The sequence below is a fragment of the Cupressus sempervirens genome, chromosome 2 (genome assembly GCF_028749045.1).
Source record: "Cupressus sempervirens isolate cs-2001-9-10 chromosome 2, ASM2874904v1, whole genome shotgun sequence".
Classification (NCBI taxonomy): Eukaryota; Viridiplantae; Streptophyta; class Pinopsida; order Cupressales; family Cupressaceae; genus Cupressus; species Cupressus sempervirens.
Genome location: NC_143119.1, coordinates 11,511,281 through 11,583,369, shown reverse-complemented (window position 1 = coordinate 11,583,369; position 72,089 = coordinate 11,511,281). Strand labels below are relative to the sequence as shown.

Below are 72,089 nucleotides of genomic sequence, written 5' to 3'. Positions count from 1 at the left end.
TTCACTGGCTTATTTTTTGCCTATTTTTGGTTTCGTTAATTAGAGCTTGTAATGGATTAATCTAGATCATTGTTTTTGAATCAATATTGTTAGTTCATTATAATTGGGGCTCCTATTTAAATCCCCAACCCTCTCATTTGTAAACCAAGGTTGTTGGAGAATTGTTGCCAATTAAATCCCAAATTTGTTCTACTTTTCATTGTTGTGTATTGCATGGAAAATTGTTGTGATCAAGTTTTGACACGAGGTAGGATGGGTGAATGATTCTATGGGATCACTCACCAACCACCTTGCTAGAATGCAAGATTTCCAAAGAACCCAAGATGTCATGCATCAAGTTTGCATTATTGCATAATGATCCTTATTTCCTCACTTAGCTTTAAATTTAATTTCATGTTGTTTAGTATTAGTTTTTTTGGATGAAAGAATTATGGATGCACTTGCTCAATTCAAATATAAACTAGATCATTAGCCTCTTGTTGATGGTAGGAGTGGCTTGTGTGGTGAGTTAGTGAAAGTACTCAACTCAATAGTGTAAAGTGATTACAAGAAAATCACATTATTTCACTAAGTGAACATCCACAATTAAAGGAACCTTAAAATAATTTCATGATCTTACTTAGCAATCTGAGCATGAGAGATAACCTTATATCAAGAGAGTATTGAATGTTTGGTGTTTCATTGAGTATTTGAATCTACATGTTAAAGTGGAATAAAACTCACAATAAAATTAACAAGATTGGAATCTTTGCAACTTGATCAAGACCTCTATAGAGATACTATCATATTACTAGATTTTAGGAATTAGATCTAGTTAAAGGTCTTCGTGAAGCCATAAACTTAGACTAAGACTAGAAGATGTGGTCCTCACTCAAAAACTAAACTATGAGAAAATCCCATTTGAGTGTCATAGATGTCATGGACATGGTCATTTCAATAAGGCCCATAAAATTTTAGACAATTGCAATAATGAATCTTTTTCAAATTAAATTTGGGAAGAATTACATCATTTTAAAAAAAAAATCAAATCACATAGTATTCTAATTGTTCATCGTACTTTCTAGATTTTTCTTGTTTGATTAGTTTGATAAAAATAGTTTTAATAATCATAATGCTAGCTTTATGTCAAATAAGGAAAAATCCAAACTTGCAATAAGATATTTGTAAGCAATTATCTTTGATATAGTTATAAATGCTCTTAAAATTGTCCTTATAGCCTTGTATCACATGCAAATATGATTATGAAGAAAATAACATAAGAAGTAAATATACCTAGTCGAGTGTTCCAATAGGGTCCTCTCTCTATTTTAGGGTCTCCAACAGGGCTTCATGATTAGCATTAGCAATAGTAAAAAGTTCTTTTACTTTTGGTCTTCCTTGATTCTTCAATAAATTTACATTTGTTGCTATAATAAGATGTGAATATATGAGAATTACTTTGTGCTTCTGATAGTCTTCGAATGTAGGAATTCTATTCCTTCTAAGCATGTATGTTCATAGCCACGTTCTAGCAACAACCACTAAATCAGTAGGATATGTGAATCCATCATCATCTATGATTGGTTGTGCAAGTTTTTGTTTACCTCTTACACAACGTGCTAACAAATAATTAGATTTCTCATCATTCTCTTGTGGTGCAACCAATGCAAAGACATGTCCTGGCTGAAGTAGATCTGATAGATGGTTATGCCGAAGTGAACTTTCCATGTCATCATTTCTAATAGAGGGTATGATAGACAATGGAGTAATATAATGTGGAGCCCATGTTTCCACCCACTCACTTGACTCACAGTGATCCCAATCACACTAAAAACAACTAGGACAAAAACAAGCTAGCTATCGTGTCCAAATGGTCCATGTATTAGAATCAGAGCTCTGGAATGAATGCATTTTTGATGAGTCTCTCACTGCAGCACAATCTAATCTATTAGTTATGGACCCTTCCTCAACCAATCAAAAGAACTTGCGTACCACTGAATCAAGAGTCCCCCCCGTGATAATGCTAAACTACACCAATCAACAATGCTAGGAGCATCAAGAAGCTCTGTTATTGAAATCTTTAGTTTCTCCTTAATTAGAGCTCTCTTCACACATGCCCCTGCTCCATCATGATCCCCTTTTCCATGGCCAAACTCAAAAAAACTACAAATATGAGGCACCCCTCTCTCTACATGCATTCTACACAACTAATAAAACATGCGAGCATTCTTGAATTGACCCATACAGTTATCTAACCAAATAATATGTCTATCCATAGCAATTGCATGCTCATGTAAGAAATCAAAATAATTCTCAAAACAATGTTGTACAAACTCGTGAGAGTGAGATCTATCATCACTCATATAAAAATGATACTCTCTAATAATCTTTCGATTATCTTCCGTACTAACAGGGGCATGTCTATATGTTATGTGAACAAAAATAGCAATCTGAATGGAGTTGTAATATTGAGATTATGTCTCATTTTGAGGTTGCAATGTGTAGTTCTCAGCAAAATCAACAACTGATATAATAGTGCCAATGGGAAAAGTCTCCTTACACATTCTAAATTGTTGATCCAACCACTGAGACCAGTGACTATGTCTTGCATACTTGTAAAAAAGATTTGCCTTAAAATCTAAAATAAAACTAGCCACATTGATATCTTTTCCAACCAATTCACATCTAGAGCTCTCACCCCCACTCTTCAATGTGTATTTCACTGTTTCATATACCCTTTTTTTCACTACTGTCTTTCCAAGATCTTGTTTGTACCCCTCATGGAAACATGTGTCAAACTTGGATAAGCCACCACATTCTAAAAACTTCTCATTTAAGCAAGCATTTCTATAAAAGGAACAACCATCAACTCTATGACATAAAAGTTGATCTAGCAAGTCTCTTGATGATTTTGGAAGTCCACTAGCTCCACAATCCTCCAACATTTCTTTACTATGCAAAGTAGAATGGATGGAGCGTAATAGTTCATGGTGCATAGAAAACTCAACATGATATTTACAACAACACGTATTTCAAATTTTGAGTGGCACACAATAAAATGGCTTCAAAGATTCAAAAGCCCTTTGTAATATATGAAGACTTGGATGACTCTCTCTAAATTGTTTGAACAACATAGTTTGACTTACCTCCAAATAGTGTTTAAGATGTGATGTGCGGTCTCTGATGCCAATTCTCAACTTTAACACATCTTTAGCATTGGGTGATACTCGTGAGTTAGAGTGCCAAAATTGTGTAATTTCTTCCTTCACATCATCGGATAGCTTCTTATCAAAATGAGAAAGTCTCCCACCAAATGCCCATGTTTCATTTTGAAGAGGATCATCAATTTTCTCTTGTCAACTAAGTGTTCTTCTCAAAGTAGTACGATTTAGATTCAAATCAATACAAGTTTGTCTCATATATCTACCCTTTCTCAAATGATGATTTACCAAAGAGGTTGTAATAAACCTTCGAGCAGCTTTGGTATCCTTCTACCTGCTATTTTTTCCAATGCTATTGAGAGAACTGAAAAGATTCTTCACAATAATGGTATTTCTTTCTAACTTTTTATTGACACAAATCTTCAATTTGGAAAGCATAGGTCTCATCTTTTTCATCTTTAATAAGTGCATGGATAGTTGACATTGCTCTACCACTATCTTGTTACTGAAAAACATATCATATAGTCTTGGAGCCCATAACTGAATGGTTCTTTCTGAATTTTTCCCTTCCAAACTAGTAATAATCATTTCATCAATTTCAATTATCCATTTTGGTGTTTTAGAACATTCATGTCGATTATAATTAGGAGATATGTAATGTTCTTGTGCATTAGGTTCCTGTGCATTGTCATGTTCGACATGGTTAATTATGCAATTTGGATTATGACTTGGTAGCATTTCATCTTCAAAATTTTGATTCTCTAAATTTTTAATAGGTACATTTTCATTCCCCAACTCTACATATTCATTATCTGACTCTATGATTTCACCTTCAACTAATTCATTGTCAACTTGACTGATATTTAGCATACCTTGTCTTTTTCTTTAGTGTTCCATTTTGTCTCTTTCCTTATATGCCGCAATGTCTTCATTGGATATCTTCCTTTTGCATTTATCTTTATGATGACTGCTACTCCCCATTTAGATGACAAATTCAAACACCTAAGGTTATATTTTTGAATTTTTTTCGATTGGTTGGGCCCCAAAATGCACTTTTTGCAAAACTCACGAAAAAAGAACTGAAAAAGTGATGTTGTCGGGTCTATAGGGATAGGGATATGTTGGAAATTGGTGCCATGAAAAATCGGATATCCAATTTCAGATCAGATATCTGATTTGAAATTGGATATCCGATTTGAAATTGGATATCCAATTTTCTCCAATGACATTTGGAGGGAAAACAACCTTTTCTATAATAGTATTAATATTATAATAATTATTGGAGGGAAACCGAATTTGGTTTATTAGTATTAATATATAGTATTAGAGCTATAAGAGTATTAATATATATATTATTATTATAGCTATAGTATTAATATATAGTATCAATATTATTATTATACCTATAATAGTATTATTATTATTATTATGCTACAATAGTATTAATATAAATATTAATACTATACCATAATAGTATTAATATATATATATATTATTATTATAGCTATAATAGTATTATTATTATTATTATTATTATGCTATAATAGTATCAATAGTATATAAATGATGACTTATGTTCCTAGGGGTTCTAGGACCCCTAGGGACATATTAGAATTGTTCATATGGTCAAAGGGGGTCATAGGTTGACCTATCATGCCCTTTGACCCATTACATGACAACATGTCCCTAGGACCCCTAGGGACATATGAGAATTGCTCTTATTATACATATTAATATGTATCTTATTAATATATATATAATAACGTAATATTTTCATTAAATATAATATGTATTATATATTATTATATTATATATTATTATATTAATATTATTATATTAATATGTATGTTATTAATATATACAATAATGAAATATTTTTATTAAATATAATAACGTAATATATATATGTTATTAATATATATTATTATATTAATATGTATTTTATTAAGATATATGTATATTATTAATGTATATGAGTCAAAGGGAGCCATAGGTTGGCCTATGACCCCCTTTGACCCTTTAAATGATGACATATGTCCTTAAGGGTCCTAGGACCCCTAGCGACATATTAGAATCGTTCTTATGGGTCGAAAGGCTTTGACCCATTACATGACCACATATGTCCCCAGTGGTCCTAGGACCCCTAGGGACATATTAGAATCATTCATATGGGTTGAAGGGCGTCATAGGTCAACCTAGGACCACTAGGGACATATGTGGTCATGTAATGAGTTGAAGGGGGTCATAGGTCAATCCATGACCTCTTCGACCCATAAGAACGATTCTAATATGTCTCTAGGGGTCCTAGGACCCCTAGGGACATATGTCATCATTTAATGGGTCAAAGGGGGCCTATGACCCCCTTTGATTCATATATATTAATAACATACATATTAATATAATAATATATAATATAATAATATATAATACATATTATATTTAATAAAAAATATTACGCTATTATATTTAGTAAAAATAATAATAATATAAATTATATTTATAGATTATAATAAGAAAAACATAATATATTATTATATATTAATAGATTATATCCTATATCTTTACATTACGTTATTATATATATATATAATATTAAAATACATCTTTACATAGTAATATAACTGAAATAATTTATAAATCATAAGCTATAACTCTTAAACCTGGTTTTCCCTCCAAAATGGGTTGGGATTTCAAAATTTCTAGCAAAATTCACCAATCCATATCGGATATTCGATTTCAAATCGGATATCTAATTAGGCAGTCAACCCAAAAGATGTGTTTGAAGAGGGTTTTAGTGATACTCAGACTTCGAGTAGCCGTCTGACAATGTTATTTTGATAAAAATTGAATGAAACGAAAAGGGTTTTTTAATATTGCTCTTGAGATTCCATCAATATAATTTCTATCAAATTCTGATTCGATAAGTATTTATTAGTTAATTATCAATGAAGATTATTGTAAAGTGCTGATTGACATACTGATTGAAAAATAGCTATAACTTTCAAACGGTATAACATTTTTCAAATCCAAAAGTTGCGTCACATTCTATGCTTTGCCTAGTATAAGAAAAAAATAAAATAAATTTGGTAAAATTTTCTATTAGTTAAGGTGGTCAGACATGGGACATTTTTTTTCCATAAAAGTTTTGGTAGAAAATTCATATTTAATTATTTATTTGGAATAAAAATACCAAAAAATATGCATCACATCCAGGCATGAGTCTACTTTTCATATATATAATTATATTAAAAAAATATTATCATTTTATTTTGATTAAGGTGGTCAGACATACACCTACTTTTTATTTTTTGCCTTGAAATTTTCATAGTGCTGCATTAAAATTAAAACTTTTGACCAATCAACTATTTTTTTCTTCTGATAAGGCCTAGTAGTTTAGAAACTAGATTCAATTTCCTACAAATTATTTTCTTACAACTTTTTGATATAAAGTCCATAACCACTTCAAAATTATGTTTCAAGTTGACATAACCCTGATTTGCTGATTTTTCATTGCCACTTAAGGCCATAGTTTGGTACACCATGATCTTGCACATACCCAATCCTAGGGCGGTAACTCATAGATCTAAGGTTGTGCTCATGTCTCCAATTTGAATTTGACAATCATGAATAAAGGAATTAACTATCACCTTATCCCCAGAGGCCAATTAAACTTCCCAATTATCATTCTACCTAGCTACCACTATCATGCATTGCTCCACTACAAAAGGAGATACAAAATAATCGGTGGCTCTAGAATCAAACAATATAGAAACATTAATACCTATGATTATACCTGTAGCCTCAATAACTGTGGTTTGATGCTTGACTGAATAGTTATCAACTGGTGTGAATACCCTGTGGGATCTACCCATGTCTCCCACAACAGGCTTTGAAGTGGCTCCTCATTGATTACTGGATTTCGATCCCTATGGGCACTTTCTAGCTATATGACCCATACCATTACAAGCATAATATGGTCCATAAGTCTGAATCTGAATGGCCTGTGGCCTAAACTGTTGCTAAACCCCCATCCTATTGGATGCACTATAACCACCATGGGAGGACTCTTGAGTCCTAGGTAGTTGTACATGTGGATCTTGTGGCCTATGATCTTATCAGGACCTCCATGATTTCCACTACTTGGGCCTAGAACTCTGATATCCCTATGCTAACTTCTGCCTATTATCTTGTTGAGACTTATGTTGTACCTCTAGGGCCTTAGAGGACCTTGTTGAATGAATTTGATTACTTTTCCATGAGGTTTTATATTATCCTAAATGTTGGGAGAAATTCTAGTTGTGAGACTGATCTCAAGATTCCTATTTGTCGTAGAGATCTTTTGCAGCCAATGTTGTCTCAACTACCTCCCTGAAGGTGCTCAAAAAAGCTAGGTGTATTGAATTTTGAAGAGAAAAATTAAGACCCTTTGTGAATCGATATATCCATAACTTTTCATCCTTCATGTAATTGACATAAGGAAGGAGCTCTAGAAATCTGCTTTCATACTATGCTACAATAAGGCCCCTTTGCTAGAGGTCATGGAACACCTCAATCTGACTCTGCCTAAAATTATCTAAAAGATACCTATCTTTGACCCTGGCTACAAATTCCTCCTAGGTAAGAGTTTCTACCATTTCTCAACCTATGATCTCTTCTTGCTTCCACCAATTTAAGGAATTATACCTCAATAAATGTATAGCAAGTTGTGCCTTCATATTTCTCCCATATGGCCACAAATCGAAGCACCTCTCTAAGATTTGTAACCATGCCTCTGCCTATGTACCATCTATTATTCTAGTAAAAAGAGGTGATTTGAGTCAGATCAATTCCATTATCTCATTCCCTATGTATCTAGGTGCTCTCACTACTACTGGTGGCTCTATCAATGGTGGTTGTTCAAGCTAATGAACTGAGGCATCTTCATGGCCACCTTGTCCCTCTGCATCTTTAGGTGGGTAACTCTTGCTTCTTTCCTTGTTATCAACTCTATGCTCCCCTGTTCCTTGCTATTCAAGCTATGGGATTAAGGTGGCATCCTTTCCTGCACTACTCTAATAAAGTTTTGAATAGCTATAAAGAGATGATTAAGATTTTAAGGTTGCTCAGGTGGATTGTGCACCCCTAGGGACTCTAGCCATTCAATGACCATTTTAGGTAATGATAGGCATCCTAAACACAAGTTTCAATTTTAGTGAATCAAGTGTAATGGGTAAGGCTCTAGTGTTGTAACTAGGCTTTGATACCAGAATGTCATGCCCTAATTTTACAACGAAAAAAACAACCAATTTTTTTTTAAGGTAACCATTCAAAAGCACATAAAATCTATGTCAGTTGTGACACTCTTACAGAACTATATGTTGCATGATATTAAATCTACACATTTTTTTTCTTGTTTTGTGGTTTAGTTTCATTCAGGTGAGAATGTTGATGGAGGTGTTCTTTTAGGTTTATTGGTGGCTTGGAGGACAATTCCTAGTGACCTCTTAGGAACATTAATGTTTTTTGACTAGGTCTTAGGTTTCATGGGTAGAATAACAGTATGAGGTTTGAGGTCAATAGACTTAGTTGAAGTGAGAGTGTTCATTACATTTAGGACCCTAGTTCTCAAGTTCAATGATGAGTATTAGGTTTTTATAGTGTTCTCTTTGTTAAAGTTCAAGTAAGGGCATATGACTATATGTTTTATGAGATAAGGTTTTTAAGATTCATATGCTAACTTGAGAAAAGAAAAAATAAAATTATGCTATACCTATTTTCTTTCCAATGTAGATCTATCAACTTCGGAATAGGGAAAGTGAATACATACACTTATGTACTAATTATTTTTGATGTTCATGGAAAACATCTAAAATCTTCCCTCTTCTATATTGGTCCTACTCCATACTTTTACTATATGAACATTATTCATATATATATATATATATAATTCCTATCTAAATGGACTCTTATAATTCCTTATTTAATTATGCCATATTGACACCAAACTAACTTCATTATTGGCTTAACCATTAATTATTCCTACCTTACATTATTAGCTATGATCTATTAACATTAACTATGATTCTTAATCTATACCTTCAAATAATAAATCCATGTTCTAACTAGTAAACATTATCTAATTACCAACTACTTTAAACTATTACTAATACATATACTTATTTCACCATTATATATATATATATATATATATATATATATATATATATATATATACGCACACACACATATACATATACATAGATACATATACACACACACACACACATATATGTATATGTATATATACTTTTATATATATGTATATGTATATATATATATATACATATACATATATATACATATATACATATACATATATATATATATACATATATATATGTATGTATATATATATGTGTGTGTGTGTGTGTGTGTGTGTGTGTGTGTGTGTGTGTGTGTGTAATAGCTACTTTCTAACTAAACTAAATAAATCCTACAATCCTATGAATATTTACATAACCACTAAAATATATTAATATTATATTTAGTTTTAAATAACCTAAATGCCAACTTTATTATCTATACTAATCACTTGTTCTAACTTAGATTAGTTTAGTTCTAACTATGCTCCTTTATAAAATTTTAATATTTTCTACTAACCTACCTACCTACCCACTTCCTACCTTCCACTAAAAGCTCTATACTTTTCATGTGGTAAGAAGACAACTGTCCCATCTAAGACCCCATCTCCATGGGGTTGGCAACCCTTTTTGGGAGGCATGGGTTTAAGGCACTAAGTGGGGTGTGCCTTGGTTGAGGCACCTAGGAAGTGACAAATTTTCCCAAAGTGCCTAGGAATACCCCCTCTTGCACTTTAGTTAGTTAAGGATGGGATTAATCACATATGGAATGCAGTGGCTATTTCTTTCAAGGTGTACATTGGTTTGTGTGTTTTTTTTTTTTAAATTACTTTATTAATATATGCCCTTCCCTGACATGTACATAGCTTCCTCTTTAGTCTTGATGGCCATCTAGGTGATGGATTAATATTATATTATAAGCCTTGTCTTTTCACCTACATAGGTTTGAATTCCTATGTGGAATATTTAGTAGGTTTTAAGGGTAACCAATTATTAAGAAAAATTAGGGAAGTGTCACATGAATGTTAAGGTCTTTATAAGATATATATATATATGTACTTACACCCTTGCTTATTGGTTGACTTAGTATTAGAAGTTGTTTTGTTTGTTCTTTCATTATTATTATTATTTTTAATGAGATTTTTATAAGGAGGGGTCCAAGAAATCTCCTAGAATAAAATATTGGTCTATATTAGGAAGAGATTTATTTGACTTCCCATACAAAATCTAGAGAGCCAAATAGGTATGTATAGGCTTATTTTCTCTTGGTGATTTATGAATGTGATTGGGTTGATTTTTCTCCCTTGCTTAACTATGAGGTTTTGACTATTAGTTTGATAGACATTTGATCTTACCCCCATTATCTAATGTACTTTCTTAGTTAAATGGATCCATTAGAAATCCCTTGAACCATTTCTCAATTATAAGGAAATAATAAAGACATGAACAAGTATAGAGCCAATAGAATTTCCCTTTTCTAAGAATAATGAAATTTGAATGCCATTTAATGATAATCTAATGCTTAATGGAATTTAATATATGATAGACCTTTTAAATAAAATAAATCTCTTTTATTTCCTCATGATTTAATTGAGCATGATACAAAATTTGTATAATTTCTTACATGAGGAGTATAATATCAATGAACTATCCTAATATGTAAGTTTATTTTACATCCTATCTAAGACTATTTGATGCATTAATCCATACATTCCACAAATTTCATTGAACTTACAATGAAATCAACTATAATATTCCCTAAGGTTATTCTCTCTTGCATGAATACTACATTTCTTTCTTCTTATACAAAATGAAGATACTATATTCTTTCTTCCACAATGCCAACTATGTGCACAACATAGCCATATTTTACATCTCCACATTCGCCTTTACATTTAAGAGGAAATAATAATGAATATTTGACCCTCAAAACTCATAAAAGAATGAAATAAAAGGGATGAAATCATAACAACACTTAATTTTGCAACCATGTCAAAGGAATCCCCTAACTTCTTCATGATGTTCATTTCCACAACTTGCACAAAACAACACAAAAATAGGAACCATGGAGGCTCACCTACCATCCTAAGATTCTATGAAGTCACCCACCAAGTAGGGGAAACAAGTCAAAATAGGATACACACATATAACATTTGATAATGCATAAAAACATACAACACAACACATAACAATCCCTTCCAAGGTTTTCACATTGATTCACCATTGGAATCATTAAAACATTGGGTGAAAGTGGACTTTTAAAGGAGGATAATGCCATATACATAACCAAAAAAATCAAATTGAAATTACAGTTTTTCCTCTTAAGGCTATCATAAATTCTCCTCCTTCTTACACATACACTTATACCTCCAAAAATTACAAAAGGCATATGCCTTCAGAGGAGCCCATACTCCATGAAAGAAAAAACAACTCTTCACCATGAGGTAGATTTTCTCAACTATAATGTTGAACCCAACTAACCCCTTTACCCAAGGCTTCTCTTCCCTCCCACGGGTGAGTGAAGCATTCACACCCATGAACAATTTTATCATTCAAACAAAACAAGGAGATCAAGGAAGAAAAGAAAGAAAATGCATGAAACACAAGACACAATCACAACACAACACAAATATTTCAATGACAACACATGATCCCATAACAATACTCCATACTTGTAGATTCATTATGCAATGCTAAAACAAAATGGTTATGGTTTGAGCACCAACCTTGGTCCAAGCTAAAGAAAATGCTAGTTGATGAAGAGCTCCCTTAGCCTCCCTCCAAAACCCTAAGTATCTCTAAACCTACAGAGTGGGTGAACAACCCACTAGTTTGTCCAAGACTTTCTAAAAAGGCTTTCCCACTAACTGTTTTGGCAAAAACACTAAGCCACTTCCTCTTACAACCTTTTCTCCTACTAAGTTTTCTATATTTGATTTAGTGGGAACATAGGAAAGAACTCATGTGACAACTCCATTTTCGAATTGGTGGAAGAATGCATGGGTAAAGGGCCCCCCAGGCTACCTAGGCATAAAAATGGTCAAAATTAGGTCCCTAACATGTTACACTATCATATGGATAGCTTATTATCACACAAAAGGCACTTTGGTACCACCTAATGACCCTTCAAAACCCTAGTCAGGTCAAATTTCAAATTTCCTTTGATAGTGACACATCCTATCCCTTGTCAAGTGGCTTTAGTTAATCATTAACAAGGTAATTAGTTTTAGGGTAACATGCTACCATGAACAAACCCTAGATGACATGTCATTAACACAAAAAATTCACAAGTGTGAAGTGACACATAAAAGCATGTTCCACATCATCATGACATGTCCTTAATACATCTGTGAGATTAAAAAATTCACAAACAAAAAAGCTTACGTTTAAGAAATAAAATACATCACAAAATGGCTTTTGAATCTTCCAAAGATTCGCCTTAGCTAAATCCTATTCACATAAGTTTGGAACTTGTTTCCCCAAAAAATTTCCATGGTTGCATTTCCTACACACTAAATTCAAGCATCAATAGACCAAGGAGATCATATAAAATACATATCACAAAAGCCATAAGAATTTAAATGTTACATAATCCATATTAACATAATTGAATGGAATTCCTTTTCTTAATCATTTCTGTAATGCCACACAAGACATAACCGAAAGAATTTAAAACAAAACACAATTCCATAAACGTAATAATTTGTTTTTTTTTATAAAATCATCTCAACATAAGTTCCATTACAAGGACTGAATCACTCTTATACAGAAAAATTCCCCAAAGAAAGAGAATATCGTCTAAATACATTTTCATTACAATAAGAATACATAAAGAGTTTAGAACTATAATGAAATACAATTTCATTTCTTGACACCTATGTCCAACCTAGGAACCCTAAATGCTGATTCAGAAGTAACTTCAATAAACATCCTTAGCTACTTGAATCTCGAAGTACCTAAATACTGCACAGAATGCAACATAACACAAACAAGGGCTCAGTACACACTGAGTTAAAAGGCAAAATCCATCTGCATATATATTAGTACCAACATATAGATATCCAAAAGCAAATTTCTAATCCATCTAATATAGTGCAAACCTGATAATAATATGCAAGAAGTAAACAATTACTTTTCATTGCAAAAATTAAACTCGCACTAAGAATAACTCATAAATGAAACATATATATTCTAAGGTGTCATCGTTATGGCACTAAGTTTCTACATCCAAATATGGTATGCTCATAGTCATCACATAATGGTATTCTCTATTTTACTTGTCATTGACAGAATAGAGACATGCCTTTTCTCCGTACTTAACCATATAGGTTTAAGTCATAGGTAAGGCTATTTATCTTTTGTGTGAAATTAACCCACCAAATTTATTTTGAAGTTATCACTAAATTAATTAACTGAATAGGATAAACCACATTCAGCCACCTCGATATACGTTCATCACAGATATCCTTAAAAATACACATCAAGCATATATTCTAAGAATGAACATGCGGCAATTACAAAATCAGTTTACAACATGATACTACATCCTTAAATCCATCTGTAACACATCTTATACTGCCAGTTCAAAGGTAAATATGGATAATTACATCAACAAGATTAAAACCTATAATATCAAGATTGCATAGATACAATTGAACTGTTGCATAGCTCAACGATACTTACAAAATCTTCATACTATACTCTTAATTCCCTACTGACCTAATCATCTACACTTAACATCAAACTGACCAAGAAAATGAATCAAAATGCACATGATATTCACATCATCAATCATGTATCAAAATCTGCCTCAATTCATATACTACTTTCATTTTATTAAGAACTGAAATTCATCTTACATAATAAAAGAATTCTGTCTTAAGCATCTAATCTCAAACAATCCAATAATGCTAATAGAACACATTATAATCATAGTAGAAACTAATTACAGCCAAATCTTAACAAGTGATCGTTAACTACGATATTAAGATAAACAAGTGTCTATAAAAGTAACACCTCTATTTTGACAATATGCCACCACCAAAATAACCACAACAACATATTAAGACATGATGTTTAAAATCAATTTAGAACATAATTCTCAATACGCAAAGTGACTTTCAGCATCCTGACACTCAAAAGTAATTTAGGATATAAAATTCTTAATCTAAAATGTACATCCTAACTGTTCATAGATAACTGCTTTGGTAATGAATCAACAAAGTTAACCAATGTTTTTGTTTATCAATACTTTCATACTTAGTTGCGAGTAACATCTCAAAAACAACAATGAGTGATGACTCAATATCTATCAAAATTTATTGAACATAATAATAATCTATCTCTATTCACCAATGTTAAACCCGATTACCAAATAAAAACATTATACAATACTGCCCTCGATGACCCAATTCACAACATAAGACTATCATCTCACTATCATAAAACAAGTTTTTTTTTATATGCTTATATACCTATCTTCTAATGAAAACAAAGTCCAAACCAGTATTAAACAATTTTATACTATTGAATTGATGCATCTACCTGCTTCTAGTTTTATCTAGCTAATGAAATAATGTCATCGCACAGTTCCAAATCTCATTATATCAAGATAACTAAAACTCGACATCATACAAATTCCAAATAGTAATTGAATCATAATGCCTACTCACATAGAGTATCGGCTATTAGATACCCTTTTATGTCCTAATAATTCTACACCAAGAAATGTTGATGCAGCATTCTATATGTTTCGAACTATATATATGACCAAATGTCAACCCTCATACCATGAAACTGTTCGACAAAATGTCCACTTATAAATCCAAACAATGATACAATACTTAGATTGAGTGATTGGTTTCTGCAACTCGAATTTCCATCTAAGTTTCTACTACTGGTGTTTTAATATTATCACCGCGGGTCAAACTGCACTTCAAACCCAAGCCTATATTTCAAAAATCAAATTCGGTTATTTTCCTCCAAACTCAAAATCCTCTATAAACAATGATAGTGCCTCTAACATCAAAATAGTTTATACGATGCTACCACAAAACCCTTAAATCATAAATCTACGAAACCGTAAACACATATTGCCTTCAAATTAAATCTGGGTGATACCGCAAAATCGTAAAACCCATGTCACAGAGTAACGGTGTTCTTTTATCACAAGCCATTCATATGACAAAATGTCTATATAACAAAAGAAATCGAAACACACAGTTGACCACAGTCATCTCAAATCTGAATACATATAATACTTCTTAAAACATCATCTAAATCCAAAACACAATGATTGGAAACTCATATTTCTCGATATCCAAATATGGATACATGCAAAGCTCGACTCCATTTGTCCAACCCTACATATACCCACACTTGGGTATTGACAAGAGTAATTTAAAACTAAACTCCCACAATTTCCTTAGAACAAAATTAACACCCAAAATAGTAAAGCGTAAAGGTTAGGAACTGCCCCCTACCTCAAAACTCAGCAGATGAAGAAAAACGTTCAACATAAAGCTCCAAATTTTTGCTCGACTCCAAGCCCCAATTAGAACAAAATCTCCACAATGCAAAACACTGAAACCAATTTCCAACTACAATAAAACTTCCATTGAGTTCCCTTTTTTCTCTAATACATAAGCAAGAAAATCCTTCCAAAAGAAACCCCACATCTTGTCAGAAACCCAGCAACAACATCCAAGTGTTAGAGGAAAAAGGCCCAAATTCAGGTCATAACCATTGAAATCCTCTTTACAAACAGCAATGACCAACATTCCATCAAGGATAGCAAAGCCTCCTTTAAAGAGCAATTAATAAATTTGTAGTTCCCAAAGAGTTGTGCATACGGCTTTCCTTATAGCCTCCGCCATTTTGGCCTCAAGAAACAATAAACATTTTTACCTATTCAAATCATGCAAAACCCTCTAGGGTTTTTAGGGTGAATGGTTTTTTTTTTTTTTTTTTTCTTAAATTCAAATAAATATATAATAAATGCATAACACAATTACCTCCAATGTTTATTGCCATTGGTATTAAACATTGCAAACTCCCAAAACCATCACTCCACACTTGAGTTTATGCAAATATATGTGTAAAAATCTCATACCTATATTTATATGAATTCTAGTGTGTGACTTATCAAATTATCCCTAAATATAAATATATCCACAAGTCAAGAACTTAAAGGCATGAAATGAATTTCTCAAAAATAATAAAGATAGCAATATACCTAAGAAATTCCTAATAATACCAGAATGAATTTGTCATATATGTACCAGATATGTATACTTTTCATCAATAAGATAATGACTAACATTTACGTAAACATATACACAGTTACATAAAAACACAAAAGAGTTTTACAAACATCCTTTTAACATTATGCTTACAATCTAATATATCTACAGAAGAATATAAAAATCAAATGTTCCAACACATCAGTTATACCAGATCAACATGAAGATACCAATTCTAATTTTCACAAGTATAGCCATAACTAGAAATCCTACAATTACCATCCTATAACACGAATTCCATGAAAACATTAATTCTAATCAAAACCTGATTCAGTTTAGAGATCAAGTGATGTATTTCAAAATCAACACTACAACTAAAACTGATCAGCTGTAAACCCGAAAACAGTCCAAATGAAATACAAAAGCAGTATCCAAAATATATGTATCTCATGAAACCAAAACTAACCTATCTGATATAACAAAACAATACCCAAAATATAAAATCTCATAGCCATAGAACTTGTGTCAAAAACAACATCTGAAGTGAATAAAGAGAAACAGGAAGAAGTAGGGTCAGGCACGACACCCTCCCCCACTAGGGTTCGACTTTCTCCTGGAAGTCAGCAAATAAATGCGGATGAGCGGTTCTCATCATTTCAATATCCTCCCAGGTAGCAGATGTTTCATCATTAGAGTCCCATAAGACTTTTACCTACCTTATTTCTCTTCCTCTTAAACTCATAGTTTTGCTTTGTGTGATTAGCACTGGTTCCAGCATGACCTGCCCATCCAAAATCTGCAAATGTTTCCAATCTAGCACATGAGCAATGTTGGGAATATACTTATGCAAAACTGAAACATGAAAAACATTATGAATGCATGAAAGATTCGATGGAAAGGAAAGTTTGTACACAACAGGTCCAATCTGTTCTAGAATTTCAAACGGACCAACAAATCGTGGTGCTAACTTGGACCCCTTTCCATAATGAATCAGACTCTTACGCGGCCTAATCCGAAGAAACATTTTATCACCAACCAAGAATTGATGGTCGATTCTATCCTTATCAATATATTTCTTCTACCTATCCTGAGCAGTAATAAGGTGCTCTCTGATCCTCTTAACCTGCTGCTCCAAATCTAACAACATTTCAGGTCCTAGAAGAGTCTTGTCCTCCAAATTGTCCCAGCTAAGAGGTGTCCTATAAGGTCTTCCATACAATGCTTGAAATGGTGCCATACCTATGGAGCTGTGATATCCATTGTTATATGCAAACTCTACCAAGTGTAGATACTCCTCCCATTTACTCTATCTATCCATTACATACATCCTAAGCATGTCTTCCAAAATTTGGTTGACACGTTCAGTTTGTCCGTCCATCTTAGGGTGATAGGCTGAACTAAAATTCAACTGAGTACCTAACTCTCACTCCATGGATTTCCAAAGAGACGAAGTAAACACTGGATCCCTATCAGAAATAATCTTTTTAGGAATTCTATGTAACTTAACTATCTATTCCATATATACTTTGGCAACCGTTGCTACATTATAGGATGATCTAACTGGAATAAAATGAGAAACCTTAGATAAACGGTCCACAACCACCATGATAGCATCATGCTTCAAGCTGTCATAAGAAATCTAGTAATAAAATCTATCGAAATGGTGTCCCATTTCCATTCTGGAATATTATGTGGCTGCAATAAACCTGCAGGGTGCTGATGTTCAGCCTTAACTAGCTAACATTCCCAGCAACGAGCCACAAAATTTGCTATGTATCTTTTCATTCCAGGCCAATAATAATGCTGCTTAAGGTCCACATGCATTTTCTTGACACCCGGATGAGCCGAATATGGTGCCTTGTGTGCTTCAACCATAATAAGATCTCTCAAATCCCCCAGCTCAGGAATGTACACATTCCCTTTATACAATAGCAAACCTTCAAGAGTCATTGAATACCCCTCAAAATGTCCCTCCAAGACACTGCCACTATCCATAACAGCCTTAACATCTTGAAACCAATGATCTGCAGAAAGGTTTTGTAAGATCCTATCCTTAAGATCCACTAAAAGAATCAAAGAAGATAGTTCATGTCGCCTTCTGCTAAGAGCATCAGCAACCACGCTCTCCTTCCCTTGCACATATATAATCTTGAAGTCGTATTCACACAAGAATTCCATCCATCTTCGCTACCTAGAGTTGAGGTCTGGTTGTGTGAAAAGATACTAAAGACTTCGATGATCAGAATGTAACTCAAAATATTGACCTAGAAGAAAATGCCGCCACTTGGTCAAAGCATGCATAATCGCAGGAAGTTCGAGATCATGAGTTGGGTAATTCACCTTATGACTCTTAATTTCTCTGGATTCATAAGCTATAACATGTCGCTCTTGCATCAAAACTACCCCTATGCCATCCAATGATGCATCAGTGCAAACCACGAACTCCTTAGCTGAATCAGGGACCGCTAGAACTAGTGCGCTGGTCAAACATTCCTTCAGTTTTTGAAATGCTGCCTCACACTCAACTGTCCACACAAATTTCTTCCCTTTTCTCTAAAGAGATGTGATAGGGTGTGCTATACTAGAGAAATTTAATACAAATCTACGGTAATAGCTTGCTAAGCCCATGAAACTTTGAACCTCAGATACATTCGTAGGTGCTGGCCAATCTACAATAGCTCAAATTTTGGATGGATCCACAGAAATTCCATCACTAGAAATAATATGCCCTAAGTAAAAAAATCTTTGATTTAAAGAATTCGCACTTTTCAGGATTGGCATACAATCTGTTCCTACAAAGACATTCCAAAACCTGCTCTAAATGTTGCTTGTGCTCCTCAACAGTGTTGGAGTAAACCAAAATGTCATCCAGAAAAACCACCACGAACTTGTCAAGGTAAGTTTTGAACACACCGTTCATAAGACTCATGAACACAAAAGGTGCATTAGTTAACCCAAAAGGTACCACTGTGAACTCGAAGTGTCCATACTTGGTGCGAAAAGCTATTTTATGGATATTAGCTTCCTGGATTCTAAGCTGATGATATCCAGATTTCAGATCAATCTTTGAAAAGATTCGAGCACCTTTGACCTAGTCAAACAAATCATCAATTCGAGGCAAAGGATACCTATTCTTAATAGTGACTTTTTTCAACTGTCTATAATCGATACAAAGCCTTAAAGAACCATCTTTCTTCTTGACAAAGATCACCGGAGCACCCCAAGGTGAAACACTAGGACAAATCAAACCTCTTTCCAAAAGCTCTTCCAATTGAAACTTAAGTTCAACCAGCTCTTGAGCTGTCATTCTATAAGGAGTCTTGGAAATTGGTTCTGTTCCTAGCACTAAATCGATTCGAAAATCAATTTCTCTCTTCAGAGGTATCCCAAGAATCTCCTTAACAAAAACATCTGAAAAGTTTCACAAAATTGGATGATCGAGAGAAGAACTCTTAACTACAAAATCTTCTAAGTTGTTTACCAAAATGGCAAACAAACTACAGCCTTTCTGAGCACACCTTACCAATTGCTTGGCAGAAATTATCCGCAAAGAGATAGGTCTCTTGATTCCTGTGATAACTCTGGCTGATCCAAAATCATCTACACAATAGATTGACTTATCTTTGCAATCTAAAACAGCTTGTTGTTGTTCTAACCAATCCATACCCAAAACTATGTTATACAACCCTAAAGGTATAAGCCTAAGGTTCACAGAAGTTGAGAAAGATTTCATACAAATCTTATAGTCAGGAGCAATAATATCAACGTTTACCTTGGACCCTAATGCTAACTCCACTTGCCATCTATTCCTTGCCTTAACCATAGGTATATCACAATGTGCAACTAAAGTAGAAGAAATGAATGACTCTATAGCTCCTGAGTCGAATAAGGTAGAAACTTTCATACCTTGAGTATTACCTTGAGCTTCTATAACCAAGTTTTGGTGTTCGACCTGCTTCTGATCTAAAGTTGCAAAGATACGATGATTCCTGGCAAAATCACCAACTATCACTTCAGACCTAGCTGGCTTAGGTCCAACCTTTGGCTTATCCCAATTAGGACATTGAGACTGATAGTGCCCTAACTGTCCACAGTGAAAGCACTCAATAGATTTCCTGAATCCCAAATTTTGACCAGAAGGTTTAGGAGATGGCTTGTTACTCTGCACACTCTGAGGTGATTGAGTTTGCTTAGGCTATTCTGAACCTTTGGAGTTCTTATCAAACTTCCTCTTCTTGAATCTTCCACCTAAAAATCTAGTTTTTGAACTACTCTGTGGAGGCTTCTAATTCTTATTGACATCAGGAGTAGGTGGATTCATGCTAGTTTTATAAGCAGCCCCATGATAACCAGACTTCATCTCTATCAACTTTTCTCACTCTGAGGCTTCTTGCATAGTCAAAGGTCAGAAAGTTCTCACTTCCTCCCCAATTTTGAGCATAAGCCCTCTGATGAAATGCTATATCATGGCCTTATCATTTTCAGCCCACCCAAAAAACTTCTTAAGTTCGAAGAACCTTTATTTTTAAGCTTCCACTATAGAGCCAATCTACATGATCTGAAAGAACTCCTCAGCATGGGACCTGACGCCAATATTCAGACATGAATCTCTCCTTGAAGTGCTCAACAAAAAGTTCCCATGTGACTAGGGAAATATCAATGCCAAGCTTTTCCAACTCCTGTTCCCACCACAAGGAACCAAATCCTCTCAAATGCATAACTGTCCATCTGACCTTCACGTTACTTAGGTAATGGTGTAAGACAAAACATCGCTCAATATTCAGTAGCCAAGCTTCTGCTGTTGTACCCTGTTTCGTACCATAGAACAATGGTCCTTTCATCTTGGAAAGGTCCTTGAGCTGAGCTCTTGCCACTAGATCTTCTTCTACAAGAAGATTAACGCCCTGCACAAGAGGTCTCCTATTATACGCTCCCCCACTAGGAATCTGGTTATTAGCCTCAATATTATCAAGACATTCCAGAATTCTCTGAAGTACCAAAGCCTGGTCTGCCTGATTATTCTGGTTGTTACCAACCCCAGCATTCTGATCAAACTAATCATCTCTAGCATCATTCTGGTACCTAGGACCTCTACCATGGCCCCTACCTCTTCCTCTACCTCTGCCTCTACCAGCAAGGTCATCCTCAGGGACACTGCATCCTCGAATTCCTCTAGTGACGGGAGGCATGAAAGCAACCTAAAAATATAAATCTATTAATAACGCATCAATGATGGGATAAACCCTATAACCCAAGAGTCCTAGTTATTCTAAACTTGGCTTTGATACCAAATGTAATGCCACACAAGACATAACCGAAAGAATTTAAAACAAAACACAATTCCATAAACGCAATAATTTTTTTTATATAAAATCATCTCAACATAAGTTCCATTACAAGGATTGAATCACTCTTATACAGAAAAATTCCCCAATGAAAGAGAATATCATCCAAATAAATTTTCATTACAATAAGAATACATAAAGAGTTCAAAACTATAATGAAATACAATTTTATTTCTTGACACCTATGTCCAACCTAGGAACCCTAAATGCTAATTCAGAAGTAACTTCAATAAACATCCTTAGCTACTTGAATCTCGAAGCACCTAAAAACCACACAGAATGCAACATAACACAAATAGGGGCTCAGTACACACTAAGTTAAAAGGTGAAATCCATCTGCATACATATGAGTACCAACATATAGATATCCAAAAGAAAATTTCTAATCCATCTAATATAGTGCAAACCTGATAATAATATGCAAGAAGTAAACAATTACTTTTCATTGCAAAAATTAAACTCACACTAAGAATAACTCATAAATGAAACATATATATTCTAAGGTGTCATCGTTATGGCACTAAGTTTCTGCATCGAAATATGGTATGCTCATAGTCATCACATAACGATATTCTCTATTTTACTTGTCATTGACAGAATAGAGACATGCCTTTTCTCCGTACTTAACCATATAGGTTTAAGTCATAGGTAAGGCTATTTATCTTTTATGTGAAATTAACCCACCCAATTTATTTTGAAGTTATCACTGAATTAATTAACTGAATAGGATAAACCAAATTCAGCCACCTCAATATACATTCATCATAGATATCCTTAAAAATACACATCAAATAGATATACTAAGAATGAACATGCGGCAATTATAAAATCAGTTTACAACATGATACTACATCCTTAAATCCATCTGTAACACATCTTATACTGCCAAGTTCAAAGGTAAATATGGATAATTACATCAACAAGATTAAAACCTATAATATCAAGATTGCATAGATATAATTGAACTGTTGCACAACTCAACGATACTTACAAAATCTTCATACTATACTCTTAATTCCCTGCTGACCTAATCATCTACACTTAACATCGAACTAACCAAGACAACGAATCAAAATGCACATGATATTCACATCATCAATCATGTATCAAAATCTGCCTCAATTCATATACTACTTTCATTTTATTAAGAACTGAAATTCATCTTACATAATAAAAGAATTCTGTCTTAAGCATCTAATCTCAAACAATCCAATAATGTTAATAGAACACATTATAATCATAGTAGAAACTAATTACAGCCAAATCTTAACAAGTGATCATTAACTAAGATATTAAGATAAACAATTGTCTATAAAAGTAACACCTCTGTTTTGACAATATGCAACCACCAAAATAACCACAACAACATATTAAGATGTGATGTTTAAAATCAATTTAGAACATAATTCTCAATACGCAAAGTGATTTTCAGCATCTCGACACTCAAAATTAATTTAGGATATAACATTCTTAATCTAAAATGTACATCCTAACTGTTCATAGATAACTGCTTTGGTAATGAATCAGCAAGTTAACCACTTTTTTCATTTATCAATACTGTCATACTCAGTTGCGAGTAACATCTCAAAAACAACAATGAGTGATGACTCAATATCTATCAAAATTTACTGAACATAATAATAATCTATCTCTATTCACCACTGTTAAACTCGAGTACCAAATAAAAACATTATATAATACTGCCCTCGATGACCCAATTCACAACATAAGACTATCATCTCACTATCATAAAAAAAGTTTTTTTTTATATGCTTATATACCTATCTTCTAATGAAAACAAAGTTCAAACTAGTATTAAACAGTTTTATACTATTGAATTGATGCATCTACCTACTTCTAGTTTTATCTAGCTAATGAAATAATGTCATCGTACAGTTCCAAATCTCATTGTAGCAAGATAACTAAAACTCGACAGCATACAAATTCCAAACAGTAATTGAATTATAATGCCTACTCACACAGAGTATCGGCTATTAGATACCCTTTTATGTCCTAATAATTCTACACCAAGAAATGCTGATGCAGCATTCTATATGTTTCGAACTATATATATGACCAAATTCAACCCTCATACCATGAAACTATTCAACAAAATGTCCACTTATAAATCCAAACAATGATACGATACTTAGACTGAGTGATTGGTTTCTGAAACTCGAATTTCCATCTAAGTTTCTACTACAGGTGTTTTAATATTATCACTGCAAGTCAGACTGCACTTCAAACCCAAGCCTATATTTCAAAAATCAAGTTCGGTTATTTTCCTCCAAACTCAAAATCCTCTATAAACAATGATAGTGCCTCTAACATCAAAATAGTTTATACGATGCTACCACAAAACCCTTAAATCATAAATCTACAAAATTCTAAACATATATTGCCTTCAAATTAAATCTGGGTGATACCGCAAAATCGTAAAACCCATGTCACAGAGTAACGGTGTTCTTTTATCACAAGTCATTCATATTACAAAATGTGTATATAAAAAAAGTAATCAAAACACACAGTTGACCACACTCATCTCAAATCTGAATACATATAATACTTCTTAAAACATCATCTAAATCCAAAACACAATGATTGAAAACTCATATTGCTCGATATCCAAATATGGATACATGCAGAGCTCGACTCCATTTGTCCAACCCTACATATACCCACACTTGGGTATCGACAAGAGTAACTTAAAACTAAACTCCCACAATTTCCTTAGAACAAAATTAACACCCAAAATAGTAAAGGGTAAAGGTTAGGAACTGCCCCCTACCTCAAAACTCAGCAGATGAAGAAAAACTTTCAACACAAAGCTCCAAATTTCTGCTCGACTCCAAGCCCCAATCAGAACAAAATCTCCACAATGCAGAACACTGAAACCAATTTCCAACCACAATAAAACTTCCATCGAGTTCCCTTTTTTCTCTAATACATAAGCAAGAAAATCCTTCCAACAAAAACCCCACATCTTGCTGGAAACGCAGCAAGAACATCCAAGTGTTAGAGGAAGAAGGCCCAAATTCAGGTCATAACCATTGAAATCCTCTTTACAAACAGCAATGGTCGATATTCCGTCAAGGATAGCAAAGCCTCCTTTAAAGAGTAATTAATAAATCTGCAGTTCCCAAAGAGTTGTGCATACGGCTTTCCTTATAGCCTCCGCCATTTTGGCCTCAAGAAACAGTAACTCAAATCATGCGAAACCCTCTAGGGTTTTTAGGGTGAATGGGTTTTTTTTTTTAAAAAAAAATTCAAATAAATATATAATAAATGCATAACACAATTACCTCAAATGTTTATTTCCATTGGTAATAAACATTGCAAACTCCCAAAACCATCACTCCACACTTGAGTTTATGCAAATATATGTGCGAAAATCTCATACCTATATTTATATGAATTCTAGTGTGTGACTTATCAAATTATCCCTGAATATAAATATATCCACAAGTCAAGAACTTAAAGGCATGAAATGAATTTCTCAAAAATAATAAAGATAGCAATATACTTGAGAAATTCCTAATAATACCAGAATGCATTTGTCATATATGTACCAGATATGAATACTTTTCATTAATAAGATAATGACTAACATTTACATAAACATATACACAGTTACATAAAAACACAAAAGAGTTTTACAAACATCCTTTTAACATTATGCTTACAATCTAATATATCTGCAAAAGAATATAAAAATCAAATGTTCCAACACATCAGTTATACCAGATCAACATGAAGATACCAATTCTGATTTTCACAAGTATAGCCATAACTAGAAATCTTACAATTACCATCTTGTAACACGAATTCCATGAAAACATTAATTCTAATCAAAACCTAGTTCAGTTCAGAGATCAAGTGATGTATTTCAAAATCAACACTACAACTAGAAATGATCAGCTGTAAACCTGAAAACAATCCAAATGAAATACAAAAGCAGTATCCAAAATATATGTATCTCATGAAATCAAAACTAACCTATCTGATATAACAAAATAGTACCCAAAATATAAAATCTCACAGCCACAGAACTTGTGTCAAAAACAACATCTGAAGTGAATAAAGAGAAACATGAAGAAGTAGGGTCAGGCACGACAATTTCAAATAAAACATTTAAAATGTTAAAATATCAAAATCTGCGCGTCACATTAAATCATAAATCATCATGATCAAATGAACATTTCACATCACATCACAATCTAATTTCTATCCCACTATGTGTAAAGTTGCATCCATATTTGTTTGATCATCCCATTCACAATATTAGGTTCTTAGTACATATCATAGATGTAAAGCACTATTGTAATGTCAAAGTCTGGTGTAGATTATTTGATCAAAATGTTTGTTTTTTTTAATGTAATAAGGCCTTAGGATTGATTGAGAGATCTTCTTAAGGCCATCCACCCATGTAATTGCTACTTGTTTTTATTACAACTTCTACATTAACATGGGTTGATAGTGTATAGAATACTCTCATGGTTATTAGGAATTAAATGTAATCTCACTCTTGTTATAATAGAGAAGGAAAAATTCCATGCTTAATGGTATAGAGTGCAATACATGCAATGAATGTATATATACATCTTTAAGAATTACATTATCTTAAAGATTTTCACCCTTTTATTATAGGTTCAGCCCTTAATGTTGTGCAATCCACATAGGTTGTTCATAATTAGTTGTAGAGCTTTATTCAATATGTTTCCATTATAAGGTGCAACAAGAGTTGTTATTCATATGATTTAACTATGACAAGAAGAGGTTGTTGATCTCACATCTTTACAAAGATGTCCCATTACTTTAGTTGGGGCAAGGAAACCATCAAGGGTTGTAAATCTAAATTCAAAAACCTCTAGTTAGACTAGTCCACTCTTGATAAATATGAATCTAGTTCTTTCATGTTAGGATAGCTAATAATTAAGTTTTTTTAGGACAAAAATTCTAATTTTTAGGACAACTAAAGTTGTTTTACTATTTCTTTTTTTTTCATCATATTGCATTTAGAGATTTGTAGAAGGACAATATTTAGTCCATAAGATCAAATCCTATTAACTCATCAATTAATCCAACATAAATCTTCACATAACCAAATTCTCTACTGTACAATTCCTTGTTTTTAACCCTTTTAATCAATTTTGGAATGGAAGATGGCATCAGGTAATCATTAAACAGTTGTGTACACCTATCCTTGTAATTTACATGTTGCACTTGCTATTATATATATTATCAACTTATATTTCAACATTATACGAGATAAACCTAGTCTCAAATAATGTCTTCTATTTGAAAAGCAACATGAGTAGTAGTAGATCAACTTACCTATTATGACTAGAAATTAAATATTATAATAGCTAGTGTTTATTTACCACTTACTATCATAGAACACATATGCATTAAATAATAAAGTATTTTGATCCAACAATTCTCTCTCACTTGTTGTTTCCCATTGTTATAGTCCTCAAGTGCAAAAAAGATAATGGTTCACCTCTTATCATATTTAGGATTAGTTCAAATAGAAAATAGAAAATAAACTATGCTTCTACCTATAAAGACATGAAATTCACATGGTGCATAAGTGTTGATTGAACATATTCTAATTTGATTGGATCCTGTGAGAAAGCTCAAGAAAATAGTCCACTTGTAGTTATTAGAAATTAAGCTCTTTGACTTCTTCAATTTGAGAGTCAAGAAGTTTTAGCATCCTTCCAAATTTCCTTATCTAAGACCATGATACCCACAATTTATATAGATAAATGATTTTGAATGAGAACTACACATTGAACTGTGATAGCAATGGTATAATATTTAGAACAAGGTGATAGTATAATCTTTAGAATGAGGTTTAAAGAAAAACTAATCTTTATCAATATTACTATGATCACAAGAGATGATTTTTTACATTTCACAATTTATTAAATATAGGTCAACAAATTTTTCAAAACCATAATTTAGAAAACACAAATCAATATGTCTAAAATGTTCTATGTATTAGATTGGACAAGAATTATTTATTATTAGAATTTTATCTTAAAACCTAAGTTCCAATTCACCTCTATGAACATCACCTAGGTGTAGTATGTGAAATGTTCCATTCATGTTGATCTCAGATTGGTTTTGACTGTTGAGTGTCAACACACTTAAGATATTTACTAAGTTCATGTTGAGCTAGTAATAGATGATGAGTATAATATGTTTAGATGTTGAGTTGCAATGAGTGTCGAGTCACTCATGTGCTAAGTCAATCAAGTGAAAAAAAATAGACAGTGCTGAGAAAAATTTAGATGCCAAGTGAAAATTTGATGCCAAGCAAGTTCAAGTGCTAAGCTAGATAGAATTACAGTAAGTGTCAAGCATCAATATTATCAAGTGCCAAGTAACACAGAATGGACCTAGTTGTTTGTGAAGGCACAAACACCTATATAAACTATTTTTATGTCAAATTATGGATAGATCTCCGAGATAAGAACATAAGATTGAATTTATTTCTTTTTCCTATGTAATCAACATGCAACCAATCAAAAAATTGGAATGGTAAAGAGGAAAAAAGGATGAATCTTAGCCATAGATTCATACCTAACCCTAAGTCACAAAATATTTTTAAGGAAGTTGAAGCCTCATAATTCAAGGTAGATTGAATGTGATGCATGTAAGTGAAGAATAGAAGGAGGAAAAGGGGTGAATTGTTTAAAAGGCATTCAAGGCAACTTAAAAGAGGAAAGAATTGCAAAATCAGTTTGTAGAACAGAGGATTAGTGATACAACATCTTCATATTAGATCATAAAGGATCAAGGTGGATTGAATTGAGATCTAAAAATTAGAAATACAAGATTGTAAGTTATTAGATCAAACATTCTACTATATTTTCTAACAATTGTATCAATAGGATGAAATCCTTTGGACTAGGGTTGACTTAACAATCATTGATAAATCCTTTAATGGGGTGACATTCCAAGTGAATATATAGAAATCCTTTAATTAGGTACACTTCTTATAGGGTGTGAAATCCTTTAACAGGGTGGGACTTAACAGTCTCTTGTAAGCCTTTAATAGGGAAGGCCTTTCATAGGGCAGATTGTGTTTCATGGTCAAACTTTGTAACCTTAACAAGTTACATTTATTGTTGTAGTAGTAAAAATTTGTGATTGTCATCCCCACCCTAGTTTTAGCTTCTCATTTGGAGGGTTTCTAGGAGATCATATCTTATGTCAAGTATTTATGTCGATGCATTTACTTTACAAGTTATCTCATTATGTTAATGAATGTATTGCTTTGAACTTAAAAGTTGTATTGGTTAAAAATTAATACTTCTGATTCACCCCCCCCCCCCCCCCCCCCCACTAGAAGTATATAATTTCCATTTGTAAGTTCAATAATTGGTATCAAAGTTGAGTTCTCATCAGGAGAAGCCTTACATCTTAGAGAGAAGATCTAGAGATGGAGCTCTACAAATTGGGAAAGATTATTGAGAACCAAGGAATTGAGATCCAACTCATTTTGCACTCACTAGAAGAAGCCAAAGAAGAACTGAGAAAATCATTAAAGAGAAGAAAAGAGATTTCCATTGCAAAAAATGACACACAATACAAAGAGATTGACACCACCAAGCTCTTTGCTAATGGAGATACAAATGAATTTGATGCAGCAATAGGAAATCTAATGGAGAAGAATAAAGCTCAAGTAGAAGAGATCAGAAATCTCAAGATTGTGCAAGAATCACAAGCCATGATGCTATGTGAAGTAACTGAACAAAAAAATAGAGCCATTGAGGATAAGGTCATGATAGAAGAAGACAAGAGAAATCTAGACAAAAAAATTGGAAGAAAAGTCAATTGAGCTTGCTAGAATTTCCAACATGCAACTAGACACCCTAAGTTAGATGATGAATGCTCATCATTACTTGAATGTCAAAGACATTGAAATCGAAATATTGAAGTTGTAGAATGAACAACTACAAAGTGATCTAAGAAGAGAGAAAGAGATAGCTAAAAGCTTCAACAAGTCAAATGAAGCCATCAAGTACTTTGAGCAACTACTAAAATCTCCAAGGTCTAGCAATGATAAATTAGGACTAGGCTATACTAGTACTAAAGAAGGAGAATCATCCAAGACTGATGAAGAAAGGAATGACAAAGATAAGAATTCCAAACCCACTTTTCATTTTTATGGTAAGAAAGGACATACTACTAATGTGTGCAGGAGCAAGAATACAAATCATCATGAAAAACCTAAAAACATGAGTCACTGTCACAAGTGCAAAAAGAAAGGTCATCAGACACATGAATGCAAGACAAGAACTATGCATACACTAAGATCTAAAGGTTACTACTACAACTATCAAAAGTATGGACATAGAGACTTCAAATGTAGATCTAAGCCCATGTGGACACCAAACAAGCCAACAAAGACAAGAAGTCATGAACAATTCTATAATTGGGACTATGATACTAGGAAAAGCTGTCACTACTATCAAGAATATGGACACATCCCTAAAAGATTCATAAGAAAATATTTTAGTGGCAACTAAAATAGATGGTTGAGTCAAACCATATGATTTAGCTATTTACAGACTAGTCATATCAGCAAGCATTGGCCAATAAGGTCAAAGGAACCTAATTCTAAGTTCAACAAAGGAAAAGGAAAAGTAGATTTTGAACAAATCAAAGGAGATATGAACAAAACATGGAAGAAAAGAGATACAAGTAGCACATCAAATTGGGGGATCACTTCACCTAATAGGTCAAGTGGTCACAACTCATCAAACTAACAAAGGGAGGTATGTGGGACTGATATTTAAATCATTTATCATACATTAGTTCCTAGATAAGTTAGTGCTAAAAAGGATAAATTAGCATGAATAAAGATGAATGTCGACAAGGAAAAACCAAGGTCAAATCTTCAAGTTTTTACATTAACTACCAAGTGTGAAAAGTTCTCCTTAGATGTCAAGTAAATGCTAGTATGTGTTGAGTTGTCAGCCAAAGCTTATTAGAGTCAAGTAAGTAGTGATTGCAGAGTAAAGGTAATGTTAATAGCAACCAAGTGAGGGTAGAATTCCTATAGATGCTAAGTTATACAAAAATTATATTGTTGAGTTTATAGCTATTTATGAACCATGCATTAAATGTGATGTCTTGAAGGGTATACAACTAATTTTTGCCCATTTTTCATCATTACAAATCTAGAGCAATAGTGATTAGAGTGAAGAAGTGATCTAAAAATCATTTTGAAGAATTTGCAAGGATTATAACAGAGATCAAGCATCATTTTATTGATCTTAGAGGTATTCTTCAAGTATCGAGTTACACAGTTGTAATTTGTTAAAACCCTAGTTTGAAAATATGGCCTATAGTTCAAGAAACATGAAGGATAAAGAGACCTTTGAGGTTTAACTGGTTAGTAACAAGGTTAAACAACCCAACTTCAAGGCCATACTAGAGATTGCCTATAAATAGGATCCTTTAGATGCTTTGTCTATGATTCTTCCCAAGGTCGTAATGGTTCAAGATGTGAGGAAGTGTTATAATTGAAAGGTCAAAGGGATTGGAAATATGGAAATATATCAGGCCTATGCAAAATTTTGTGAAAATGGGGCACTCAAAGAAGAGTTTAAAATTGTGGAGAGAAAGGGTTTAACCTATGCCCTAGAATTTTCCACCATTTTAAAGGTTGAATGGATTAAAATAGTCCTAATAAAAATACATGGTGGATGCTTATGGTTAGAGGGTGGACCTTTCAATATTAAAAAAAAAATAGTGAATAGGGTTACAGATTACCCAACCCTGGATTGGCCCAAGACCCTAAAGAGCAACTTAAAAGAAGTTATTAAGAAAAACACAGGGGCCAAATGGAACAAACATGGAATGACTATTGACACCATAATAGACCCTCTTCTTGACTTTGCCATTAGATTCATTTCCCACAAATTCTATTAGTAAAGAAGATTGAATAGTGTTCCATGCATAGCAGTAGATGTAGGCTACAAGAATGTTAAGAAAGATCACACTTATGATCTGGAAAAACTTTAGATGCAACAAATAATGGCGTACATAGGAGCAATAAGAAAATCTAAAAGTGCTCAATGAAAATTTGGTTCAATGATGTAGGGCCAACTCTACTACCACTAACAAAGGTACGCTCTGATACCATTGATGAAGGGCCAAATCACCCATACCAACTCACAACAATATGGAGATAGAAAGATGAAAAAATGCTTCACAAAGCATGCTTTTATTATACCTAAAATTCATTAGAAGAGATTACATTTGAAGAGCTTACAATGTAAAAACATCTATTTCTCCAACTTCCCTTAGAAGAGCTTCCATTTTTTGAACTTGATTACAAATGATAATAAGCCTTGCTTAAATAGGCACTTCTAACCCAAGACATTACAAACACAACCAATGTGGGATAAAAGTGTAAGGAAACTTGGCAACAAAGAATATAACTGTTTCCACATAACCCATAATAAATCTGAAATAAACACAAAATTAAAATCCACATGCAAGAGAATAGACAACATACCCACAAAATGTGACACAAGATATACCCTGGGAAACCCTCATTGAGGGAAAAACCCAGCCTCCAAAAGCATCCATCACCATGTATTATTCAGCAAAAATACCATTGCCATACAACCATGGAAGCCTTCATGGCCATAGCCACAACCGAGCAAACTATGTGAACAAGCATGAATCCACACATCCCATCCCATGCTTTCAACCTTCACAAATGCTCCCTTGGCTAACCTGTCAAGCCTTGTCCCACTTGACTCTTTCCTTTTATCTTCTCCTTGTCACTCTTACTCTCTATCCAACAACTACCCTTGTGGCTGCTTATATAGTAGCAAGTCCCACAAAACCACCAAGTGGTATTACATAAAACATGTGCTAAAACCATGTGCTACCTAACCCACTGACCCCACATTTAATATTGGGCATTTAATTCTTTTCCCCAATATTAAATAATTACATGAAATATTTTCACAATGTTACAATACAACTCATCAAGAATATTCCATGGGAATATTTACATGTTGCACATCCATCTAGGCACAACATTACATAATAAAATAAAATAATAAAATAACAATATTATGCAATGTGTGCAACACCCATTATCTCAACAATCTCCCACTTGTTGTATACATTGCATAGGGTCAATCCGTAGCCACACAAAATGAACAAGGAAACAATCCCTCCTAGAACATCCACCATCATGGATCAAAATACACCAAGTGCTCCATCCTGGTACCCGCAACAAAATCAAAGTATCCATCATCTCGAACATGAATGATCTCACCTCCTATTATGCCACTCCCACTGGACATACATACAAGCCATCCAAAGAGAAAGGCACCTAACTTGTCGCATTAGAAGATCATAAAATCCTGTACCAACTGAAATTCCAAGCACAAAAAAACCTGATTCAAAGGTAATCACATGTATCCATAGTTGTCAAAATATCCATAGCTGAAATAGTACCCACAGCAAGTGCCAAACCCATCCAACTATCCATACCTCAAAGGTATAACAAGTGAATCTCATATCACTGACATATCCAATCTGTAACCTGCAATCACAAGCCTCAAGAGAAATACATGCCACATATATACCAAGAAGCTCCCACTACAAAAGATAATGTCAAATCTATAACCAATCCACTCAACATCTCAAAGAAGTGAATCCATGTAGTATCAAGGACATCCACAATACATAATCCAATATCCTGCAAAAACAACTCTCATAACAAGTCTCCAATAGTCTCCCAAATTCTCCACAACCAAAAAAGGAAAGAGATAAAGAAATAACCATGTCATCTCTCACATGACAAACATGAGCACAAACCAGTGATCACAATCTCTAACCAATTTCAAATCCAATGTAGGAAAACTGAACATCCAGGAAGATAACCAAGACTGAAGAAACCATGCAAATCATAACCTGTATCATGTCTTTCTACACACACCTCTAGATGTAAACTGTGCAAGTATGATCTCCTCCATAAAACCCCAACAAGAAGCCTCAACAACACTCAAACCATACCATATAACTAATCATGGATGTAAGCCTCTCACAAGAAGATCAAACTCAATAAAACCATTCCTAAATCAAGGAATAACCATTCCTAATCCAAGGAATATCCCCAATAAAACCATCTCCCAAACTCAACTAGCATAACAACATATGCACATGGAGATAACCAATTCTTAACCATCTCTCAAATGAACCCTCCAGAACTAACTTATGTACCATAGCGCAAGATCCATATCCATGAAAGACAACCATAAATATAATGCACTTGAGAAAAACAATGGGCTATACCTCTCAAGTAGCAAAGCGCCGAGTAGACCAAGAGTGGGGAATGAGAATGTTCATCAAGATACCCAAGTCTCCAACCAAGACTCATCTAAGAACAATCTCCTCTCAAGTCCATATCAGGTGACTGCCCCTCGGACTTCCTGCTGAAACCATCAACTGTCCCAACAAATACTTCTCTAATCCAAGAGAAATCAGTGTCACCACCGTCTCTAAGTATCCATGAGCACCTGTAACCAATCAATCCATGCCAACTCCAAATGCAACATAGCAATATCATGAAGTATCTAGCTTATGATTAGTGTACTCAATACCAAGAAACTAAACCAAGATCAATGTCAAAGTTCCAACCATGGTCTCAGGAACATAAACATGACAACATGATCTTACCATCTCAACTAAAATAGATAACATGCTCCACATGAACATACTATAACATGTCACAAATCTAAACATGTATCAAGAGTATACCACGACATAATAATGAAACCATCCTCACACCAAGGATAACATGCCAAATAAAAGCATAAACCACACCTTTGCCAAGAACCTTGTGAGTCCTCAAGATGCAACCATCTCCACACACCATGAAGAAAACCATCTCCACATACTAGGAAGAACCATCTCCACATAACATGAAGATAACCAAGAACTCCATGAGTCCTCAAGATCTAACCATCTTCAAACACCATGAAGATAACAAGTGCACCATGCAAATGTCAAAGATGCTTCTGCAGCAACAGGATCTAAGACAAACCTCAAACATCTGCAAACACTCAATAAATAAATCAATGCCAAAAAACTCCCACTCAACCGTGGTACCAAGTCACCTATGGCATCATAAAATCCATCCTCTCCAAACCAAGAAGATATAAACCAAAACCAGGAACTAATCCTGCATTGTCACCCCATCACTGTCACAAGCTCCCACTAAACCATGTATCCAAGCTATCTATGACATCATGATGAAAAAATCCATCCTCTAACCATGAGAATCAACCAAGGCATCAAACCATCAAAGAACTCAAAGTGCACATCATGAGCTCCTCGAAAGAAATCAAATAACCATGATCCTCAACCAAGAAGATATACCACTATAACCAAATCAGAAAATCCAAGCTAATGAACATCAAGGATGTACCTATATATCCAATCATGTCATGCCAAAATCCATGACACCATGATCACATCTGTGAACCGAGCATCTGGCTCTCAATATGTCCAACTTGTCAACATAGTCAACCACAATCCTCCACCATGACTGTACCTGGTAACAACATCTCATCCCTTCTACATGAAGATAAAATCATGTGACTTAGGGCATAGACAACCCAAATCCAAGCCACCAATCAGAATATGCATCAATAATGAAAGATCAATGGGCAAAGACGACCCATAACCAAGCCATAAATGCAACCTGTAAGTATAGACTGCTTACAATACTGCACAACTTGTAGACCCAACAAGTCATCATGCATATCCAAACCAAACACTGATAACTATATCATCATGAGACCAATCTGAAATATAAACTGAGTATACAATGACATCAAATCTTAAATCTTCCAATGCCATAAAATCACAATGTTACCATAGTCAAAATATACTTATAAACTATTCAGATCAATATATCAACAAACAAATCATGCCAAACCTGCACCAAATCTAAACCAATGCGTAGAGCTCTCCAAGAGCTTTTCGTTGACTACTCGAAGTCCAAAATTTGACTCCGTATGCCCAAGTTATGCCCCAATTCGTGCTCAAAATAAATAACATCTGAATTTAGGGCTCTTAAAACCTAACAAAATTTCAAAATCATAGAACCAAACCTACACCATCTTGTAGTGCTCTGAATTAGCTTTCCAATGCTTGTAAGAACTCTGAAATCCGATATTCTGAGAGAAAGTTATGGCCATTTTACTAAAACTGTCTTTTTACCATTTTTAGTACAATTTTTCATTTTTTAATTTTTTCAGTGACGAAAATTCCGACGGGATTAAATTTGACGGCCATCACAGGCTAAAACTAAAAAACTCTTTCATTTCCTCTTAACATGGCCAAACTAGGGCATATTATATATCAAATTTTATGGAAATGTCAACCTGGATCCAATGGTGATGTCTATTTTTACCCAGGAGGTCATTTCTGCAAGCTACCCCCCAAAACCCTCATTTTAAATTAAACATCCGAAAAAAAAAATTTTGTCCAACAATTTCACATGCCCAAATATTTTAACATCCCATCATGACAGCAAACCCAAAACCCTCAGATCTGCAATAAATCATTCATATATCTTGCCCTTTCTTTTATCCTCTCATGCATTCCCATGGATTCAATCTAGGGTTACAATAATAAAACCATAGCTCTGATACCACTTGTAAGGAAACTTGGCAACAAAGAATATAACCGTTTCCACATAACCCAGAATAAATCTAAAATAAACACAAAATTAAAATCCACATGCAAGAGAATAGACAACATACCCACAAAATGTGACACAAGATATACCTTGGAAAACCCTCATTGAGGAAAAAACCTAGCCTCCAAAAGCATCCATCACCATGTATTATTCAGCAAAAATACCATTGCCATACAACCATGGAAGCCTTCATGGCCATAGCCACAACCGAGCAAACTATGTGAACAAGCATGAATCCACACATCCCATGCCATGCTTTCAACCTTCACAAATGCTCCATTGGCTAACCTGTCAAGCCTTGTCCCACTTGACTCTTGCCTTTTATCTTCTCCTTGTCACTCTTACTCTCTATCCAACAACTACCCTTGTGGCTGCTTATATAGTAGCAAGTCTCACAAAACCACCAAGTGGTATTACATAAAACATGTGCTAAAACCATGTGCTACCTAACCCACTGACCCCACATTTAATATTGGGCATTTAATTCTTTTCCCCAATATTAAATAATTACATAAAATATTTTCACAATGTTACAATACAACTCATCAAGAATATTCCATGGGAATCTTTACATGTTGCACGTCCATCTAGGCACAACATTACATAATAAAATAAAATAATAAAATAACAATATTATGCAATGTGTGCAACACCCATTATCTCAACAAAAAGGTAAATACAACTACGTTTAAATAGATATTAAATTCCCACCCAAATACAACTAAGCACCCAACAAATATTAAATACATGATTTAAGGATCTTTCCACAAACTTCTAAAATGCGACCTACACACCTCGATTAATGGAATGACAACTATTTTTATTATTTTCTATTCATACCACCCATGCACCTTGAAAATAGAAATTCCTCTTTTCTTCATTTTTTCTATTTTTCTATTTTTTATTATTTTCCTTCCATTTTTGTCACTTTCTCTCTCCTCCACAATTTTTTTTTTTTCTAATAATTTAATTTTCCCATGCAAGATGCTCCTGCATCAGACTCCCTTGGTAGATAGAAAGATATAGAACCATCTTCATCTTCACCACAAGCTTCCACCTCAATAGGCACAAGAAAACCAACATACAAATCTTCCACATTTTTTTTTGCTGATGCATGATGCTCCTACATCTGACTCCCATGGTAGGAAAAATTTTGTGAATATGGATTCACAAAATGAAGTAGTCACTATTGACAAATTTTTTTCCTCTTCCTCCAACACATAGCTGGAACAAGTATTCGATGCTGAAATTTCTCCTTTACAATGAACTCTATCCAAGTATAAATCTCATCCTCATCCAATCTTGTTGAATTAATCACACCTGTAATAAATCTAGCAACACCATACCAATCTTCCTTTGCATACCATACATCACGAATAATATCCTCATGCAAACCATCATTAATATCTTTTAAACTCATATCAAAGAAAACATCCCATGATTCATAAGAATTTACCTGTTTGACATCTTCATCTTTTCTTGCCTCTTTTATGTCATCAACAATGCATGTAACTAATTCACTTGCTTGATCTCCAACTAAGGAACTATACTTCTCCTCCATTGCTGCAATCTTCAAATCATCTTGATCTACTTCAAGTTCGTAAGTCTTGTCATCTTTATGTTGTTCCTCTTCTCATTCATCTTCTTCAACTTTAGGTTCGCAAATGATTTCTTCTTCATCCACTTGCTCTTCCACTAGATCATCTTCCTTTTCTGCATCCAAATAATTATCAATGTCTCTTTTCTGGTAATGTTCTCTTCTCTTCTACAACTCAACTTCTAATTAATTCACTTTCTTCTGCAAATCAACTATCAATGCCTCTTGATTTCTTGCCCTAATTTTATCAAGTCGAGGAATCCTTAGAATCCATCCAATCTCAAAATTCATCTTCTTCTTTCTCTTCTCCATAATCAAGTCTTCAGAAGAAAAATCTTGTCCAAAACAAGAACCTCGTGCAAACTGCCGCACAGTCGACGCTTTGTCTACACAATCAAGAACTTCACAAACTTCACCCAACTCAAGGTCCTGGTACAAACTGCCTCACGTTCGGCAATCTGTTCGCACACTCAGGAACTCCTACTCTGATACCATTGATGTAGGGTCAACTCTACTACCACTAACAAAGGTATGCTCTAATACCACTGATAAAGGGCCAAACCACCCGTACCAACTCACAACAATATGGAGATAGAAAGATGACAAAATGCTTCGCAAAGCATGCTTTTATTATACTTGAAATCCATTAGAAGAGATTACATTTGAAGAGCTTACAATGCAAAAACTTCTATTTCTCCAACTTCCTTTAGAAGAGCTTCCATTTCTTGAACTTGATTACAAATGATAATAAGCCTTGCTTAAATAGGCACTTCTAACTCAAGACATTACAAACACAACCAATGTGGGATAAAAGGTAAATACAACTACTTTTAAATAAATATTAAATTCCCACCCAAATACAACTAAGAACCCAACAAATATTAAATACATGATTTAAGGATCTTTCCACAAACTTCTAAAATGCGACATACACACCTCGATTAATGGAATGACAAATATTTTTATTATTTTCTATTTATGCCACCCATGCACCTTGAAAATAGAAATTCCTCTTTTCTCCATTTTTTCTATTTTTCTATTTTTTATTATTTTCCTTCCATTTTCGTCACTTTCTCTCTCCTCCACAATTTTTTTTTTTTTTTTTCTAATAATTTAATTTTCCCATGCAAGATGCTCCTACATCAGAGCATCATGCATCATTCAATATTGGTATGTATATTCTTCTATGTCCAAAATGAATTCCCATCTTTTGGCAAGTTAGGATGGAATACCAATAGGTCACTTGCTATGAAAATCAATGAATACATTGAACAAATGTGAGACAATTTTGAGTCAGTAATGACTAGTTACTTTGAGGACTTCAAGAAGTCCATGAAATAGAGCTTGAGAATTCTTGTTTCATTAGTAGAGAAACATTACAATGACATCTATTTCCTAATAGACATTGACTACACCTACATTCAGGTTGTAGTGCTTAGAGTTAGATAGTTGAGACCTCTAGGATATGAGATCAACATTGATGAAGCATTAGCTACTATTACTGCAGTACTTGTAGAAGAAATTGATAAGACAACCAAAATTTTTGGTAACAATGATGTTGTAAAGTCTAAAGTTGAAATGGAGTTGAAAATTGCTTCAACTTTGAAAAAGAAAGAGGAAATGGTTAGGAAGTTAAAAGCTAAATTAAGAGAAGGTGCTAGAGACAATGATGAAGATTAAGAAGAAGAAGATGAAGAGGAAGAAGAAGTACAAGGAAAAGAACCTCTTTCCTTAACCCAAGGCATGGGTGAAGATCAAGAAGAAGAAGGTGCCAAGGAAGAACAAGATGAGGAAGCACTAGTGAAACCTAAACCTAAGAAGAGGAAGGCTAAGACACAACCTGCAACACAACCAAAGGGAAAGAAAGTAGCAAAAAAAAGCACAACAAAACCTACTACTCCATCAACAAGAGCTAGTATAAGGGCCACCACTCAAAAAGCCAAAGAGCAGGCAAAGGAGAAGAAAAAGGCTACTGAACAAAAAGGTCCTATGCAAAAGAAACTATGAAGAAAATATTTTTCATAGCCAAAGACTAATGATGAGAGGACTAAGTCAGAGGACACAAGCCAGTTTAGAGTGGTAAGTCATGCTTCCAAATTTGATCTTGAAAACATTTGTGATAATGTTAGGGATAATGCAGAATTAATAGGACTAAAAAATATTGAATTTAGCAAAATTGGTAGAGAAGAAAAGAATATGTTAGAAGAATCAATGTATACCATGAGCCAAAATTCAAGAACACTCCTCTTGAATTGGATAACACAATGCCTAATGAATTGTACACTATTGTTGAGAATAAATGACATCATTGCCTAAATGTTGAAAAAAAAAAAAGAAAAATAACATTAGCTCAAGTGATGTCAGAGCTAACAAAGGGGCAAATTACAAAATAAAATAAGAAACATGGAAGCAAATTTGCACCCAAATATAGAGCATTGAGCATCTTGCAAAATAATATTGAGGATTTTGTCAAGAAGTCCACTCAAATGTTTAAGTTAATCTATGGTTTGACAACTGTGAAAGAAGGAGAAGAAAATCCCTTTGTGGGAATAAATAATGGAGAAGAAAAGGATGATGACAAGGAAGAAGAAACTGAGAAAGAAAAGGAAGATATCACAATGGGGGAGGCACAACAGAAAAATGATGAAATAGAAACAACTGATGACCAACAAATAGAAGAATGTGTACAAGACACACAACTGCCAACATTAAGCCCTCTACATCACACAAACACACCTATAGACACAATAATAGTGAAAGATGTTCTTGATAGTTCTTTTTAGAAAATCAATTCACTATCTGCAAAGGATCTAAAGAAGATCCTTGACCAATCCACACTACAATCTAAATTGTGTGATAATACAGTATTGGTTAGTGTAGATGAGCTATAGAAAGTAGTAACTGACATAACTAGGGATAAGGTGAACGCACAAGAACCACCTTCTACCATCCTTATAGCTACTAGTTCTCAACCATTAATTCAAGTAGATACATCAACAAAGGTTGGCACTACAATTAAATTTGTCATCATTGAACAATAGACACAGAATGTCGAGGTAAAAGAATGTACAAATGGTCAAGTAGGACAGATAGAGGTATCTGTGCTTGACAAACAAACTCAAAGAGCAAGACAAATAATTGTGATTAATCAAGGAAAATTAGATAAAGATAAAGACATCACAAAGGAGAAGGAGAAAGAAGCTAGATAAACATTGGTAAATTTACCAATAACTAGCACTCCTACTAGAGTCCTTCAAAAGCCGAACACTGATGCAATGCCACTTTAGATTTTAGGACCAGGCTCAAGCTCGTCCAAGGTTGGAAGGGTACTTCACTACAACTTTGGATGAATAAATAATGACACCAAAATATATCTATGCAACCATGACCTTAGAACAGATCAATACAATGCAAGAGGCATTAGAGATAAAGAAGAAACAAGAAATACTTAGGAAAGAGTATAAGCAAAGGAAAACACTCCATGAGATCAAAGACATATTTTTAGATGCCTTCAACTTGCAAAACCATGATGAATCCAAGCCTATACTAGAGCAATTGTCAAAAATTGTGGAATAGGTGACAAATGAAGACTAGGATAATAATGCAAAACTCATGGAGTGGTCTGAAAAGAAGCTTCAAGGTAAAGTTAATAAGAAGATATCAAGTGAGACAACACTATGATAAGTGGAACTGGCTACCAAAATTGAAAAAGTGAAGAAGGTACTTGAGAATATATTCTTATTGTACACAAAATTGTGTGATCCCACACTCTTCACACAAGAAATGAGCTAGAGGATTCCAAGTCTAGAAACAAATTTGAAAAAATTTGGTATGCAACTACCACAAAGTCCAACTTAGAGTGAGAAGCATTTCCATACATTGCTTCACACACAAAAGGAAGTAGCTATGTTAACAACAAAAGAGGCTAACACAAGAGAAAAGTTGGTAAATATTCAAGCTTCGCTGACCCCTCACATGGAAATACTCCAAAAGGAACCTACTATGTTGAAATGGTGCTAAATAAATATTCCAACCTTTCAACTTTGGAAAAACTAGTTCACCTTGTAGTAGAGATAGCCATTCAAATCAAATCCTTAGATGTTGCAATAAGCAATTGGGATGCTACTATAAATATTGTAATGGAAGTCAACAAGAATTTTCTAGAAAAGTATACAATTAGTGTATAGATGCTTTGACATAAGTGTCAAAAAGGGGGAGATAAAAGTTAGGGAAAGTTAATAAAGAATAAAGGGGGAGACAAAGACAAAAAGAGGGAGATAACCCATAAAGGGGAGAGAAAACAAAGGGGGAGTAAAAAATAGAAAAGTAGAAATAGAGCACACATCAGATAAAGAGTATTAGAATTTTTTAAGAAAAAGTGTATTAGCAAGAGACAAATCTACTCAGAGCAGAGAAGAAATTTTGGATACAAAGTAGGCACATCAACTCAGGGGGAATTGAAAATTTTTGAGGTATATAAGATTTTTACAAAATTTAGAACAATTTAGAAGTTTTCTATATGTGCCAAGGTGTAAATATATTATAATTGAAGAAGACTAGATTTGTTATGTTTAGTTAAGTTTTTATGACACTCATGTCAAAGGGGGAGATTGTTGATCTCAGATTGGTTTTGACAATTGAGTGTTAACACAATTAAGATATTTACTAAGTTCATGTCAAGTATAATATGTATAGATACTGAGTTGCAATGAGTGTTGAGTCACTAGTGTGCCGAGTCAATCAAGTGCTGAGAAAATAGACAGTGCTGAGAAAAATTCAAATGTTGAGTGAATAGTTGATGCTGAGAAAGTTCAAGTGCCAAACTAGATAGAATTATAGTAAGTGTCAAGCATAAGTAATATCAAGTGTCAAGTAACATAGTGTCATGTCCCCTTTTCAAATAATAATAAAATAATAATCTTTGCTAAGACAGGCAGGCCCAAGAAAGTGAAGTTTCGAAAAAAGGGAGTTAATCTTTGGAAACCGTTGGACTAATAAATGATAATTATTATTAAAATATGTTTCATTAACCTCTTTTGGACGTGAGTTACAGTTATTCCCTTTTTAAAGAGGTTTGGAGGCATTTTGGGGGGGATTCCAGACTTGATTTTCACTCATTCTTTGTTATTCTTCAGAGGCTGCCAAACCTGTGGAGAAGGAGACCCAAGAACGGGAGTTTGCAGGTTTCCAGGGAGACCCAAGAATGGGAGTTGCAGGTTTCCAGGAAGGCTAAGGACAGGAGTTTGAAGCCATTCCATGTGCATGCTCATACAGAGTTTGCCTTTGTGCTGAACAGTGCAGATTTGTGAGTTTTCGGGTGTGTTTTTGTATGAGTTTGGTGTTTACAGTTGAGTATTTCATATCAGTTTGGGTTGCTGCTGTATATCAGACTTTTAAATATTAAAATAGAGCTGAATATATATATTGGGACGTTATTAAACTTTTGAGATAGATTATTAGTGTTTTTGTGGTGTTTCCGGACATATTTTGTGCTATTTCGGGAGCCCAATGAGCATAGTTTTGGTCCTACATTTTCGAGCTGTTGTGTAAAGGCTATACAGATCCAGAAATCTCAATTTGTAGGCTGTTATTCTGCTAAATTTTTTTTAAAAATTTCCATTTTCAGATTTATTAATAATTTGTGAAGTTGTGAAGCTTTTAGCACTATTTTCAGCATACCCGATTTGGGGTTTCTTGAGGAATTTGGTGGATCTTTGTGATAGCAGTTGTTTGATTTTGAAAATCTGATTAGAGGTGTGAAATACCATATCAAATCAGAAAAGGGGACATTTCAGTGGTATCAGAGCCATGATCTTGCCAGCCTGAGGGTTTGTAGAAGTTTGCAGGTCAGTTTTGACAACTACCCAGATCTTGCATTTCAGTTTTGAGAACTACCCAAATCTTGCATGTCATAATTTATGATTGCATGTTGCTTCTAATCAGCTGCATGTCAAAATTTATGGTTGCATGCTACTTCTAATCATTTTCATGTTAGTTCTTGGTGAATTTGGTGGTTGTAGAAGTTTGCATGTCAGTTTTGACAACTACCCAGATCTTGCATGTCAGTTTTGACAACTACCCAGATCTTGCATGTCATAATTTGGTGGCTGCATGTTGCTTCTAATCAGTTGAATGTCCAAATCTATGGTTGCATGCTACTTCTAATCATTTGCATGTTAGTTCTTGGTGTTTGAAGAAGTTATATCCTATTGGGGTTACACTCTATTTTATCCAGAATGGACAGGTATAGTACAGAGTCTCAGAGGGAACGATCTTGGACAATTGATAGCCAGAGTCAAAATAGTAGAAAGGATGGTTATTTAGACATTCGAGATAAACTTATGAAAATAAGCCATGACATGTCTAAACAGTTGGTTGAGCACCACCGTATAAATGACATGTTATCTGACCCAGCTAAGGTGGATAAGTTGACTGGATTTCTATTTGGCAGATTTTCTCACAGGACAGATGACACAATTTCCAAGAACTTGCATGAGAAGTTTGAGAAACTAGCTGATAGCCAGGTAGAGGTCTCAGATTCTACTCTGCCACAAGAGGTGGTGGGAAAGGATATTACACAGATTGATAGTAACGGTCAACTTGATACTCAAATTGAGACAATTGTTTACAGGTTGTCAAAGGGTGATGCCACAGGTATTCAGGATGGTATAGTTACAATAGGCAGTGACTACAGTGTAGTGGGTTCAGATGATGATTATGAGGATGTTGTTGTGCAGGATGGTGAGATACCTGGTAGAGATGAGCAAACATTGAGCATTCATGACTTTGCTGAGAAAGAGTACCAGGCACAGTTAGATGCTTCATCACATGAGGTTGAGGCTGGTAGTACTTCACATGATTTGTCCAACCAGCTGAAGGTGAACACAGATAGTATTGTGACTTCATTATCTCATCATGACAGGTATGTGGAGTTAGTTGGTATTGGTCATATTACTCAGGTGAGGAGTTTGCTTGAGTTACCAGTTGATTCTAGTTTACGGATATGGACTCGAGATTGTTATATTGGCATTTGGGATTCAGTTGACTGGAGATCTTTAACACTTTTTGGTAGCAGTGTTTGTTTGGGTGCTATCATGGATTTGATTAGCAGATTACACGGTGTTGTCTTTTCTTGTGCCAGTATCTTGTCTGATGTTGGTATTAGTTTTTATACACCGGTGTTGGGCTTTGTTCATATATCCAGTCGACCATACTTGCTGGAATGTGTTGATGATCTTTCATATTTGGCAGTGTGTACAGATGAGTCCCAGGATCATATTGGCATTGATGACATCCAGGAGGATGTAGTGGGAAATTTTGAAGACTTAGTTTCTTTGGGTACAAAGGAGTTGGACAGCAGTGCTACAGTTTTTGATACTCTCTATGTTGATATGAGCTTTAGAGTTGATTCACGGGACATGGATGGTAATACTCTAGAGACTAGTAACTTTGAGGATACTCCTTTAGACAGTGCATCAAAGGAGGTTTGTAGGAGACAGTCAAGCCAATGCCATCATGTGTCTAATCAGTTGAGAGTTAGTGACCGAGACATTGCTATCACTTGCCAACATTTTGATGCTGCTCGTCAGTTATTAGCAGTTTATGGATGGGGTTCTCCTACTAGTGATGAGCAGGAAGGAAGTTATCTTTCCTTGATAGAGATCCACTCTTTATGGGAGGCTATTCAGATTTTGAGATAGAATTATATGCAGTTGGTAGCTGACAGAGATTATCTTATGGAGTGGGGTAGTACAGCATATGATGCATTGTTGGCCAAGGAAGATGAGGTGAGTGAGCTTACTGAGCAGCTTGAGGTGATTTCTGAGATTCTTGAGAGTACACAGTTGGCTTTCAAGGAGTCACAATTTCATTTGGCTAAGGTGACCATGGAGTTAGAGCGACTACAGTATTTATCTGATTCTATACAGTCACAAGCTATGGTGTTTGGTGATTCGAGGATGTCCATGGCTGAGATTGTCAGAGAGAGTGGAGATGGGGATGCATCCATCCTTGATACTAACATTGGCATATCAGGTTCATTCCCACTAGAGTCAAGTTTAGTTGAGTTGGGTATTGTAGCAAATTATTGTATGCCTGACAGGGTGGTGGCCTCTAGTACTAAAGGCACAGAGACTAGAGATGTATCAAAGGTCATGTGTGATGTTGGTGAGTCGACAGTTGGCATGGTTCCTGCTAGTAATACTACTCCTTTGGTGATATCTTTGGAGGTAGTAGTCAGTTCCAACATGGTTGATGATCAATTGCAGTTAGTTTCATCTAGATTACAGTCTGAGCCACTGACTGAGATTGGCGCATTCTATCGGCATTACACTGTGAGGTACGCTCATCAATTTACCTTTGATGCCCATGTTGATGATATTATGATATAGAGATGTACTTTGGTTCCTAGTGCTTATCATCAGTTATGGAATAGTTTGATGCCTCGAGATGAGAGTTGTGATGGGCACGACATGGCGACAGGTTCTGTAGTTGATAGCTTGATAATACATGACTTAGAGCAGGAGTTTTGGAGTGATGCTTCAGCAAGAGTTGTTATTGATTCTACTCCTTTGGCTATGACATCTCCTGACTTAGCTAGTGATCAGTCACAGTGGGTTGTATCACTTGTTCATGGTGAGCTATTGATTGAGGTTGGTTTTTTTAATCAACATTATATTGCAGGGTATGTACATCAGTTAACAATTGATCCTTATGCTGAGGAGTTGATGGCAGGAAAATTTGGTTTGGGTTCCATTTCTTGTTGTTTATCTTGTGATGGCTTTTCACCATCAGGGGTGCATGGGAGTTATGGTTATGAGACAGTGGCCAATGATCTACAGAGTTGTGTTGACTGCAGGAGTTGTACAGTGTGTGGATTCTCCATACTTGGTATAGTTTCATTTGAGAGCATTCACCATTGTTGCAGAGTTGGATTGTACATTCCATATAGGCCAGTGGAATGCATTGATGGTATTTACTATGTTGGTAGTCCACTTTACTTGGGTTTTGATATTCTAAGAGTTTGTGTCTCATGGGTTTTTTACTGTGGTAATGGTGATTTTGGAGTTTGGTTGAGCTATAATTGCCAGTTTGATTATGGATTCCTCTTGGTCATATTGCAGAGGATCTTGCAGGAGTCTGTGTTAATTGGTAGTAGTATAGTTCATGACTACATTTGGGATCCAGGAGGATTGATTGGTTTATTGTTCAGTCATTGCTTGAGGACAAGCAATGTTTGGGAGGGGAGGACTTGTCATGTCCCCTTTTCAAATAATAATAAAATAATAATCTTTGCTAAGACAGGCAGGCCCAAGAAAGTGAAGTTTCGGAAAAAGGGAGTTAATCTTTGGAAACCGTTGGACTAATAAATGATAATTATTACTAAAATATGTTTCATTAACCTCTCTTGGACGTGAGTTACAGTTATTCCCTTTTTAAAGAGGTTTGGAGGCATTTTGGGGGGGATTCCAGACTTGATTTTCACTCATTCTTTGTTATTCTTCAGAGGCTGCCAAACCTGTGGAGAAGGAGACCCAAGAACGGGAGTTTGCAGGTTTCCAGGGAGACCCAAGAACGGGAGTTGCAGGTTTCCAGGAAGGCTAAGGACAGGAGTTTGCAGCCATTCCATGTGCATGCTCATACAGAGTTTGCCTTTGTGCTGAACAGTGCAGATTTGTGAGTTTTCGGGTGTGTTTTTGTATGAGTTTGGTGTTTACAGTTGAGTATTTCATATCAGTTTGGGTTGCTGCTGTATATCAGACTTTTAAATATTAAAATAGAGCTGAATATATATATTGGGACGTGATTAAACTTCTGAGATAGATTATTAGTGTTTTTGTGGTGTTTCCGGACATATTTTGTGCTATTTCGGGAGCCCAATGAGCATAGTTTTGGTCCTACATTTTCGAGCTGTTGTGTAAAGGCTATACAGATCCAGAAATGTCAATTTGTAGGCTGTTATGCTGCTAAAAGTTTTTTAAAAATTTCCATTTTCAGATTTATTAATAATTTGTGAAGTTGTGAAGCTTTTAGCACTATTTTCAGCATACCCGATTTGGGGTTTCTTGAGGAATTTGGTGGATCTTTGTGATAGCAGTTGTTTGATTTTGAAAATCTGATTAGAGGTGTGAAATACCATATCAAATCAGAAAAGGGGACATTTCACATAGAATGGACCTAGTTGTTTGTGAAGGCATAAACAACTATGTAAACCATTTTTATGCTGACTTATGTATAAATATCAAAGATAAAAAGATAAGATCAAATCTATTTGGTTTTCCTATGTAATCAACATGCAACCAATCAGAAAATTAGAATGGTAAAGAGGCAAAAAGGATGAATCTCAGCCATAGATTCATACCTAACCCTGAGTCACAACATCTTTATAAGGAAGTCAAAGCCCCATAATTCAAGGTAGATTGAATATGATGTATGCAAGTGAAGAATAGAAGGAGAAAAAGGGATGAATTGTTTGAAAGGCATTCAAGGAAACTTAAAAGAGGAAAGAATTACATAATCAATTTGCAGAATAGAGGATCAATGATATAGCATCATCATATTAGATTAGAAAGCATCGATTAGCAATACAAGACTATAAGTTATCAGATCAAACATTCTATTGTACTTTCTAACAATTCTATTAGCAGGATGAAATTCTTTGGACTATGTTTGACTTAACAGTCATTGATAAATCCTTTAATAGGGTGACATTCCAAGTAAATGTTCAAAAATCCTTTAATCAAGTACACTTCTTGTAGGGTGTGAAATCCTTTAATAGGATGGGACTTAATAGTCTCCTGTAAGCCTTTAATAGGGTAGGCCTTTCACAGGGAAGATCATGTTTCATGGTCAAAGTTTGTAACCTTAACAAGTTACATTTATTGCTGTAGTAGTCAAAAGTTGTGGGTGTCATCACCACAACAGTTTTGCCTTCTCATTTGGAGGGTTTCTAGGAGATCATATCTGGTGTCAAGCATTTATATGGATGTACTTACTTTATATGTTATCTTATTATGTTAATGCATGTATTATTTTAAAGTTAAAAGTTTTATTGTTTAAAAATTTATACTTTTGATTCACATGCCCCCCTCCTTCCCACCCCCCACCCCCCCCCTAGAAGTATATGATTCCCATTTGTAATTCTAACAATTCATTCTCATAAGAGATGAGTTTATGAAAAATGAATCAATGCATTTTAATAAAAAATTACAAGTTAAATTCTAATAGCAATAGAAAAATCTTTAGGATGAAGTTTTGAATTATTTTCCCTTTTGCCTTAGCATCACAATCATAGCTTAACAAATATTATTTCTAAATCACTTCTCAAAAAACATAGGTTAATGAGTTTAAATCTTTTTAATAGTATTATTATCAATGACAACAAAATGGTAATTTTGATAATAATATGCTAATCTCTAAAAATGTTTTAGTCACTATTGTTAGGTAGGACACAACTTATTTTTTATCAGATTCTATTCTAGAAACCAAATTTAACAAATGGTTCTTAGCTTGTTTTAATAATCTATAATATGAGTCAAGAAATTAATAAATATAAATAAGGATAACTATAGGAGTAGAAATCCTAGCCTTCCCTTGCAACCAATTTGGTGGACAAGAACAAGGTGATAATGTGGAGATTGTAGAGGTGGCATGCACTCACTTTATTGTAGAGTTTCCCATTTTTGGCAAGGTTACAATATTAGCTATATTTTGATTGCTTATTAGATATATTTACTAGATATTTTAGGGGCAATGTTATTGTTAAAAAAAAAAATCAAATTTTGTTTAACTAGTAAATAAAGTTATTACGTTTTATTTTTTGTGTTTGTATTGCACTTTGATGATGTAGTTTGATGTCAATGGTAATAATGCAACTCCTATTTGCAAGTTCTTGAAATCAATCAAAGGTGGATTTTTTGATGATAGCATAAAATGGAACTTCACTAAGTTTTTTGTTGATAAAAATGGAAATGTAGTTAATAAATATGCACCCACAACATCTGTGTTGAAGATTGAGGTACTTGAAAAAATATTTTATTATTTTCTTAATTTGTTCTATGAAAATTATACTTACAATCTTTTCAAAATTGGTTTTATATGTTTGATGACACATCTTATAGGAATAATGGCTAATATATGTAACCTAATGTTTGTAGGAAGATATCAAGAAACTATTGGGTGTTGCCTAATGCATTAAGAAACTATTTTATAGTTGTTCTTCCTATTTACATTGAATGTAAGAAGCAATAATTTAACTGGGTCATGGTTCTATTATGCCCATACAAGACAAAATGGATTAGTAGTTACCATTATAGTACATAATAATATTTTTTAATAATTGGAGAGTGCTCATGGATAACTTTTTGAGTGTTTTTGTTTGATACAACTCTCTAGTTTAGGCTTGTCATGGTTTCTAGGTTTAGGATTTTCATAATGAAAATTAAGCTATTCATGGATATAGATAAGATAGTCATGGCTATAGATTCTCATGGTGTTGTTTAATTAATGAATCTATTCTCATTAAAGAATTAGAAGAAAGGAAACCTAAGTTATTTTTCTTACTTAAATGCCAAATTAATCTTGTTTATAATAATTTTGAATACACTATAGTCTACTATTGCATTTTATTTTGTATATTCTACATCAAAAGTCTTATACCATTAGTTTTTTTGTCCAACTTACCAAGAATGATCACTTCATAATTATTTTAATTTCCTTAATTATATGCTTAACTTTCTTTTTATAGCTATGATAAATAGTGCCATAATTATTCAATCTACAGTCTTGTTACTTAAAGGTATGGTTTCCTATTGTATGTATAAAGTTTAGAGGAAGTTGGACAAGGTGGGGGTGCACTAACTCTAGACTTATTTGTTGATCACTTCTTCATCAGCCTATAGTCACTGTATTCAAAGTTCTCAATTATTTTCCTTGTTCTAAAAATGAAATATTTAATTTAAGATTCCTTATAAGTTTAAGATAGAGCAACATATTCTAGAAGTCAACTCTATTTCAATTGCCTTTGAAAATTAGTCATCAAGTCCTTGTATCATTTTTGGTTGGGTTGTTTGTAGTAGTGAGTAGATATATGACATGTATATGAACAAGAGTAAAATAATAGTGAATAAGTTATTTTTCACATAATTTATTGTTGGAAATGATTGAAAAGATCATTGATTAAAGAATGATGGAATTGGTAAAGATTCTTTTCAATCATTATTTTGTCATTGATGTCAAACTTGCTATTTTCTAGAATGACAATTTCTTATATGATCAAAGTACTATCACTTAGTTGATTAATAAGGAGGAGTTAATCAATAAGAGGTAACTAGAGCACCTAGAGGAAGGAAGTTGAAGTTATGTTGTTGTAATGAAGTATAAGGATCAGCTAAGAAATTTATAAAATAGTGTATTGTTAACATATTCTAAGATATAGAGGATGGACACACTTAGATACATTAGAAGTGTAAGTTGTAACAAGGTCAATTGCAAAGCTTAACTAAGCTCATCTGTGAGTGTCGAGCAAGCTAGTTCAAGCCAAGAAAATTTTTAGTTGGAACCAAGCAAGTGCAAAATCTAGTATGTGTTGAGTAAAATTTAGGTGTCAAGTAAGAGTCTCTAGGTGTCGAGTAAAGTTCAAGTGTTGAGCATCAGTAAAATGTAGTAGATGCTGAGAAAAAATATTCAAGTGTCGAGCATTAGTAAAAATGTAGTCGATGCTGAGTAACATAGTATGTACCGAGCACTAGTATTTCAATAGTGCCAAGTTGTTGCATTATTAGAAAATTCAAAGATTCACCAAATCAGAGATGATAAGGTTGTTACATTGAATTTTGTGAACTAGTTGGATGATAAGGATGATGAGCTACTGTCACAGGGTTTTATGCTAATTAACTTTAGGTGAATGTAAATGGATTTGTCATGAAATTTCTAGAAGGAACTACTTAGAGGGAAAGTTACATCATTTCTTTCCTAATCAATTCAAGTTATGAGCGAGAAGAATTGAACAGGAAATAAACTATAGAACTTCTTTATAAGGAGTTACAGGTTAGAGATTGAAAGATGAGAGGAGAGAGTGTAGTTAATGGTGGTAAGGCCAAGCCAAGAGTGGGCTGAGAATTGACAAGAGTGAAGTGTCAAGGAAAAGACACAAGTGAAGGAAGAACAGAGCACTGTGACTCTAATTTGATCAAGTGACCATAAGAAGATGAATGCATTGGCATAACAAGCAGAATACTCAAGGTGACAGAACTTGTAAGGGTGGACAAGCTGTTAGAACTACAAGGAAGGAAAGCCTTGAGCAAGATTGAAAGAGCTAAAGTGTGATATGAGATTTGCAAGGTGGAGTTGCAAATTGTATCAGGTCAAAGCTTTCTAATACTCTTTAGCAATTGTATTAGATATTGGAAATCCTATATTGATAGTTTAGCTTAATAGCTAGTTGGTGTTCAGCCTTTGAGAAGGTGATTGAAAGTCCTATGGAATTAGGTGGGCCTAACAACCTTTTTTAAATCCTTTAATAGGGTGATATTCCAAGTTGAATGTTCTAAATTCCTTTTACCAAGCATACTCCTAACAGGGTGTTAAAATCCTTTGACAAGGTCACATTTAACAATGTGTTGTAGCTTTTAGTAGGGTAGGCCTTCAACAAGGCATCACTTTAGAAGGGTGAGGAAAGAAGGTAGCATGTTACTCATGGTTTTCCTAAATTGGGTTTCCACATAAATATTTGTGTTATGTGTTGATTCTATGTGTTTCATTATTGCATATTGATTTACAGTAACTTGCTAGGATAAGGGATAAAATCTTGGATGAATGAGAATGTGAATGGGCCTACTATAGTTTAGAAAAAAGTTTGAATTGGACATATTGGACCTTGAATAACAAATTCGTCCCCTCTCATAGTTATTCTAAAGAATTCTAAAAATTGGTATTAGAGCCCACTACTGATTTTTTTTAAAGTACTAGTAGCAGGAAGATCAAGATGTCCAAGAGAGATGTTCCCAAGCTCAACAGAGATAACTTTGCAGCGTGGAAAAGTCTAATGAAATTGCATCTTGGATCAATAGGTAACTATGGAAAAACTTCAATCATAGTAGATCATGTAGAACCTATAGGACCCCTCTCTGTAGATGATTTAAGAAAAAAGAAGGAGCACAATCAGGGAATGTTGCAAATTGCCTCTACACTCAATTATGCTAAATATGATGATATCAAAGAATGTGATACTGCACACAAAATGTGGACAGCCTTATCAACTATCTATGGAGGAGATGATAGCATACAAAGAGCCAAAAGAGAAAGCCTAAGAGGAAAGTTTGATGATATAAAGAAGGAAGAAGGAGAAAATGTTGCTCAGTATGGTGCAAGAATGAAAGAAGTGGTAAGTACAATAAGAAGTTTGGGTGGTTAGCTAGAAGAAGAAACTATTAGTAGCAAGTACCTAAGAACTCTACTCCCTATCTATGCAATAAGAGTTCTAGCTATCCAAGAGTCAAGGCATGTACAAGGAAACACACTAACCTTTGAAGGAATAATTGGAAGACTTACTACATTTGAATAGTTCAACTTTGACAACTACAAGCTAGACAACCTTGAATCTACTTTTAAGAACAAGATGACAGTAAAGAATACTGAGGAGGTGCAAATAAATAAGAGGAATGGAAAAGGTAAACATGTATCAAGTGATAGCAACACTAATGAAGATGATGTAGACCTATTGGAGGTACTGCTAGCTAGAAGATTTTATAGAGGAAAAGGAAAATTCAAAAGTAAGCTGCTTATTATTTGTTTCAATTGCAATGAAGTTGGTCATATTGCAGTAAGGTGTACACAAAAGAACAACCACAAAGAAGGAAGAAATTACAAGAACAAGAGAGAAGACAATAGCAAAGACTATAAAGATAAAGGCAAGAGATGCTACATTGTTGAAGAAGATTTTGATGAGAATGATGATGAAGTAGTCTATGTGGCTATGAAAGATGAATCAAATGAAGATGAAGCAACAACCCTAGTAACCTACATGAAAAAGAAATGACAAGTGAATAGATAGTCGATGCTCTCATCACATGACTAGAGACAAAAGTAATTTCATTAACTTTACTCAATATGATGGTCATAGTGTTAGATTTAGTAATGATGCACGATGCATAATCAAAGGAAATAGTAGCATTAAACTTATAGAGAAAATATCATGAGATAATGCATACTATGTTGAAGGCCTAAATTATAATATGCTAAGTGTATCACAGTTAGGCAACATAGGATGCAAGGTAGAATTTGAAAATATAATTGCCAAGATTTATGATTCTCATGGAAATCTGATAGAAAAAGGTGACTAGACTAGGAGTAATCTATTTTATCTAGATATGGAAGATGCTTCTTGTCTTATGGTATAGATTGATGATGTGTGGTTGTGGCATAAGAGGCTATGCCATGTAAAATTTGACAATTTGATCAACATCGAAAAAATGAAGAAAGTTAGAGGATTACCAAAATTGAAGAAGCTTGACAACACAATGTGTAAAAAATGTCAACTAGGGAAGATGAAAAAGTCTAGTTTCAAAAGCAAGACTTATACTTCCAATGAAGTATTGGAGTTAGTTCATACTGACTTTTGTGGTCCAATTGAAGTACAAAGCTACAAATTAGATTGATACATAATTCTATTTATGGACGACTACTTAAGAATGATGACAATCATGTTCCTAAAGCAAAAATTTGATGTATTTCAAATGTTCAAATAGTACATGGCCAGAGTTGAGAAGGAAATAGGAAAAAGTTTGAAATGCCTAAGATTTGATAGAGGATGTGAATTCACATCAAGAGAGTTTGAAGAGTTCTGCAGTGACATAGGAATCAAAAGGCAGACATCAACACATAGGACTCCAACACAAAATGCTATAGCAGAAAGATGAAACAGATTAATGATTGACTATGCTAGAACGTTGATGATGGAAAAGAATGTTGCACTCAAGTACCAAAGAGAAGTTGTAAGTATTGCAGTCAACACCCTTAATAGAGTTCAAATCAAAAAAGGTACTCATGCAACACCTTTTGAGCTATGGTATGGTCATTCACCTAATGTTAAACATTTCAAATTATTTGGATGTAAATTCTATATACTTAAAGAGTATCAGAATGGAAAGTTTGATGCCAAAAGTGATGAAGGCATAATTCTTGGTTATTCCACTAGAAGCAAAACTTATAAGTGTTTAAATGTTAACACTAAAAAAGTTGTGGAAAGCACAAATATAAAATTTGATGAGCTTACAAAAGTTCAAAATGATGAATGCACTAAGAAAATAGAGGACTACAAGTCCTTTGTATACTTCTATGAAGGAATGCCTAATGAAAGTGATATTGCAAATAAAAATGGAAATTAGTAACAAACTTTAGTATCTGCCAAGTCATAGCTAGTGAATGCCGAGTTGCATTTAGATGCCAAGCTATAGAATGTAGGAAATACAAATTTAGACTCTGAGATTAGTACACATGAAAGAGATGAAAATTTACTTGATAAAGATGTGCACAGTGACTTTGATGCTATATGGACTAACATGGAAACAAAGATAGAACCAAGATTAGAAAAGTATGTGAGAAGAAACCATCCTATAGAATAGATCATTGGAAACAAAGAGGCCAGACCAATGATAAGAAATAGACTTAGAAGTGAGACATGTCTACTCAGCAAAGTAGAACCCAAGACAGTGAGTGAAGCTCTATAAGATGATGATTGGTACAATGCAATGAAAGAATAAATAGACTGAATTGAGAAGAATAAGACTTGGAGCCTAGTTCCAAGACCTACAAACAAGACTATGATTGGAACCAAGTGGGTGTTCAGAAACAAGTTAGATAAAAATGGTGAGATCACAAGGAACAAGGCCAGATTAGTTTGCAAAGGGTATGCACAAGAAGAAGGATTGGACTATGGAGAAACTTTTGCCCCTATTGCAAGAATGGAAGGTGTAAGGATCCTACTTGCATATGCTACTTGTAAAGGTTTCAAAGTCTACCAAATGGATGTAAAGTCTACATTTTTAAATGGCATACTAGAGCAAGAAGTCTACATAGAGAAACTAGAAGGCTTTGTTGATGAAAACAACAAAGATAAGGTTTGAAAACTAGTACATAAAGCTCTATATGGGTTGAAGCAAGCTCCTAGAGCTTGGTATGAGAGAGTTCACAAATATTTGGTGAAGATAGGCTTTTAAAGAATTGATAATAACAACAATGTGTACATCAAATCAAAAGTAGGTAAGGACATCCTTATATTAAAAATTGTTGTGGATGACATAATTTTTGTAGGAAAAGAAGTACTAAGCAAATATTTTACTGAAAAGATGAAATATGAATTTGAGATGTCAATGTTTGGAGAAATAATGTTCTTTGTTGGATTGCAAGTACATCAACTGAAACATGGTATATTTGTAAACCAACCAAAGTATATCAAAGAGATATTCAAGAAATTTGTTCTAGAGGATTCTAAACCTATTAGCACACCAATGGAAATAGGACACAAGCTATCTGAGAATGATGAATCTACTAAATTCAACTAGAAAATGTATAGGTCCATGATTGGAAAATTGCAATATGTTGTACATAGCAGACTAGATATTGCATTAGCAATTGGAATAGTGGAAAGATTCTTTGTTAACCCTAGAGAAAATCATCTCATGGCAATAAAAAGGATAATGAGATATCTTAAAGGGATAGATATTTTGGTTTGTACTACAAGAGGAGTGAAAAGTTTGAGTAAAATGCCTATACTAATGTTGATTGGGGAGGAAACATTGATGACAAAAAAAGCACCAATGGAGGAGCACTCTTCTTAGGAAAGAGATTAGTCACCTAGACTAGCAAGAAGCAAACATGCACATCACAGTCTACAATAGAAGTGGAATATGTAGTAGTAGTGATTAATTGAAAAACTATTGTATGGCTCAAACATCTATTGAAGGGAATGAAGGAAGAGATACCCAAGCTAGTAATACTATATTGTGATAACATAAGTGACATAAACATATCCAAGAATCCAACAATGCATGCAAAAACCAAGCACATTGCAATCAAGTATCACTATGTCAGAGAGTTGGTAGAAGACAAACAAGTGAAGATGGAATACATTCACACCAAGGAATAGATAGCTGATATCTTCACTAAACCATTACCTAAAGATGCTTATGAGTATCTTAGAGGTAAGTTTGGGGTAAAGCCCCTAACCCAAGCTATTTAAGAAACAAAAAAGTAGCCCTACATCAAAAGAAATTGATCATTGAAATAATAGAAGTTGATGTAGAGGATGTTAATAAGAACAGAAATTCTAAATCAATCACAAGCATCGTGACAGAGGAAGAAAATTGCAGATGCAAAGTCTACACCAAGCACATTCAAAGATGCTACATCTTTGACATTGTTGTCAAAGAGGGAGATTTATGAGAAAATGATCAATAGTAGATTAGAGGGAGACATGAGAAACTAATCAACAACTAACAAAAGAAGAAAGTAGTAGAAGCTATTAACAAAGATGGATTAATAGAAAAAGAAGAAGATTAGACATACAAGAAGAAATGAAACAACAGCTAATAGGAAGAAGCAAAATAAAGGAATCAATTTGTATTAGCAAAAGAGGAAGATATGATACAAAGAGAGAGATATGGAATGGATATGAAATGACAACAAGTTTTCTATTTGGCATACAAGTTTGGTGGTAACTAAGTTGATCAACTTAACTAATTGATTAGTTTGGTTTGTCATCAATGCCTAAGAGGGAGATTGTTGGAAATGATTGAAAAGATTATTGATTGAAGAATGATGGAATTGGTAAAGAATTTTTTCAATCATTTTTTTGTCATTGATGTCAAACTTACTATTTGATAGAATGACAATTTCTTGTATGATCCGAGTACTATCACTTAGTTGATTAATAAGGAGGAGTTAATCAATAAGAGGTAACTAGAGCACCTAGAGGAAAGCTTGAAGTTATGTTGGTGTAATGAAGTATAAGTATTAGCTAAGACATTGATGAAATAGAGTATTGTTAACATATTCTAAGATATAGAGGATGGACACTCTTAGATGCATTAGAAGTGTAAGTTGTAACAAGGTCAATTGCAAAGCTTAACTAAGTTTATCTATGAGTGTCAAGCAAGCTAGTTCAAGGTGCCGAGTAAACTTCAGGTGCCAAGTAAAAGTCTTTAGGTGTTGAGTAAAGTTCAAGTGCCAAGCATCAATAAAATGTAGTAGATGCTGAGAAAAATTGTTCAAGTGTTGAGCATCAGTAAAAACACAATTGATGCCGAGTAACATAGTATGTACCAAGCACCATTATCTCAATAGTGCCAAGTTGCTACATTATTGGAAAAGTTAAAGATTTGCCAGATCAAAGATGATAAGGTTGTTATATTGAATTTTGTGAACTAGTTGGATGATAAGGATGATGAGCTGGTGTCACAAAGTTTTATGCTAACTAAATTTAGGTGAATGCAAATGGATTTGTCATGAAGTTTCTAGAAGAAACAACTTGGAGGAAAAGTTAAATCATTTCTTTCCTAGTCAGTTCAAATTTTGAGCAGGAAGAATTGAGTGGGAAATAAACTAAAAAAATTCTTTATAAAGAGTTATAGGTCAGAGATCAAAAGATGATAGGAGAGAGTGTGGTGAATGGTGGTAAGGCCAAGCCAAGAGTGGCCTAAGAATTTATAAGAGTGAAGTGTCAAGGAAAAGACACAAGTGAAGGAGGAATAGAGTATAGAGACTGTGTTTTGATCAAGTGACCACACGAAGATGAATGCATTGGCATAATGTGAAGAAGACTCAAGGAGACAAAACTTGTAAGGGTGGACAAGCTATCAAAACTACAAGGAAGGGAAGCCAAGAAAGATTGGGAGGGCTGAAGTGTGATCTAAGATCTGCAAGGTTGACTTGCAAATTATATTAGATCAAAGTTTTCTAATACTCTCTAGCAATTGTATTAGATATTGGAAATCTTATATTGATAGGTTAGTTTAATAGCTAGGTGGTCAAGCCTTTGAGAAGGTGATTGAAAGTCCTATAGAATTAGGTGGGCCTAATAGCCTTTTGTAAATCCTTTAACAGGGTGACATTCCAAGTTGAATGTTCTAAAGTCCTTTAACCATGCATACTCCTAACAGGGTGTTGAAATCCTTTGACAGGATCACATTTAATAGTGTGTTGTAGCTTTTAATAGTGTAGGCCTTTAACAAGGCATCACTTTAGAAGGGTGAGAAAAGAAGGTAGCATGTTACTCATGGTTTTTCCCAAATTGGGTTTCCTCATAAATCTTTGTGTTATGTGTTGACTCTATGTGTTTCATTATTGCATATTGATTTACAGTAATTTGCTAGGATAAGGGATAAAAGCTTGGATGAATGAGAATGTTAATGGGCCTACTATAGTTTAGAAAAAAGTTTGAATTAGACATATTGGACCTTGAATAATTGATTCACCCCCATCTCAATTATTCTAAAGAATTCTAACATTTATGTCTCCCATAATTTATGTCTTTGTGTTAAAAAATAAAATATGGGATGAATCAACTAGATTAGGAAAAAGGTTCCTTATGATAGATTCTAAATTGGGTATGGAAGTTATAGCCATAAGAGGACTTGTGAACTTGTTTTAGGTACACAAATTCATGAACCCAAAAACTACAATTGTTTGAGTATCTTCAAGTTTAAACATATAAAATTGGAATAGTGAATCTATGAAACAACTAAAACTCAATCTCTATTTTCTCTATGAAATGAGGAACACCATAGGATTGATAAAAATTAAGGTGTCTTCTAGTATAGAAGTGAACGTTGCTCCCATGGCTATCCATTTTTTATCATAAGAACATCCTTAAATTTAACAAACTACCTAGAGATACTATAAATAAATAATCATTTGTTTTCTAGATTGGCATGACAAGCATACAATCATTCTTTTTAGAATCTAACTTCCTCTTAGAAAAACCCTATTTTTGAATAGGGAACTTCATAATTACTAGCCTTCAATAGATAAAACTATAAGCACACAATCAAATTGGTGAGAATTTAAGAGAATCTATTGATTTGGCATAGAAATCTTGCTTGAGAGAAATAAGAAGCAAATTTTAGTTTAATTGCTAGAATTGAATCATAATTTTATTGACTTGCAAAGGGGAATCTACATAAGAATATTGCTTGAGAGAAATAAGAAGGCAAAGTTAGTATAATTGCTAAAATTTAGCCATAAATTTATTGACTTGCAAAGAGAAATTCTCTAATAGTTCAGGAAAAAGGAGAAGAGGGGTATCAATTTTGATAAGGAAAATTTAGAAGATCAAGAAATCATAGAATTTTGAACAAAATTGATTACTAAATGTGGTCTATGACATTGTACTAAATTTGTAAAAGAATCTTTCGATCATAAGATTTAAGAAAAAAAAGATATCTAGCAAACAAGTAGGTTTCAAGCATCTTGCTAAACTAATGAGAACTATTATGTGTAACTATTTAAGGATTCAAGAGATGTTGAAGATAAGACTCACAATCATTATCAAATATTACCCAATTAGAAAATGTAAATTTCTCTAGCCATACAATAATGGCTAGAATTGCCATAAAGACATCGTTCAATGCACCCAACTTTAAAAATGGAAAGGAATATCTAAGCCTTGGAGAATATATCTTTCAAAAAATTCTCTATAGAATGATTATAATATGGGTGAATTTGAGCGAGGTGACCAAAATTTTCTTTCAAAACCATATGTAGAGATATAACCATTAAGTAAAACATGTCCAATATTTTTACAGTTATATGCATTAATTACACCAAATTTTTCTTTCAAAACCATATGTGTAGATATAAACATTGAGTACAACATGTCCAATAATTTTGTAGATATATTTTCCTATGAAGAAAGACCACACCTAAAAATATGAACCTAGAACAAAATAATGAAACAATTAATAGATTGTGGTCTCAAATTTGAAGGAAAGTTGATAAATATATTTTTCCCTTAAAGAGTCAAATAATTCTAATCACAAGAGGGCCACAAGTTTTGTTGATTTATAAATACGAATTTCCAACTAGAGGAACATGGAGGTGTGAATATCCAAGTTGAGGATAACACTCCCATGGAAGAAGATGACAATGTGCTAAAGGACATGATTGAATAAGATGGTATTGGCACAACTGATGAAGATGCTCACAATGATGGTACTAACACATCTGATAACGATGATGAAGATGGTCTTCATATACTTATACTTGAGAAGGTGTAGGAGCCCCTATACAAAGACTCCCAAACAACTCTTCTCTCTACTATAGTGTTGTTGGTGAACTTGAAGATTATGAATGGTTTATCCAATGTAGCAATGTCATATATGCTAAGGTATACCATTTTTTTCAGCTTCAGTGTTAGCATACCATTAATATTCATTATATTAACAATTCATACTTGTTGTTTTAGGTCGATGGGTGAGTTTTTGTTACCACAATCAACCATTTTGTCTCGTTCATACTGAGAATTACCTACCATTATGAATCAAAATGCAATGAAGTATCAGACAATACATGCATGTCCAAATGATCACATTCTATATCATAAACAACATGAATTGGAAATGAAATACCTTGATTTCCATATTAGTAGATATTGGTTAGATCAAATAATAAAAAAATTGCCTCACAAGGTTCTTAAGTACATTCTCATTATTCCACATCTTCAATTATTATTTGAGTGCACTAGCTTGGCATAATTTATGGATTACCATGCACACAATAGAAGTCAAGATGACATTATGCAAATTCTTATGGATGGTTCTATATTGAAAGAGATAGAAGAAACATAACCACACTTTAAACAAGAACCTCATAATCTTAAGCTTTCATTAGTAGTGGATGATGTCAATTCATTTGGATATATGAGATCTATTTACTTAGTGTGGTCTATTTTTTATTAACAATAAAATTCCTCATTGGATGTCCATAAGGTTATAGCACATAATGTTGTCAATGATTGAACCATGTATTTTTTCATTTAATAGTTATCTAATATAATTTATAAATAGTGCATGAAAATATCATAATAATTATGTAATGTTTCTATTCATTTAATTACTAGGTAAGTACTAAGTTAAATATATTAACATGTATATTGAGCCCCTTATTTATGAGTTTTTGAAGTAATGGAATGGGGTCACTATGTATGTCATCTCTAGACTAATAAGACAAAGACACTTTTAATTCCATGGAATGCTTAGATGGAAAACACATGATGCCCCTGGGTTAACTCGTTTTTGTGATATGTTATATTGTTAAGGTTACATATTTTTTTTTCTATTATAGTTCTTACACATCATTTTTGAATGCTTACGTTGTGCATGATAATTGTACATGATCCAATTGTACATGATATTTCAATTCTTTAGACAAAGATAAAACTTTCATGTCCAGTTTGTGGTCCGAAGATGAAATCTTATCATTCAAGAAATTTAGGCAAGTAGACATTTGATGCAGAGCATCATACAAAACCAAAAAATCAGTAGGATCCATGCTGATCCCTTCCAAATTAATTTAATTATTCTATTATTTTACATCTCAAGAGGCAAAACAAAACACTTCCAATGCAAGTCTACCAATACTTCACCATTTACATAGTTCGATTTCTATTCCATAGAATATCATTCATAACTTTTGTTTATGATATTTTCATGAAAAAAAATTTGAAGGAGTCTTAAATAACTATGAATATTAAAATATATCCAAATATGATACCCATCCAATAAAAAAATTACAAGTTATAGTCTTTGTACCAAGACCCATTTTTACTGTCATAAACCAGTAACAAAACTTGTAGGCCTGCCTAGGGCATCTGATATCTTTCTCAAAAAAAAAAAATGTAACAAAATCAATTTATAATTCATCCTTTTTAATTCTAGTTTCATTATCTATAATCCATTTATTTTTCCAATCTATAAATCATCATACCATCACAACACTTTGCTTGTAACTCCATTGAAGAGGGTTTAAAACTAGTCTTCATTAAAAATGTCACAAATTTCACAAATCATCATAAAATTGAACCAAACCAAAAGGAAATGAAATATTAATCATATACCCAATTAATATAATTATATTTCTCAACTCTTCAATATGCATTTTTACCATGCATTTTAATATGACTGTTCTCAGAAATCCTAAATCTGCAAATACTAACTTCCACCAAAGTTAATAAAACTTGATCAAAACTAAAGCATAAGAAAGAGGATTCATTATACTATCTAAAAATTATAAATACATAATATTTCTGGGCTGTACATGGCTGTAAAAGGCCTGATAACAGCAACTCAACAAAAAAAATTAGTCAAAATAAGAGATTTAAACTCACTTAATTGTTCCAAAATGTTCTCCCCTTTCTCTATTCTCTCCAATATGATTTGGTTTGACCAATACATAATATTTATACATATTTAGGTAGTTAAAAACTAATTAACTACCCTTATGACCTTTCATCTTCCTTTTGACAATTTTTAATGCATTTTTGCATTATTTCATGCTTTACAACTTTCATGCATTTTGACAACTTTACAATTTTATTGCCCTTAGGCTAAAATTTATTCCATTACATGGAATACCACATCCAAACATATGGATTTGAATTAAGTCATTAAAATATAGTTTGGTATCATCTTCAATATCCTAATGCATAGGTGCTTCTGCACCATACTCCCAAGCTTAAAAAATTTCCATGTCCCATGGAAATGCTTAGGTGAGAATCTGCAACTATCTTTGCCTCTTCATAATTATCACTACATCAAAAATTCCACTAATTTATCTTTCACTAATGACTCCAACTAGTTGAGTTATTTTGGTCACCTTCAATGGTGCTTCTACCATTACACAGTCCATTCATCCATGCTACATCACAACAACCTCTATCCCTCACTTGGGAGTCCTATCATGCCTTTCTCCCCAGTCTATTGGCAACATGCAAAGGACCAATCTCTAGCCTTGGATCATATCACATGATCCTTTGGTATACCTTCCTATCCACCCATTTGCAGCTAAGTGAACCAGCACCAATCTGCAACCACAAACTTCATACCAAGAATCCAAAACAACCCAACACTATCTGGTGTAGATTCCATCTACACACTCAGAATCTTCTAAGCTCTAATACTAATTTTTGTTGGAAATGAGAATAGAGTAACTGAGAGGGGGAGGGGGGTGAATCAGTTACTACAAAACTTTCTATAGTCCCTAAGATGTTTGAATATACCCTTGATCTGATTAATATAAAATGCTGAAACTTGATAATGCAGCAAATGATAATTATTAAGAACTGATATGTTATCATGCACAAAGAAATTCAGAAATTAAGAACACAAGAGACACCAGTTTTAACGTGGAAACCCAATATGGGAAAAACCACCAATGTAACTAGATACTATTTTTCACTCTTATGAAGTGAGCTCTGTTAGGAGCCAACCCTGTTAAAGGTTACAAAAACACACTGTTAGGTGTGACCCTATTAAAGGATTTAATCACCCTGTTAGGAGTGGCCTTGCTAGAGGTATTTAAAAAAATTCAACTGAACTATCACCTTGTTAGAGGATTTATTGAATGGCTATTAAACCAACTCTGTTAAGAGATATTGAATTCGCTGTTACAATGGTTAGAAAGCAACAATGAAGTGATCTGATATAATGTACAAATTATCTTTCCTGATTACAGATCTCTGTTATACTTGACTGGATCCTTACTGATCAAATAAAACTTTACAGCTCCTTCAACACATCTGATCGTTCATCAGACTTTGCTCAACATTTTCCTTTTCATTTCATGCATTCATAACTTTTTTTTCACAATCACACACTTTAATTCATAACTTGAATGACCATATATACCTTTCAGATTATCTTGGTCGGCTCAAATTACTGACTAAACAAACAATTACAACAGTCGGCTAGAATTAATTAATTTGCAAATCCCTATATTGGCCGACCCTGCACGGTAAACTTTGTTCAGAAAATAATTCCTGTGTTAATTGAATGAGCTCGGTTAATACAACGAACTTTGTGACAATCCTTCAATCATCGGGAGAACTCAGTAAGTACTGAGTTTCCTGAGATAACCGATTGAGCTCAGTAGAAACTATCCTTTGGAGACCGAGTGAAGCTTGGTTAATACTAACTTCTCCATGATTCCTTTGATGACCGAGTGAGCTCAGTGGAAACTACGCTTTGGAGACCGAGTGAAGCTCAGTTAACACTGACTTTTCCATGATTTCTTTGATGAACGAGTGATCTCGGTGAACACTATCTTCTCCATGATTCCTTTGATAACTGAGTGAGCTTAGTTGGCACTGTAGATTGCATTGCAGACTGTCTAAGCTCAGTGAACTTGAGACTAATGACTGATATGACATTTGTGTGACATCAAGGACAACATTATCCAAAAATCTCCCTCTTTGGCATTGATGGCAACACAACATGTCATAATAGAATGAAAATTTGAAAACAAGTCCAACAAGATCACAAACTTCTCCCTCTTTCAATAATCTCCCTCTGTTAAGGGACTTCATGGAAAAAATTTCAAATCTCAGAAATTTAATAAGGATATGACAGTAAATCTCTCTCTCTTTGACAACACATGCCAAAGACAACAGAAGTTAAGTGAATTGTAATGTACCTTTAGTACTGATTCATATGCAATGATTTCTGATTAAACTACATCAACAGATAGATCTTCAATCTTGTATGCATTGATGCATCTCTAGAACTCATTTTCAATGGACTTCAGATAGGGGAATGACCCCTAACTTACCTTTGAGATACAAAAATGCATCCTTAGGTAAAGGTTTTGTGAATATGTCAGGAATTTTTTCCTTTGTATGGACATATTTCAATCTGATCTCCTTGTCTTGCACCAATTCTCTGACAAAATGATATTTTATTACAATATGCTTGGTCTTGGAATGCATCACTGGATTCTTAGATATGTTGATTGCACTAGTATTGTCATAGAACATGAAAATTGGTTCTTTGATCTCCATCTTCATTCCTTGCAATAACTGCTTAAACCAAACAATATTTGAACAATTTATTGCTGTAGCAACATACTCTGCCTCTGCTATAGATTGGGATTTACAATTCTACTTTTTTCTTGTCCAAGAAACCAATCTTTTTCCAAGAAAGAATGCTCCTCCACTTGTGCTTTTTTTGTCATCAAGGTTTCCTGCCCAATCAGCATCAGTAAACACTTTCAAATCTAAATTACCTCCAAATTTGTACCATAAGCCATAATCTTCAGTTCTTTTCAAATATCTCATTATTCTTTTGATTGCCATTAGGTGATTTTCTCTTGGCTTTGCTAAAAATCTTGCAACAATACCAACTGCAAGGGCAATATCTGGCCTGGTATGAACTACGTATTGCAATTTTCCAATCATAGATCTATACAATGTTTGATCTACCTCTTTGGATTCATCATCTTTGGTAAGTTTCAATCCAGTACACATAGGAGTTCCAACAGGTTTACAATCCTCCATACCAAACTTTTTCAATATCTCCTTGATGTATTTTGATTGAGTGATGTATATGCCATTCTTATTTTGTTGAATTTGAAGACCAACAAAGAATTTTATTTCACCAAACATAGAAATTTTAAATTCCTTGTTCATTTGTTCTAAAAATTCTTTGCAAAGATCATCATGCCCTATGAAAATAGTACCATCTACAAATATTTCTACCAAGACAATCTTATTATCTGGTCCTTCCTTTATATACAAGCTACTATTATCATTAGTTCTTTGAAAACCAATTTGAATAAGATAGTTATGCAATTTTTCATACCATGCTCTAGGGGCTTGTTTCAGACCATACAGTTCCTTGTGTAATTTGTAGACCATGTCCTTTTTATCTGGATCAAAAAAACCTTTACGTTTTTCAATGTAAACCTCTTCATCTAGTATTCCATTGAGGAATGTTGACTTGACATCCATCTGATAAACTCTAAATCCTTTGTGAGCAACATATGCAAATAAGGTTTTGACTCCTTCCAATCTTGCAACAGGAGCAAAGGTTTCTCCATAATCTATGCCTTCTTCTTGAGAGTATCCTTTGCATACCAATCTGGCTTTGTTTCTAGATACCTTACCATCTTCAGTCAACTTGTTTCTGTATACCCACTTGGTTCCAATTACATTCTTATTTTTAGGCCTGGGTACAAGAGTCCATGTCTTGTTCTTCTCTATCTGTTCTATTTCCTCGTTCATTGCCTCAATCCAACTATCATTTGTCGATGCATCTTTAATGCTTCTAGGTTCAAAATCAGCAAGTAAACAAGTATTTTTCAGCTTGCTTCTTGTCAAGGTTCCTTCAAAATTGTCTCCAATGATCTGATATGGTGCATGATGCCTTCTGACATATTTAGCTAATACAAGTTCTTTGCCTCTTGAATGAGTTTCATTGCTATCTCCTTATGCTTCAATTTCACGTTCAGGCTATTCTGGCTTGGTAAGAATTGGCTTGGGTGCTTTAGACTCGGTAGACACTTGCTCAGTAATGTCTAAATGTTGTTGTGGCTCGGTTTGACCTATTTGCAATTCGGTTACTGATGACTCAGGAGTTGAGGATTCTTGAGTGAACGGTATGCTTGGTATAGTATCTGGTTCAATGTAAACAAATCTTCTATAATCTTCAGGTACCTTTTTGCTTTCTTCTTCAGATTTGTCTGCAAAATCATCAACTTTCACATGTACACTTTCTATGACTTTGTGAGTGGATAGATTTAAACATCTATATGCTTTGCTTTTGCAAGAATATCCTAAAAATATTCCTTCATCACCTTTTACATCAAATTTTCCTTTTCTAGATTCTTTCAAAATATAACATTTGCTTCCAAATACTTTTAGATAACTTACATTGGGTTTGTAGCCATACCATAATTCATAGGGAGTTTTGAATGAGTCCTTCTTCAACCGTACTCGGTTTAAGGTATGAACTACAGTGTTGATGGATTCCTTCCAGTATTTGATAGCAATGTTCTTCTCTATCATCAGGGTTCTTGTACAATCCATGATGGATCTGTTTCTTCTTTCAGCTATTCCATTTTGTTCAGGAGTTCCTGGTGCTGAGACTTGTCTTTTAATACCTTTTTCAATGCAGAAGTTGCTGAATTCATGTGAGATGAATTCACCACCTCTGTCTGACCTTAAGCATTTTAGTCTTTTTCCTATTTCTTTTTCTACTCTTACCAAATACCATTTGATTTATCAAATGCTTCTGATTTATTCCTTAGATACATGACAGTCATCATTCTTGAGTAGTCATCAACAAAAAGAATGAAAAAATTTTCTCCAGTATAGCTTTCTATTCCAATGGGTCCACATAAATCAGTATGCACAATTTCTAATATATCTTCAGACTGATAGTTCTTACTTTTAAAACTAGTCTTTCCCATTTTACCAATCTAACAATTCTTGCATAGACCAACCTCAGGTTTCTTAATGTTAGGAATGCCTCTTACTTTCTTGAATTTGCTTTTTTTACCAGATTATCAAAATTGACATGACACAACCTTTTATTCCATAGCCAACTTTCTTCAATTTGAGCAATAAAACATGAGCATTCACCAAGTTCTAGATAGAACAAGTTACCTTTAGTTTGGGTGCCAGATCCTATCAACTTTCCTTGCTTATTCAGTAGTCTTTCCTTTCCATGCATGAATTCTACCTTGAATCCAGTATTGAGTAACTATGCCACACTTAGAAAATTATGTTTAAGACCTTCAACCCAATAGTCATTATTACATACAAGTTCTTTGGTTAGATAGATTCTTCCTCTTCCTTTTATGAAATGAGGTTCATTATTACCAAACCTTACACTGCCACCATCATAGTCTTCAAACTGATCAAACTTAGTTTTATCACCAGTCATATGATGTGAGCAACCACTATCTATAATCCATGTATCATTCTTACTTATATGAGAAACAAGTGCCATTTTATCTTCTTCATCACTGTCAGAATCATCTTTAACAGCAATATAAACAATTTCATCCTCACTATTATCAAAATTTTTAGAATTTTCAGCCATGAAGCATGATTTCTTACCTTTGTTTTTGGATGATTTGAAGTCTTTCTTGCCATTCCATTTGTAATCTTTCTTTTCATCATTGTTTTTCTTTTTTGGAGACCTTGCTGCAATATGACCAATTTCTTCACAAGAAAAATAGATTAGAGGAACTTTACCTTTGTATTTTCCTCTTCCTTTAGAATATTTCTTTGCTAGTAGAGCTTCAATTACTTCAAGGTCACTATCTGAACTTTGGCTTGATTCATTTTCACTTTCTGACTGAGATTCCTTCTCCTTTTTGTTTTTCTCCTTGAGTGAGAGCTTGGCTTGAAATGCTGATTCAATGTTCTTGGAGGCTGGAACATAGTTGTCAAAGTTATCTAGTTCAAATGTAGTTAGTCTTCCAACTATGGCCTCAAGATTTATCTGATGATTTGCTTCACACCTTCTTTCCTGAATTGCAAAAACTCTGATTGCATAAATGGGAAGCAAGGTTCTGAGAACTTTGCCTATAATTGTTTCTCCTTTGATATCACCTCCAAATGCTCTGATTGCACTCACACATGCTTTAACTCTTTCAATATACTTTGCAATGTTTTCATCCTCTCTCATCCTCATTTGATCAAATTGTCCTCTTAGACTTTCTACTTTTTCTCTTCTCACATTATCATCTCCTCCATAGATCTCTTTTAGCTTGTTCCATATCTCAAAGGAAGTTTTTTAGTCATTAATGTCATCAAATTCTTCATAACTGAGAGCGGATGCTATGTCTATCATCATATTTTTGTGAGTCTTCTTTTCAACAATGTCATTGATAGAAAATGTACTAGGAGGTTCTTCATTTTTTTTAAAGGTATTTTAGTCCAGTATCACCAACAGTAGTTAGATGAAGTCTCATCAATCCTTGCCATGCAGAGAAGTTATCTTTGTTGAGTTTTGGAATTTATCTTTTGTAAGACATCTTGATCTTTGGCTTAGATCCTTGAAATCTCTTCTTGCAAGCACCAAGAGCTCTGATACCAATTGTTGGAAATGAGAATAGAGTAACTGAGAGGGGGAGGGGGGTGAATCAGTTACTACAAAACTTTCTACAGTCCCTAAGATGTCTGAATATACCCTTGATCTGATTAATATAAAATGTTGAAACCTGATAATGCAGCAAATGATAAATATTAAGAACTGATATGTTATCATGCACAAAGCAATTCAGCAATTAAGAACACAAGAGACACCAGTTTTAACGTGGAAACCCAATATGGGAAAAACCACCAATGTAACTAGATACTATTTTTCACTCTTCTGAAGTGAGCTTTGTTAGGAGCCAACCCTGTTAAAGGTTACAAAAACACACTATTAGGTGTGACACTTTTAAAGGATTTAATCACCCTATTAGGAGTGGCCTTGCTAGAGGTCTTTAGAATAATTCAACTGAACTGTCACCTTGTTAGAGGATTTATTGAATGGCTGTTAAACCAACTCTATTAAGAGATTTTGAATTCACTGTTACAATGGTTAGAAAGCAACAATGAAGTGATCTGATATAATGTACAACTTATCTTTGCTGATTACAGATCTCTATTATAGTTGGCGGGATCCTTACTGATCAAATACAACTTTACAGCTCCTTCAACACATCTGATCCTTCATCAAACTTTTCTCAACATTCGCCTTTTCATTTCATGCATTCATAACTTCTTTTTCAAAATCACACACTTTAATTCATAACTTGAATGACCATATATACCTTTTAGATTATCTTAGTCAGCTCAAATTACTGACTAAACAAACAATTACAATAGTCAGCTAGAAGTAATTAATTTGCAAATTCCTATACTGGCTAACCCTGCATGGTAAACTTTGTTCAAAAAATAATTCCTGTGTTAACTGACTGAGCTCAGTTAATACAGAGAACTTCGTGACAATCCTTCTATTGTTGGGAGAACTCGGTAAGTATTGAGTTTCTTGAGATAACCGAGTGAGCTCGGTGGAAACTATCCTTTGGAGACAGATTGAAGCTCGGTTAATACTAACTTCTCCATGATTCCTTTGATGACCGAGTGAGCTCGGTGGAAACTATGCTTTGGAGATCGAGTGAAGCTTGGTTAACACTGACTTTTCCATGATTTCTTTGATGACCGAGTGAGCTCAATAAACACTGTATTTTCCATGATTCCTTTGATGATCGAGTGAGCTCGGTTGGCATTGTAGATTGCATTGCAGACTGTCTGAGCTTGGTGAACTTGAGACTAATGACTCATATGACATTTGTGTGACATCAAGGACAACATTATCCAACAAATTTTATGTATAATATCATAAAAAACTAAAAAATCAGTAGGATTCATGGTGATCCCTTCCAAATTCATTTAATAATTCTATTATTTTACATCTCAAGAGGCAAAACAAAACACTTCCAATGCAAGTCTACCAATACTTTACCATTTGCATAGTATGATTTCTATTCCATAGAATATTATTCATATCTTTTGTTTCTGATATTTTCATTCAAAACCCTTTTAACGAGTCTTAAATAACTAGGAATGTTAAAACATATCTAAATATGATACCCATCCATTAAAACAATTACAAGTTATTGTCTTTGTACCAAGACCCATTTTTGCTGTCATAAACCAGTAACAAAACTTGTAGGCCTACCTAGGGCATCTGATATCTTTCTCCAAAAAAATTAAAATGAAGCTAAATCAATTTCTAATTCATCCTTCATAATTCTAATTTCATTATCTATAATCCATTTATTTTTCCAATCTATAAATCATTATACCATCACAACTCTTTGCCTGTAACTCCATTGAACAGGGTTTAAAATCAGT

At 33.9% G+C, this 72,089-nt stretch overlaps 1 protein-coding gene across 1 annotated transcript; it reads left to right on the top strand.

Moving 5' to 3' along the window:
- Nucleotides 1–24,919: 24,919 nt before the first annotated feature.
- On the top strand, nt 24,920–50,379 carry LOC149570833 (putative phospholipid hydroperoxide glutathione peroxidase). The gene is made up of 4 exons (XM_089815640.1): nt 24,920–24,962; nt 49,762–49,880; nt 50,040–50,207; nt 50,347–50,379. The coding sequence occupies exons 1-4, from the start codon at nt 24,920–24,922 to the stop codon at nt 50,377–50,379; spliced, it is 363 nt and encodes a 120-aa protein (XP_089671766.1).
- The last annotated feature ends 21,710 nt before the right edge of the window (nt 50,380–72,089 follow it).

What these genes read in the sequence shown, in the direction of transcription:
- LOC149570833 (XM_089815640.1), top strand. Translation starts at nt 24,920, where the DNA reads ATGGTCGATATTCCGTCAAGGATAGCAAAGCCTCCTTTAAAGA. An exon ending in AGTTTCCCATTTTTGGCAAG is followed by an intron (nt 49,881 to 50,039) that starts GTTACAATATTA and finishes TTGATGATGTAG; the next exon opens with TTTGATGTCAATGGTAATAA. An exon ending in CATCTGTGTTGAAGATTGAG is followed by an intron (nt 50,208 to 50,346) that starts GTACTTGAAAAA and finishes TAATGTTTGTAG; the next exon opens with GAAGATATCAAGAAACTATT.